Source organism: Chlorocebus sabaeus, chromosome 2 (genome assembly GCF_047675955.1).
Source record: "Chlorocebus sabaeus isolate Y175 chromosome 2, mChlSab1.0.hap1, whole genome shotgun sequence".
Lineage (NCBI taxonomy): Eukaryota > Metazoa > Chordata > Mammalia > Primates > Cercopithecidae > Chlorocebus > Chlorocebus sabaeus.
Genome location: NC_132905.1, coordinates 68,966,027 through 69,037,916, shown reverse-complemented (window position 1 = coordinate 69,037,916; position 71,890 = coordinate 68,966,027). Strand labels below are relative to the sequence as shown.

Genomic DNA, 71,890 nt, shown 5'->3' with positions numbered 1-71,890 from the left:
TGGGAAAAATTATTAGCTCCAGGGATACCTTAGAATAATGTGTTTAAAACTGTTTTGTCTGGAGACTTAATGTATAGTATGGTGATTATAGTTAATTACAATGTATAGTACACTTGAAATTTGCCAAGAGAGTAGATCTTAAGTATTCTCACCATACACACACATACACAAAAAGCTAATTATGGGAGGTGATGAATATGTTCATTAACCTGATTGTGGTAAGCATCTTGCAAAGTTTATGTATTTCAAGTCATTACATCCTACACCTTAAATATATTCAATTTTACTTGTCAGTTATACCTCAATAAAGCAGGGGGCAGTACAAATAATTTTTTAAAAAATAGCATGCAAAAAATTTTAAGCAGTTTCAAAGCTGAGTCCACAGTGTTGATTTTACTTGTACAAAATACTTCTGCAAAATTTATCCTATCACTTGGTTCACTCCAGGCCCACCCTAGAAACCTGTCACACTTTCAGTTCAGGACCTACAGACTCATTGTAACCAGCCAGTTGTCTCTGCTGCCATGAGGGGAGGTCCCAGGTCATCAAAGGGGACACTCTATCCCTAAGGTCAGTTGTAACCTTCCATTAGACTGTCATCTTGTTACCATGAAACATAACTAAGGGCGGGCGTGGTGGCTCAATGCCTGTAATTCCAGCACTTTAGGAGGCCATTGCGAGTGGATCACCTGAAGCCAGGAGTTTGAGACCAGCCTGACCGATATGTTGAAACTCTGTCTCTACTAAAATTACAAAAATTAGCTGGATGTGGTGACAGGTGCCTATAATCTCAGTTACTCAGTAGGCTGAGGCACGAGAATTGCATGAACCCAGGAGGTGGAGATTGCAGTAAGCCAAGATCATGCCATTGCACTCCAGCCTGGGCAACAGAGCGAGACTCTGCCTCAAAAAGAAAAAAAAGAAGAAAAAACATAACTAAAGTTTGCTGTGTTGGGTGTCACTAATTTTTAACTTGTGATGGAAGCTGTTTGGAATTATAAGAGCAGGTGGCAAACCAGTCCATTGGGTTACCTTGGCTAAGTCTGGTAGTTTGTTTATAGTCGTCATTCCCCTGATTGGAAAACACAAAAGCTTTGAGTTCCAGGACCTTCCCTTCAAGCTTGGGCATTACAAGAGGCAATTACTAAAAGGTGACATAGCATTGTTGTTATTTCAGTAGCTACATCCCTGCCAGTAGTTATGGTTTATAAAAATAATAAATGGAGAGGAGACTCTCCCCTTGTTTACATTTGGGAGGTTAGGCCAGGCATGGCAGCTCACGCCTGTAATGCCAGCACTTTGGGAGGCCAAGGCAGGTGGATCACCTGAGGTCATGAGTTCAAGACCAGCCCGGCCAACATGGTGAAACCCCATCTCTACTAAAAACACAAAATTAGCCAGGCATGGTGGTGCATGCCTGTGATCCCAGCTAATTGGGAGGCTGAGGTAGGAAAATCATTTGAACCCAGGAGGCGCAGCTTGCGGTGACCAGAGATCGCACCATTCCACTTTAGCCTGGGCGGTGAGAGCAAAGCTCCATCTCAAATAAATAAATAAATAAATTCTGGAGGTTAATGGCTTGACTCTTAGCATAGACGCACAGATGTTATGCCATGGATTCTACCAGGAAGAGGTAGGAGGAGCCACATATCCCACATCAGAAACAGCCTTTGGAAAACTGCAAACTGGATTGCATGTGTGTTTGGCTGTAAAATAAATCATGAGTTTCTCCCAAACATTAGATGGAGAAAGGAACAATCCACTTTTTTTCCCCACCATGATCCATTCACAATAGAGCATATTCCTGGAGGTATTCTAAGATGTGTTTTGTTCATTTGAGAAGACTTTTTAGGCGTGTTTAGTTTAGGAAATGCTTAGCTGGCTATAGAAGACAGGTGCACATGCTTATCTGACTACAGAATCCAGGTGTCACCTGTGGAGATAACACAAGGCCACAGATGGCCACTGTCTTCAAGGTGCCCCTGCCCAGAGCCTAGGGAACAGGGTGAGGGTTGACTGAGAAGGGAAATGGTGGTCCTGCTGAGAAGGCCATTCCCCAAGCCATGGTCTGGTCCAGAAGTCATCGGTCACACAGAGGGTCACACAGATACGGGATGCCCAGTTAAATTTTAATTTCTGATAAACAATGAATTTTTTTAGTATAAATAAATATGTTGTAAATCTTGTATGGGATGTACTAAAAACATTACAATATAATTTAGTATATGTACTACGTACTGGTATATGTACTAAATTTTATATATGTGTTTTATAATATTAAAAGTTAGGCCGGGCGCAGTGGCTCACGCCTGTAATCCGAGCATTTTGGGAGGCCGAGGCAGCCAGACCACCTGAGGTCAGGAGTTCAAGACCAGCCTGGCCAACATGGCAAAACCCTGTCTCTACTAAAAATACAAAAATTAGCCGGGCATGGTGGCAGGTGTCTGTAATCCCAGCTACTCGGGAGGCTGAGGCAGGAGAATCGCTTGAATCCGGGAGGCGGAGGTTGCAGTGAGCCGAGATCGCACCATGGCACTCCAGCCTGGGCAACAGAGTGGGACTCTGTCTCAAAAAAAAAAAAAAAAAAAAAAAGTTCGTATGTTATACCCAACACATATTCAAGGTAGATCTGAAATGCAAATGCAACTAAGTATCTTGTATTTTTGCTAAATGTGGCATCCCTTGCACACAGCGATTCACTAGTGGCTTTGGAGGGCAAAGGAGGTATTTCCCTGAGCCCTCCACGTGGCTTCTCCTTTGGTCCTCCACTGCTCTGCTCAGAGCCCCTTCCTGAGAGAAGCCTTTGCTGATCACTCTGTATACCACTGCACCCTTTTCCCACACTCCCGGCCCCCTTAGCCTGCCTTTTCCTCCATAACTTATCACTAGATGACATAACTACATACTTTGAGTAAACGATTTTTTTCATCTTTATTCTCAGCCCTTTGTATAATGTCTGCCACAGATTGGGCCTTAAGAAATATTTGTGGAACTGCATGAATGAGAGTGACTCCATGGAGAAAGATGAAACACTGGAAGTAAAATAAAGACGGAACTAAGGTAAATGAGTATGGCCATTTCCACTCACCTGATAGATCTGTGTGTTTTAGTCAGTGCAAAACTCACCTGGGGAAGGGAACCCCAACAAATCAGACGATGATCGAGTAGGTCCAAGGTGGGGCCCAAGATTCTGTATCACTACCACGTTCCCAGGTGAAGCCGATGTAGCAAAGAGAGTCCTTGAAGAGAGGCAGGGCACGGTGGCTCACGCCTATAATCCCAGCACTTTGGGAGGCTGAGGCAGGCCGATAGCTTGAGGCCAGGAGTTTGAGACCACTCTGGGCAACATGGTGAAATCCAGTATCTACCAAAAAATACAAAAGTTTGCTAGGCATAGTAGTGTACACCTGTAATCCCAGCTACTCAGGAGGCTAAGGCACGAGAATTGCTTGAACCCAGGAGGCAGAGGTTGCAGTGAGCAGAGAGAGAGAGAGAGAGAGAGAGAGAGAGAGAGAGAGAGAGAGAGAGAATCATTGAAGAGAGCTTGGATTCAGGTAAAAATAAAGAGCAGGACGCAACCAGAAATGTCTGTGGTTCTATTATATCACTGGACAGTGTAACGAAATGTAATGTGTTTTAAAAAATAAAAATTCTATATTCCTAAATCTTGAATAGATTCCTATTTCAGAAACTATTCATTCTGATGAGTCTCCCTTAGCTCTGAAAGAAAGGAGATAAAAACCAAATATAAGAATAATAAAAACCACCTCTCCGAGATGAATTGGAGAAAGGGTGCTAATCTCCCTGAGACAATGCCTACAACTGTATTTGATCAGGATGACAAGAAAAGCTTTAACTCATGCCTCGAGCAGAGCCCCAAGACCTGCCTTTTTTGATGACCTTGAATTCTACAACACAGACTCCAAACCTCACATCTTGACAACTCTCACCATGAGAAAAGTAGGAAACTCTGTCTCACAGTCCCAAGTACTCACCATACCTCCTAAAATAAGTAAAAGCTTACTTTAAAAAAATAATTTGCTTTCAGAGCAGAAAACTTCTAAAAGTTGAATTCTGATTCTGTACACACCTGCGGAGATGTACTTGCCATGCCCACTGTCCAATATGTTTCGCTTTCTATGAACCAGAAAAGGGGTTACAAATAGCTACCATAGAGTTACTGTCATTATCAGCCCGCAATCTGAGCAGCTGTTAAAAAACCCACATTTTGTCTCAGTTGTAATCACTTAAACAAGTAAGGCTTGCCTACAGTTCAAAAGAAGTTAGTATGGAATTAAATGCCATTCATACCAATTATGTTTCTTCTTTCAGATATATGGAAAAGGAAAATAAATTATCCATGAAATTGCAGATCTATGTAAAGATGCTTTTTGTAATAAAAGCCAAAACAACTTGAATCTGATGTGTGATTAGAAATAACAGACATTTGAAATTCAATAACTTAGTTCATTGACAATATCACCAGGTTAGGTATCGATAATTCATTCAGTTTTCTTTTAAAGATTATTAATTGATTGATACCATTTAGGATCAGGAAACCCTTAGTGCAGTGAAAACTGTAAAAGTTTATGATCTGGGAGTCCCGTGTCTAGCCATGCCTCTGACATGAATCTGTGGTGTGACTTCTGACAAGAGTTGTATCCCTCTGGATCTGTTTCCTTGGCTGGAAAGTGAGGAAACTGATCCAAAGATTACCTCGCAGAATCTCTCCAACTGACATTCTGTCATTTCATACTCACTTAAAAATAGACTGTCAGCGACCCTACGCTTGTTTTCCTTGAGAAACAGCGCCACCTTCAGGTCATAATAACCACAAGCGAGCTGACCCTGAAGGTGCTTCTCCGGCAGGAGCGATTTGCCCTGATCCACAGAAACCCTTCCCCCGCAGTCCTCTGGGATGCGGTTACACACTTGTGAGTCTGCCGCTGGGTTAAGATCAATGTGTATGGACATGGAGCCAAGCTGAGCTAACTGGCCCACAGGGGACAGATGCATGACCTTGGCCTAATTATCACAGCTCCAGCTAACAGTTCGCCCACAGCAAAGCTCCTTGTGGAACCCTATAAAGAAGGAAAGGAAGCAAGGGATATGCTGGATGAACTAAAGTCTACAAAACAATGGTAAGGGACACACCTCTTCTCCAGGCAACTCCACTTAAGACAGTTTCCACCTGTTCTTATTTTAGCAAGATCTCTACTTGGATATACTTTTATTAAGAAAAATTACATAGTGGACTCTTAAGTAAATATTAGATTTTTTTCACCCAGCAAATATTTATTAAGCAACCAACCACTTAATGCCAGCACTGTGCTAAAGGCTCTCACAAAAGTACTTTTACTGAATTTCCACAACAGCCCTTGTGAGAGAGGAATTCATATCTTCATTTTTCAACACAAGAAAATTGAGAATGAGAGAGGCCCAGAAACAGCAGATCTGGCAAGAAGCTTGAATATGCAGACACAAACAGTCTACACAGTCCTCCTCTGAGGACATGACGCAACTGCTCCTTTTCAAGAGCTTATCACTCAGCACAGCGTGGCTCTACCAACTGCAATCCAGCAGTGCAGAGGCAAAGGCCCCTGGGGAACTCAATTTATTTCTCTGCAGTGTGATCTGTATGCAGAAAATGGCCCTATCTTTGCCAGCCATCCTCAGCCACACTTCCCTAACCCACTGATGGATGCCAGGCAGGATAAGGGGGATAAGTTAATTTGTTCCTAAGTGTCTAAATAAGGATCCTTCTTAGAAACAGTAGATATTTAAGGTTGTGCCTTTGATCACATCCCAACAGTCCCTAAATTCCATAGGCTTTATTGGTTGGAAAAGGGGCGGAGCAACTGTTAGCCCATGGGAATGCATCATATTTGGAAACATAATGTTTCCTGTGCATTACAGAGGAGAGAAGTGGGAAGTATCGCCCAGTGCTGGAGGTACTCCAGATATCGGTGGTACCCTGTATATTTAACTCTTTCCCATACCTACATATGTGTAGACAACTCCAGTTGGTGAGATCAGGTTTTCAATTCTTTGTACCCCCCGCCACTGCACTTTGCAAAATACTGGCACATAAATTTAAAGCTACTAAATATTTGCTCATGTGTTAGAAAAAACGCATAGTCTGCATGCAGAAAACAGGAATTATACAAGCTAGCATGATCAGATATGTTTGAGATGTCAGCTGAGTTACTCTAGGGCAGAGCCCAAGGACAAAGCTTGGCTGAGGGGTGATAGGGGAAGTGCCTTGGGACCTTTAGATTATGGGTGGAAGGAACAAAAGACCGACACAGAACAAGACACTAGAGTTGGATTGACCCTTTGAGGAAGGAGAAGTTATGATATGATGTCTAAACTGCAAGGAAGATGCCAGAAAAAGAAAGAATAATATATTGTGTAAGCAAGCAATTTCTTAATTTTAAACATGTTTTTATATTCAGGTGAAATTGTTTTATTCAAAGTTGAATGATCACTAAGTTGCAGCTAATCAGAAGTTGAAAAAGAAATGCTTGGCAGTTGGAATCCAGTTTTTGCACATAATCAGAACTGGTACTGTCAGTTTCATGGTGTCTCAAAATCTAAGACTAACAAGGAAAAAGGGAACAGAGCCGGCCTTGTCACACCACCATAAATGGGAGCAGAAGTGCAGAACTGTCCCCATGGCATGTGTTCCTGAAAGAGTATCATGTAGCAAGCCTTAACCACAGCAGCAGTGGCTGAGCTAATCCTGGCTGGATCCCAGTAAGGCCCTTCTCAAGTCCCAGTAATGACGATGGTAGATTAGCAAACTATTCTCAATGTGTCAATATCATCTGTGTTTCTACCCTGCTAGCCTCCTCTTTTCCTTCTTTCTTTCCCACCCTCAATTAACCATGCCTCCTCTTACAATTTCTAGTCTGCAAGAGAGTAGGACAATAGAGAACCAAAAACGAGGGTAGAAACATAGAGGCTGCTGTAGTTAGGGCTTGCTGCGTGATAGATGGGTTTGGTTTCATAGCAATAACACAAGGCAGAAAGTGATGGAAAATTCAACATTCTAACTGCAATTCACCAAATCTTGTCTCCAGACTTGCGGTGTTTATAGTTTCAGCAACACAACTTGACTGCCAGGAGGAGAGTGAGGATAATAGCATAAATCCAACTGACAAGGAATATGTCTCCGAGAGCCGTGAACCATACCAGGAAGACTTTTTTTGCTTATAAGAGCGTGTTTTCTTCTGGGCTCTTTCTAGGAGCAATAGACTAAGTTGAAAATGTTTTATAAAAAGATACTAGGAAACTATTTTTTTATGATGACACACGGATATTCAGCCGTGTGGCTGTATCTTCCATCCTGGTTGATCCTTCTGCACTGGTTGGTACACAGTCACTTCCCTGAATGCCCCCACCTCAGTCTTCCCCACAGTACACTGTCCACTCAGTCCCACCCCAGGACCATCCCCAGCCCAGCCTCACAGTCCAGCATCCACAGGGTTAATGGTCCACACAGTAGAGAGCCACAACAGTTGCTAAATATTGTCAATATCAACCCTGATTATAGGTGAAGGATTCTACAAAGAACTCTACCAAGATTCTACATTCTTTATTCTATATAGATTCTGTAAAAGAAGAATCTAAGCACTTTGTTCTGTGCGGTCCAAACATGAGTCATTTGTTTTCAGGGCATCATTTCGCTTTTAACACAAAGGCCCAGCAGAGGGAGCCATCTCCTAACATGAAGGGAGCTACAGGCCCTACTAAGACAGCCGCTGTTATTAATATTATTCCACTAGGGCCGCCGTAGACGGGGGGGCGTCAACAACAGAAACGTATTTTCTCATAGTTCTGGAGACTGGAAGTCTGAAATTAAGGTGTCAGCAGAATTGGTTCCTTCTGAAGTCTCTCTTCGTGGCTCATAGCAGATTTCTGAGTCTTCACGTGGTCACCCCTCTGTGTGTCTGTGTCCTAGTCTGCTCTTCCTATTAGGACACAAGTTATATCAGATTAAAGCCGCCCCCCCACCATGACTTCTTTTTATCTTAATTACCTCCTTAAAGGCCCTTTCTCCAAATACAGCCACATTCTGAGAGGTACTGGGGGATAGACTTCAACCTATCCCCCAGAGGCACTGAGGGATAAGACTTCTATATATAGTAGTCTTTGAAATATGTATATATTTCAAAATGTTTTTCCATTGTTTTCATAGGATAGATTGCCCATTGTGTTGACTCCCATAAGTCAATGGTTTAAAGTCTTTGTCCCACCACCACATTGGCACACATTCATGTTGTGCTCAGACGGGAAGAAATTCAGACCTGAGTCCCTGCCTTGGGCAGATCCTACAAGTTCACATATCTAGATATAGAAGGAAGTACTGAAGATAGACACATGCAGAGTGGCTGGCAGCCATCTGCAGAGGCCACCAAATGGAGAATGGCAGATGTTAAGACCAAGATAGCGGAGCCATTCCAGCCATCTTTGAGACCAGTCTCATAGACTCTCCTCCCTCTGATTCCCCCCCTCCCGTCCCAACTTTACACACCCAAGGCCTGGTAGTTCTGCTGATTGGCTAGCCTGGATTTGCACAGAGAACAATTCACTGGACGAGATGTGCTTCATCAACCCCACAGTTAGACAATACCATTCTCACTACAATGGAGCATCCTCAGCCTCCCCAGGCAAACAGATTCTTGTCCCATACATCCCTTATTTACAGCCTTGGAGCTGGGATGATGGCGGTTACCCTTATCGTACTAACTGGCTTATAAACCCACTTCAGACGTCATCCTGCTGTCTCAAAATGTCATCTACCCATATCTAAAGGGTTGTATTAAGGATGCAGGAATGTATCTAAATAATTATCAGTGATGCTTGTTTGCAATGAAGTTTTTATCTTGCTCTACAATCACTTCACTGCAAACAAGCATCGTTGGAAAAATATTGTTATAACCTTCTTTGCAAAATCATGTGTAAGAGATTTCATGCAAAATAGATCATGACCACTGTCAGTATAGTAGATGGGACCCAGAAAGAACAGCCCTTTGCTTAAAGTAGGATTCTATGTGCACTCACTTTACCGTAGGATTATTGTGACTTACTGAGTGTACCAGGATGTTAGAAGTGTAATTTAATTTCTCAAAGAGCCTGAAAGCCAGAGCCTGGGTTCAAAGGGTAAGCAAGGCTTGCTGGTTTCTTTTCTTTTCCTTTTTTAAATTAGTTTCTTTTCTTTTTTGAATAGGATCTTGCTCTGTCACCCAGGCTGGAGTGTAGTGGCACGATCATGGCTCACTGCAGCCTCAACCTCCTGAGCTCAAATGATCCTTCCACCTCAGCATCCCGAGTAGCTGGGACTACAGGTGCACACCACCATGCCAGGCTAATTTTTAAATTTTTTTGTAGAGACCGCCAGGGGTCTCCCTATGTTGCCCAGGCTGGCCTCAAACTCTTGGGCTCAAGCGATCCTCCCACCTCAGCCTCCCAAAGTGCTGGGATTACAGGTGTGAGCCACCACTCCTGGCCAAAGCAAAGCTTTCCACACCCCTCTGGATTGGGAGATAGGGACAGGTCTAATGAAACAGTGGGTAGTTCCGAATTAACACTGAATCCCTCAACCATTGATTCTAGACCCCAGAAGTCAGCAGAGGCCTTTCCCTTTTGAGATGGAAGTGCCATTGGCTCAGCCCCTTCAATATCACGACCCAAAATGTCAACTCATTGGCCCTGCGTCCTGTCCTTGGATATCCCCATTTACTCTATTGTAACCTCAGGACTTCTTCAAGCTCTGCCAAAGGAATCCACCCACATAAAAGAAGCACCATAGGTGCCTTGGAAAGTATGATAGAGAGACGGGGTGGGGTGCGGGTCAGTAATTACGGCACATACTCCACATCAAATAAAATCACAATAGTGCTTTGATAGTTCTGTTCCCCATACCCCTTTCCCGATGCCCTGCCTCAGGGGGCAGAAGTTTGTGCTCTCTGTCTCTCTCCCTCTCTCCTTTGCCATCCAGTGCCCACCCTCACTGCAGCCCTCACCTAACCCCTCAATCCCACGCCCCACGCTGCCTCTAACCCACTCAGTGCCATGGTGGGCATCTGTAGGGAACTCCAGCTCCTTCCAGCCCCTATGCCACCTGTCATTTCCAATCCCTTCTGGCAGCTCCCCTGAACCCTCTCTTTACCAAGATCTACCCTTTTTAAAAATCACATTTTAATTGTAATTTTAATTTTCAAAATGTCCGTTCTCTTAACAATCCATTTAACCAATTCTCATTGAATGCCTTCTGCATTGTGGTCACAAAGGGGGCTCTGGAACCAGACGTTGGGGTTAGGATCCTGGATTTACCACTTACTGTGTGACTTTAGGCAAGTTATTTAACTTCTCTGGGCCTCTATTTTCTTGTCCACAATATGGGGAAGGTGATAATAGTAGCTGACTCTTAGGGTTGGTGTGAGGAATGAGTTACTGAATTAGTAGCTGGAAGGCGCAGACTCAGCAGTGCCCAGCATGGAGCAAGTTCAATAATGTTAGATGCCACTGTGTAGAGGCACCAGAGGGACCCAATAAACACACACACAGAGGGCCAAGCAGACCCGCAGTACCGGGCCGCAGGGCCACGATGGTGGAAGTACAGGGTGCTATGGGCTTTACTGGAGGGTCACCTAACCCACACTGAGGTGTGAGATCGCATCAGCCACCCCAACAGGCTCGGGGCTGTGTTGGGGTGAGGGGGTGCTGAAGTTCTAGCCTCAGGGTCAAGCCACTTCTGATCACAATCCAATTCACCCGCATCACACACACCATGGCACACACACCATACACACACATACACACCGTGCAAACACCACATACACACATAACACACAAATACCACATCCACCACCCACACAGCACACACACTTACCACATGCACCACAGCCCCCCGACAGTAACACCATATGCACACCATACACCACACACACACATACACACACACACACGAAACAGGTCGCTACTTCCCTCCTCTGTACTATGTGCCCTGCTATTTTCTATTCTGTTCCATTTCATGCCATTTCTTCTTAGTGGGATTCATGAAGTAGATTTCAGAACCCACTAATAGGCCTGAGCAGGAGTTCAGAAAACACTGACTTGGAGGGAGGCAAAGGAAACCTTAAACCTCTGTGAAATGGAGCTTTGACCTGTGGTCTGCCCTTGACCTCTAAGTAGGGTGAGCCTCACACTAGGGGTGCCCTGTCCTGAGACATAGCCATAGCAGTAGACCATCTTACTATTGGGCTGCCCTGGCCAAGAACAGGAGAAGCAGAACCTCATCACCTGCTGGGACAAAGGCAGCCCGAGGAGAGCCCCTTTCAAGGTGTCTGTACAGCTTCATTTGACCTAAGAAGTAATCTCACTGGTTTTTGCTTCCAATCACCCCTTCATTTCACAATGGCCTGAGGGTTTCTTTTGCCGTCTTCTAAAATCAGTGTTTTCTGAAATGCAGCTGAGTCATGATACATCAATTTAGTGAGTCTCAGACATTTTTTTAAAAAGAAAAAGAAAGGCATGGGATAGGATAGGATAGGATAAAGTAGAGCATGTGGTACAAGGATAAGTACTGATGTGGGGGGTGTGTGGGGGGGGAGTGTGTGTGTTGGGCTTCAACTTTCTTCAGCTGTCAACCCTGCTATTAATAGGTGAAGCTATAAACACAGGGCAAAATCTATCACGTCTGGTGATTCAGACACGGAAGGACAGAGTGGAGCAACCTGAGAAATTACAGGCTGAAAAATACACACCTGGAGTCCACAGCCCTTGACTGAATCTGCTAGATGATGACTCGGTGGTTGCTGAGGAATTTAACCATCTGGACCATATCCTTCCCTAGTTAATTTTCAACCCAGATGATCATATCTCCTGTTTGGGGCAGACACATTTCTGGCACTAAGACCAGGGCCCCTGTTCAGCCTTAGTGGATGACTCAGCCTCCTGAAAGGCGCTTCAGAAGCCCTTGGGCCAAGATTGCTTTTCTTCTTCTAAGCCTATCCCAGGAATGTGGCCACTGCTCGAAATGTGGGAATTCCCTTCCAGAATTCCCTTCCAGAATTCCCCTCGAAGCTGCTGCATGGTTCTTAGACCACATCTGAGCAATGTCTGCATCACTAGAATATTTGGCATCAGTTAGGTTTGTTTCTTTAAAAAAAAAAAAAAAGTTTTTTTCTCAACTAAAACTTAGGACAAGAGGGTCTTAATTTGATCTTTCTTTTTTCTGTTTCATATGATTTCTATGAAAACTACAACAAAATTAATAAAGTTAAATTATATTTAAGTGCCTTTTTAATGAATAGCCTCTGTTAGAAAAAAATTAAATGTTTTTGTCTCTGTCACCGAGGCTGGAGCGCAGTGGCGTGATCACGGCTAACTGCAGCCTTGACCTCTTGGGCTCAAGTGATCCTTCCACCTCAGCTTCCCAAATAGCTGGGACTACAGTTGTGTGTCACAACGTCTGGCTAATTTTTGTAATTTTTGTAGAGACAAGGTCTTGCCAGGTTGCCCAGGCTGATCTTGAACTCCTTGGCTCAAGCGATCCACCCACCTCAGCCTCCCTGAGTGCTGGAATTACAGGCATGAGCCACCGTACCCAGCCAGAATTACATTTTTTAAAATGGTACTGACCTAAAAAATCCAGGATGTGCAGTGATCACATATGAATGCATGGACCTGCACACACAGGAGTGAACACAAGACCCACCCCTGCCAAGTCAACACTCATGTCTCACCCCAGCCCATGCTGGCTCACGCTCCTCTCCACACAGCATTGACCCCATCATTGCTAGGTCCCCACTTGACTTCTCAACAGACTCAAGACAACTGACCTTCCTCCTCTCTTCTAGAAACGCCCTCTTCTCTGGGCTCTGTGTGACACCTGTACTTTCTCCCCTCTCTGGTCACTTCTCAGCTTTTTTTTTTTTTTTTTTTTTGCCACTTCCTCTTCCTCTACACCAAGCTTGTCCAACCCACAGCCCAGGACAGCTTTGAATGCAGTCTAACAGAAATTTGTAAGTTTTCTTAAAACATTATGAGATTTGTGTGTCTGTGTGTGTTTAGCTCATCAGCTACCATTAGTGTTAGTGTATTTTATGGGTGGCCCAAGACTACTACTTCTTTTAGTGTGGCCCAGGGCCGCCAAAAGATTGGACACCCCTGCTCTGCAACATCTCAATATAGCCCTTTTCATGTTTCATTCTAGATTCTCTCTCTAGGCTACGAGTGCTTAAGGGGAAGTGGCATTGGGAAATGTGTGAAGGTGGCTTTGGTTGTCACAACGACAAGGTGGATGCTGCGTTACCAGTGTTTAGTGGATGGCGGCAGAGGGGCCAAACAGAAGGCAGTATCACCAAAGAAATGTCCATCCTCGCATGGCAATACCCACACCCCATAGAGAAACACTGCAGTGGCATCCACTCCCACAGATTCAGTTACCATCTGCCAGGCAAGGCCTGCCCAGCCAGACCTCTCCTCTGAGCGCTAGTATTCCCCTTAGACACCTAACAGGCACATCAGAGTCAACATGTCCAAAGCCAACTCATCACCTTCTCTGTAAATCTGCTTCTTCTCCAAGATGTCCTTCCTCTGTGCTTGGCATCACCATGAAGCCGGGTATTTAAGCAAAGGGAGTCATCTATATACAGCCATCCCTCCGTATTCATGGGGGATTGTTTCCAGGACCCCCATGGATACCAAAATCCACAGATGCCCAGGCCCCTTGTATTAGGTTGGTGCAAAAGTAATTGCAGTTTTTGCCTTTTTGTCTTTATGGCAAAAACAACAAATTACTTTTGCACCAACCCAATACAAAATGGCATAGTATTTGCATATAACTTATGCACACCTCCAGTATACTTTTTTTTTTGAGATGGAATCTCGCTCTGTGGCCAGGCTGGAGTGCAGTGGCACTATCTCGATTCACTATAATCTCTACCTCCTAGGTTCAAGCGCTTCTCTTGTCTCAGCCTCCTGAGTAGCTGCGATTACAGGAGCGTACCACCACACCCAGCTAATTTTTGTATTTTTAGTAGAGATGGGGTTTCACCACGTTGGCCAGAATGGTCTCAATCTCCTGACCTCATGATCCACCCGCCTTGGCCTCCCAAAGTGCTGGGATTTCAGGCATGAGCCACTGCGCCCAGCCTAGTATACTTTAAATCAACTCTAGATTACTTATAATACCTAATACAATGTAGATACTATGTAAAGAGTTGTTATGCTATATTTTTAATTTGTATTACTTTTATTCTTGTATTGTTGTTTTATTGGGGGTTTCTTTCCTAATTTTTTTGATCAGCAGTTGGTTGATCCTCAAATGTGGAACCAATGGATATGGAGGGCAGACTGTACCTGCCTCTCCCTCCACACCCAACCTCATCACCAAATCCTACCAATCCAGCTCCTAAATATCTGCAAAACCCATCCACTTTTCTTCCCCTCCACTGCCAGCACGCTAATCTTGGCCACTGTCACCTCCACCTGAACTCCTGCAGTAGCGCCTCCGGGGTCTCCCTGCTTTCATTCCTGCCTGTTTCAGAGCCCACATCCTCACTGCAACACGTCATCTCCAAAACAGCTGCTCTGATCCTATCACTCTGGCTTAAACTCCCCAGTGGCTTCCTGTTCGTCTCAGACTACAGCCCAAATCCTTAACGCTGCCTCTGAGGACAGCCCTGCAGGGTCTCCCTGCCGCCTTCCTTTCCAGCATTGCTTCCCCTTACTTTGGCCAAGTTGACCTCCTGCCAGTTCCTCAATGGCTCTGTTCCCCTTCCACCACCCCGCCTTAATGAATGCCCTTCCCTCAGACTGAGAGGCTCCTCCCTGCCTGCCCTGCCCTCCCATGGCCGATGCCTAATACTCTTCCAACCTCTTCCCCATCGGTTCAACACTGCTTCTTCCAGGAAGCCTCCCTAGGCCCCTGGCTAAATCCCTGTGCATTCTCATAGTCCCTAGACTGTCTCTTTTCTAGAACTGACCACAAATGTCATGAATTACGCAGTTGCAAAAGTATTTAATGTCCATCTTCACTGCTCTGTAAGCAGTCCTGTGGACAAGGAATGAGCCAGCCTCATTGACTGTGGGTGCTGTGTCTCCTAGCCCCTAAGATAAACCTTGGAGGAACTATAAAGAGAGAACTGATAAAATTTTGAGAAAATTTGTGGGATGTGTTGGGAGAGGAACAACTGGGAAAGGGCCAGGGGACTTTGGCCAGGAGCAGGATCAGTGGACTGGCTGTGGAAAGAGTAAAACAGAAAAGGAACTGTGGGTGTCTGCCCTTGCCCCTTTCCCCACTAATGCCAGGGACAAACGGTGCTTGCCCCTACCCTGATGCTGACTTAGACCTGTGTCCAGATGTCCCAGGAATAAAATTCAGGCATCTCACAAGTCCTGTGCCTGTGAGAAGCTGGAAAAAACAGGCGGGAAGAAAAAACCCCAGGCAGTTGCTTCCTTCTCTAACACCACCCCTTCAAACCCTCAGGCCAGAGGAACTGCGATCCAAAAAGTGCCCCTTCCTAAACCACTCCTCCCTGGGGGCCAAAGATGGAGCACTGACCTGAAACATTGTTTTGCTGGGTGTGGAGTAACTGAGAGTGGTGCAGTTGTCTGGGGCTGTGGTGTGGAGTAACTGAGAGTGGTGCAGTTGTCTGGGGCTGGGGTGTGGAGTAACTGAGAGTGGTGCAGTTGTCTGGGGCTGGGGTGTGGAGTAACTGAGAGTGGTGCAGTTGTCTGGGGATGGGGTGTGGAGTAACTGAGAGTGGTGCAGTTGTCTGGGGCTGTGGTGTGGAGTAACTGAGAGTGGTGCAGTTGTCTGGGGCTGGGGTGTGGAGTAACTGAGAGTGGTGCAGTTGTCTGGGGCTGATCTGTTCCCATCCCATCTCTCCTTAGGTATTGCCTAACAGAGAAGCCAACCGACCTCGCCACTGCCATGGAGAATGAGGTCAAAATAGCAAAATAGTTGAGAAGCAAACCATTAAAAAAAAAAAAAAAAAAACCTGCATTACAGATTCCATCAGAAGAGGAAATGTTGGAAAAGTCCAAGAAGTTAAAATTAGCCTAATAAGCTTAATAGGAAATAAAGAGAAATGAAACAATACTAAGACAACATTAAAAAGGAACCAAGCATAAGAAATAAAAAATATATTAGTTGAAGGAAAGAACACACAAATAGGACTAAATAGAATGGATACAACTCAAGGACAAATTAGTGAGTTAGAAGTCCAAATTGAGGAAGTCCTTCAAATAAGGGACAAAAAGTACAAAATATTAGAGAAAAGCCAAAAAAATGGAGTGTTTACATACAAATGCTAACATCCACATCACAAGGCTCAGAAAGTCAGAGGAATAAAATGAAAAGAAGGAAATATTTGAAAAAATAATGAAGTTAGATTTCCTAGAATTCAAAAAGAAGAAAAGAAATACCTCAGAATGAAAAAGCCTACAGAATGACAAAGAGAAGAAAGAAAGAGAAAAATGTATCACAACTTGTAGTAAAATATGAGACTATGAAAGACAAACAAAATTCTGCAAAGAGTAAATCATACAAAGGACCAACATCAAGATTGACACCAGATTTCCCCACAGCACCAGTGGATCCAAGAAAACGACGGAGCAGTATTAACAAAGTACTGAAGGATATGACCCTAGAACCTAGAAATATATGTCCAGCCAAAGTGCCCTTTAATTAAGTATCAGGGCATGAAACAAATATTCTCAGTCATAGAAGACCTCAAAACTTGAATAAGTAGAGAAACAAATCAAGGAGTTGCTGCAAGAAACAAACAAAAATAATCAAATACCTTACAAAAGTTGGTTGTAGTAAACGATAAATTTTTAAAATTCTAAGACCAGGCTGGGTGTGGTGGCTCAAGTCTATAATCCCAGCACTTACAGAAGCCAAGGCAGGAGGATCGCTTGAGGCCAGGAGTTTGAGATCACCTTGGCCAACATGGTGAAACCTCATCTCTACTAAAAATACAAAAATTAGCTGGGTGTGGTGACGTGCACCTGTAGTCCCGGCTACTCAGGAGACTGAGGCGTGAGAATCACTGGAACCCAGGTGTTGGAGGTTGCAGTGAGCTGAGATCAAGCCACTGCACTCCAACCTGGGTGATAGAGCGAGACTCTGATTAAAAAAAATAAAAAATTCCAAGACTAAAACAAGAAAAAAGAGACTTACACTTGCCCAGACTTAAAAGTCTAGATCAGGAATATTTGTGTTATAATGTTAAATTATATAAAATTAGATTTACTATATATAATTGTCTAAATCAGAATACCTTTGAGAGTAAAAGATATTATTTAAGAATTGTATCAGGAAAAGACAAAGTAAACTAGGAGTGTCTGAGGCAAATCAGGACGTATGGTCAATCATGGTATATAAAATAAATCAGTAAATATGAAGGATGAGGAAGACTCCCAAAATGATAAAAAGTTTAATTCCCTAAGTATATATAAAGCAAAAATTGATAGAAATATACAGATAAATTGATAACTCCACCTTCACAGTGGGAGATTTTAGCATACTATTGTAAATAATGGGTCAAGTAAACAAAAAAGCTCAGCAGGAATGTAAAAGGTTTGAACTTCACCTAATAAATACAGAAAGTTATGCCTCTAAAACTTAAATGATATATTTTTAGGCCGGGTGCAGTGGCTCACGCCTATAATGCCAGCACTTTGGGAGGCCAAGGCAGGCGGATCACGAGGCCAGGAGATCGAGACCATCCTGGCTAACATGGTGAAACCCCGTCTCTACTAAAAATACAAAAAATTAGCCAGGAGCAGTAGCAGGCGCCTGTAGTCCCAGCTACTCAGGAGGCTGAGGCAGGAGAATGGCGTGAACATGGGAGGCGGAGCTTGCAGTGAGCTGGGATTGTACCACTGTACTCCAGCCTGGGTGACAGAGCAAGACTCTGTCTCAAAAAAAAAAAAAGATACATTTTTAAGCACACATGAAACTTTCATTAAAATGGATCATATATTAGACCATAAAAACTAAACAAATTTCAAAGAATGGATATCACATAACCAGGTCTTCCAGTCACAGTATAATTAAGATAGAATCTAACATTTAAAAAAAAAAAAAACACCTTGCATATTTGCTGGTGGGGATATACATTAATCCAAGAACACTGGAGAAAAGTTTGACATTTCCTTCTAAAGTTAAAAATTCACATATCCTATGATATAACAATTTCACTCTAAGAATTGTACCTAAAATGCTTGCACACATACAAGAATGTTCATAGCACCACAGTTCTCAATAACCAAAAACTGGAAACAACTCAACTGCTCATCAAGAAAAGGGAGAAGAATAAACTATAGTTGTATTTATTTTCTATTGCTACATAACAAATGACAAACGTAGTGGCTTGAAACAGCACCTAATTATTATCTCAGTTCTATAGGTCAGATGTCTGGATGTGTCATGGCTGGGTTCTCTACTCAGGGACCCACCAGGCTGAAATTAAGGTGTTGGCAGGGTTGCAATCTCATCTGAAGGTGGGGGCCCTCTTCCCAGCTCACTCTTTGTTGGCAGAATTGAGTTCCTAGAGGGTGAAGGAGTGAGTCTCCAACATCTTGCTAGCAGTCAGCTGGAGTCATTCTCAGCTTCTAGAGGCTGCTGGCCCCATGGTCCTTACCACGACATGGTAGTTATCTTCTGCAAGGCTGGCAGGAGAATTTCACTGCACTTTGAATGTCTGACTTGCCTGTCTCTGACTCTAGACCCAGGTTTAAAGGGTTCATGTGATTAGGTCACGCTCCCTTCCTTCAGGTCCACCGATGAGGGGCATTAATTATGTCTGCAAAACCCATCACAGTAGCACCTAGATTCAACTTTGATTGAACAGTGTTTGTTCTCCAGGGCCCAGAATCTTGGCAGTCATCTTCAAATTCTGTGTCCTACAATGGTCTATTCACACAGTGAAATATTACACAGCCGTCAGGTAGAGTGAATGATAGCTGCCTGCAACAAAGGGATGAGGCTTGGCAATTAGATATATAGAAAATATAGACCCAAAAGGCTGTAAATTTAAAACAACTAAAATTTTAAAAGTACATTTAAGGAACACATATAGAAAATATAAAGCAATATAAAAAAGAAAGGAAGAAGATGAACTGGATTCTGGATTCATTGCCCAGGTTTGGGGAAGGCTGGAGGAGGGGTCTCTGGGCTGATAGATGCCATTATACTATTTAAAATAACTAGTGAATAACTAATTAAATTAAAGCAGGAGAAATATGGACCAATGAGAAGAGAATGTCATGAATGAATGATTATGATTTTTCCTATTCTGTGCACCTGATGTCTAACAATGAAGAAGTTCGGCCTCAATGACTCACACCTGTAATCCCAGCACTCTGGGAGGCCAAGGCGGGTGGATCACTTGAGCCCAGGAGTTTGAGACCAGCCTGAGCAACATGGCAAAACCCTGTTGGTTATTGGTGAGGGCTCTCTTCCTGGCTTGTGGATGGCCGTCTTCTTCTGTGTCCTTACTCGTAGGGACAGTGAGAGCTCTCTCCTGTCCCTTCTTATAAGGGTACTAATCTCATCGTGAGGGCTCCATCTTCATGATCATGACTTAGTCACCTCCCAAAGGTTCAAACTTCAAGTACCATTACATTGGGTGCCAGGACTTTTACATTTGAATTTGAGGGGTCATGATTCAGTCACATACCATAAAGTATGGTAAAATGTAAAACAGAATTAGGTTCTATGCTCAACTCATTGGAAACATGTTTTGTTTTGTTTTTGTTTTTGTTTCTATCTACATCTATGGTTAGATAAAGATCTAACCATGGATTCAAGAGTCTTGAAGAGCTCAGAACTACTTTCAACATGGGAGACCATCCTGAAATTACAGAATATTTAGCATCTCTGGCCTCTACCCACCAAGTGTCAGTAGCACCTGCCCATCATCATGATAACCAATTTTGATCCCACAACTTTCCACAATGCCTCCGAGGGTGAACATACCCCACCACTGGACTTCTACCACTAACCCCAACCCATACCTGTAGCTCAAACCCAACTTTTTTTTTTTTTTTTTTTTTGAGACAGAGTCTCGCTCTATCACCCAAACTGGAGTGCAGCGACGCAATCTCGGCTCACTGCAAGCTCCACCTCCTGGGTTCACGCCATTCTCCTGCCTCAGCCTCCCGAGTAGCTGGGACTACAGGCACCCGCCACCACGCCAGGCTAATTTTTTGTATTTTTAGTAGAGACAGGGTTTCACCATGTTAGCCAGGATGGTCTCGATCTCCTGGCCTCGTGATCCGCCTGCCTTGGCCTCCCAAAGTGCTGGGATTACAGGCGTGAGCCACCGTGCCCTGCCCTCAAGTCCAACTTTCTAATCACATATCTCAGTCTTTTAGCCAGGAATCCCATTTTCCTACCATGGCACTCTCTACTTCAGAGTCATTCATCATGAACCCTCCCCACAAAGCTTTGGCATTCTTACTGAATGATGATTCTTGCTCAACGCTTATTCTTTCTTTTTGCTTTTCTTTCTTTTTGCTTTTCTTTCTTCTTTCTTTCTTTCTTTCTTTCTTTCTTTCTTTCTTTCTTTTTTCTTTCTCTCTCTCTCTTTCTCTTTCTTTCTTTCTTTCTTTCTTTCTTTCTTTCTTTCTTTCTTTCTTTTTCTTTCTTTCTTTCTTTCTTTCTTTCTTTCTTTTTGAGATGGAGTCTTACTCTGTTGCCCAGGTTGGAGTGCAATAGCACAATCTCAGCTCACTGCAGCCTCCGCCTCCTGGGTTCAAACAATTCTCCTGCCTCAGCCTCCAGAGTAGCTGGGACAGGCGTGTGCCACCACATGGGCTAATTTTTTGTATTTTTAGTAGAGACGGGGTTTCGTCATGTTGGCCAGGCTGGTTTCAAACTCCTGACCTCAAGTGATCCACCTGCCTCAGCCTCCCAAAGTATTGGAATTACAGGTGTAAGCCACCATGCCCAACCCTGAATGCTTATTCTTTTGCTGACTTTATCATCCTCACCTTTTTTCCTTCCCAATTTCCAGACCCAGTGGAAATTCCTTCATCACTCCCCAATCAGTTAATCAGAAACAAAATCATCCAATTTGGGCTCCGAACTCGAGGGGTTCAGTAAATATTGTTTGCAAACAAATGTCATCCTCACGTTTCCTGGCTACACCTGCCTAAGGGATGAACAGGGAGAGGTCTGGACAGCAACAAAATGATCCTGGAAACATTGCTTGGCTCTTCTCTCACACCCAGAGAAATTATTGAAATTTCAAGTGCAAGTTCACTCCCTGCCAGCATCATAGATCATTCGAGTCCCCAAAGTGTGGTTTAGAGCTCTCCAGAATTGCACTTTTGGCAGGATTCCCTACAGCATTCTTCTGTGAGTTTCCTATAGCTCTCCCTGTGGGGAACACTGACTGCATTCTCCCTGGGGTGAGTCTGGGGACCTTTGAAGGGTCCTATACCCAAAGATGCTCCCGCTCCCCAAGAGCCCACCAAAACCTAAGATCAAGTCTAGGCACCTTCATTAGCCCTTACCAGCCTCATTTGCGCTGCCTGCCCACTGGGGCTACTCCCTAGAAAAGCAGGATCTGCTGTAAATCCATCAGGTCCTCATGCACAGAGATCTCCCAGCAGGTGGCCATGGGTCATTGGGAGACCCAAGAAACAAGAGAAACAGTTCATGAGACTTGGGTTGTTGTTGTTGTTTTATGAATCTACATTTCTGTAGTAACTCACTGAATGATATTCAGTAATGTCTATGCAAAACTGACTCATTGCCACAATCTAAAGCAAGCTAGGGAAATGGTCTGGACACCACAGGACTGCGGCAGCCACAGAGCCCTGGCACCTTCCCCATGAGAAGACTGGTGGGGTGAGGCTGTGGGCAGAACCAAGCCCAAGTCAGTAACACTAGCTTAAACAGAGAGTGAAAGAGGAAGCCAATGAGCAATTCTGAGAATCAGAGTTGGAGAAGCCAGGTCATGTGCCTGTGGCTAAGCCACTGAGTTGGCTGTGCTGGAGGGGGTTGCCTCTTTCTCAATCTTGCAGAGTCAGGAGTTTGCCAAGGCTGCAGTGCCCTATTAGTAAAGGTTGAGCATCCCAAATCCCAAATCGAATATGCTCCATAATCTGAAACTTTTTGAGCACTCAGCGGAACTCCTGGAGCATTTTGGATTTGAGATTTTTACATTAGAGATGCTCAACCTGTAGCAACATGTAGCAGCTGAGCAGGAAGAAGCAGTCCCTTCCTGCCTCACTTCCTTCCACCTGCCTGGGGGGGGGCTAAGGAGGGCAGTTGACAAAAGAGAGAGGCTAAGTGTGGTCATACTTTGGTCTGTGGTTTCTCAGTCAGAGACTCAGTGAGGGAACTGGCCCCCACTGTCCTCACATGTGCAAATCAGAAGTTGACCTCATAGCTTCTCATGAACAATGCCATCTGGAACCCCAGCCAGGGCCTGCCAAGAGGAAGCCAGAGTTGAACATTTGGCCTTACAAGCAAATGTGACCAATGAGATGTTCATGCCAGAGTCGGGACTAGATTCGGTTCTCCAGACTCTTAATTTGGCACTCCTTCCCCTGACCCCTGGGAGACTAGAAAGTTGTAGGGGTATGGATTTTATGAAGAGAAGGATCAAACCCACATTAGTAGACTCTCCAGCCCAGAGAAATGCCTTCACTGAGTCACCTTCCATCAGGCAGTCTTTGATACACAAGAGTATTCCATGTTTAGAATGTTCTTTCTCCACAAACCTCCTTCATGATCACCTCTCGACAGATAATATTGCCACATATTTCCTGTTAAGAGCACGTAAGCTGAAAATATCTGAGACAGGTCTCGGTCAATTTAGAAAGTTTATTTTGCCAAGGTTAAGGACACACCCATGATACAACCTCAGGAGGTCCTGACAACATGTGCCCAAAGTGGTCAGGGCACAGCTTGGATTTATACATTTTAGGGAGACATGAGACATCAATCAGTATGGGTAAGATGTACATTGGTTTGGTCCCGAAAGACAGGACAATTTGAGGCGAGAAAGGGGCTTCCTGGTCATAGGTAGGTAAGAGACAAAAGGTTGCATTATTTTGAGTCTCTGATGAGGCTTCAATGAATACACAATTTACATATAAGAGGAGAGTAGAGGAATAATCTGGCTTAGCAAAACAAGTGCAGAGGAAACAATCAGACATGCATTTGTCTCACGTGAGCAGAGGGGCGACTTTGAGTTCTGTCCTTTGTCCACACAAGGAATTTCCTTGTGGCAAATTGTGAAGAAGTATGTAGTTTTTTTTTTTTTTTTAAATCGTTGTTACTCTCTTATTTAGGAATGAAATGGGAGGCAGGTTTGCCTGACACAGTTCCCAGCTTGACTTTCCTTTGGTTTAGGGATTTTGGGGTTGTTGAAAGAGAAACTTCAGCTGAATTAAATTTAAAGGAGTTTAATTGAGCAATGAATAATTCACTGCAAATCCGGCAACCCCCAGAATCACAGCAGATTCAGAGAGACTCCAGCCCCTCCACACAGTGGAAGAAGTTTGATGGACAGCAAAACAAACAAACAAACAAACAAACAAACAAAAACCTGACCTACAGAAAATGGAAGTGAGGTACAGAAACAGCTAGATTAGTTACAGCTCAGTGTTTGCCTTATTTGAACATGGTTCTGACAGTTGGCTACATTTGATTGGCCAAAATTCAGTGATTGGCACAAGTGTAGGCTACAGTCAGTTTATCCCTCCACTTGTTATAGTTCACGAGGTACAGAAAAACCTTTAGGCCGAACTTAAATATGTAAGAAGCCAGCTGTAGGCTAAACTTGATTTAACTTTCCCAGTGGGTTTCAAGACCAAATAAGTACCTTACTTTGGTAATAATGACATCAATGACTAAAGTTTTGGTCAATCTCTCAAAATTGAGAAAATGACCAAAAGGGGAGAAATTGTTAAATCAGTTGGTCCATCAATGATAGCAAACATTCTGCACTAATGCAAGATGTTGATAATAGGAAAATTGACAGCATGGGCTGTGGGCGGGGAGTTCAGAAGAAGTATATGGAACTCTCCATACTTTTCACTCTATTTTTCTGTAAACCTAAACCTGCTTTAGAAAAGAAAGTCTATTATTTTCAAAATATAAAAATAAAAATATCCACCCTTGCCCCCCAAGGCCCCCTTTTGTTCCCAGCCCATTCTTTTGCTCACTTACACAGCAAAACGTCCAAATTGGTTTCTCTCACCTCTAATTTTTTTTCTCAGCCCTCTCTGTAGTAGTTTCCTACTGCAACTGTCACAAACGATCACAGTCTTAGTGGCTTAAACAACATAAGTTTATTATCCTATAGTTCTGGAGGTCAGAAGTCAAGGTACCGGCAAGGCTGTGTTCCTTCCGGAAGCCTACTGCATTCCTTGGTTCATGGTACCTGACCCTTCATCTTCAAAGCCAGCAGCACAGCCTCTTCCAGGGTCTGGCCTCCTCTTCTGTCCTTCCATCTTCTTTCTCTGACTCTGATTCTCCTGTCTCCCTTTTATGAAGACCTAGTGATTACTTTGAGCCCACCTGGATAATCCAGGATCACGTCCCTATCTCAAGATTCTTCATTTGGTCAAATCCGCAAAATCCCTTTGAACATGTAAGATATTATACTCACAGATCCTGGGGATCAGGAGGTGGACATCTTTGGGGGGCCATTGATCAGCCTACCACCTTCTCTAACTGGTCTCTCCTGAAATAGCTCTTTTCAGTAGGTTACCAGCAGCCTCTGGCTGGCAAAGGCCCAGAGTCACTCCCTCATCTTGCTTGAGCCCTCAGCCACATTCAGCAAGAGTGATCTCTCCCTCCTTCTCAAGAAATTCTCTTCTCTTGGCTTCCATGACATACAGTCTCCATGTTCTTGGGTCCCCTGGCCTGGCTTCTCTACTGGATGTCTAAACATGGTCGTGACCCAGGGCCCCACCCTCAGCCGTCTTCATCGGTTCTTTAGGTGAACCCATGCAAATGATGGCGCCAGCTCTATGCTGATGATTCACAAGTTTATATTTCTACCTCATCCTTTTCCGCTGAGGCTCAAAATTGTGTATCTCCTTGATGCTGTCTTTGCATGTCTTCAATATCTTTTTTTTTTTTTTTACACAGAGTCTCATTCTGTCACTCAGGCTGGATTGCAGTGGAACAATCACAATTCATTGCAGCCTTGACCTCCCAGGCTCAGGGGATTCTCTTGTGTCAGCCTCCTGAGTAACTGGTACTACAAGCATATGCCACCATGTCTGGATAATTTTAAAAAATTTTTAATACAGACAGAGTTCACTGGACACATATGTCCAGGCTGGCCTAAAATTTCTGGCCTCAAGTGATCCTCCCACCTCCACCTCCCAAAGTGCTGTGATTACAGGCATGAACCAACACACCCTGCCACTGTTACTTTTAGACAATTATAAACTTCACAGAAAAGTTGAACTACAGTACAAATAAGTAGTTTTCTGAGCTATTTCCTGGTGCCCCATCATCCCCAAAAGACTTCTTGCGTTTATTTCCTACAAACAAAGACATTGTCCTACCTAACTATAATACCACCATCAAATCAGAAAATTAACTTTGATTCATTAATACCATCTAATCCTCAGATCCCCTTCAAGTTTCACCTGCCATGTCTGTTATGGTAAAAGGATTCAGTCGAGAATCATGAATCACATGTAGTGGTCATGTCTCTAGTTTCCCTCAGTCTTGAACGGTTGCCCAGACTTTGGCCTTTAAGACCTTGACACTTAAGGAGACTGCAGGCCAGTTATTTTGTAGGATGTCCATGATGGGCTTCCATGGACATCCTTTCCTTCCCCCCATGGAAAGTCCTCCATAGAAAGGTACAAGATGGAAGTATAAATTTGTGCATCATCAACATAGAGCTGGAACATTAAGCCACCAGTTGCAGGAGTCACCTAAAGAACAGACGAAGGCCGGGCGTGGTGGCTCATGCCTGTAATCCCAGCACTTTAGGAGTTCAAGGTGGGTGGATCACTTGAGGTCAGGAGTTCAAGACCAGCCTGACCAACATGGTGAAACCCCATCTCTACTAAAAATACAAAATTTAGCTCAGAGTGGTGGCAGGCACCTTTAATCCCAACTACTCGGGAGGCTGAGAATCTCTTGAACCCAGAAGGTGGAGGTTGCAGTGAGCCGATATCGCACCATTGAACTCCAGTTCAGGTGACAGAGCAAGACTCTATCTCAAAAACAAAAACAAAAACAAAAAAATCAGAAACAAAAAACAGATAAAGAGGGCTGAGGGCTGGGCCCTGTGCCAATTTGGTATGCACCTCAGGTGGAAGCATCACAGATGAGGTGCTGTCTTGTTTTCATCACTTCCTGTTGCATGGTGCACAGTTCTGCTTTGTCTCATTATTGATGAAGTTCAATTCTGCCATTTAAGATGACCTCGCCAGGGTTTACCACTGTAAAATTATTCTTTTCCCCTTTGTAATTAATAAGCATTTTTGTGGTGAGACACTCATCAAACTTTCTATTTATTCAGTATTTAAAAAGGAAACCACAGGTGTAAACTCCCAATACGTAGCTTGTCTTTTCATTATCTTAACAATGTTTTTCATAGAGCAGAACTTTTTAATTTAAATAAAATCCAATTGCTTTTTTCTTTCATGGATTGTGCTTTTGGTGTTGGATCTAAAAGTCGTCACCAAACTCAAAGATACCTAGATTTTCCCCTATGTTATCTTGTAGAATTTTTTGAGTTTTGCCTTTTACATTTAGTTTTCTGATCCAGTTCGAGTTAATTTTTGTGAAAGGTGTAAGATGTGTGTCTCAATTCATCTTTTCACATATTCAGTTGTTCTAGCACCGTTTGTTGGAAAGATTATTCTTTCTCCATTGAATTGTCTTTGCTGCTTTGTCAAAGATCAGTCAACTGTATTTTTGTGGGTCTATTTCTGGGCTCTCTATTCTGTTTCTTAGGTCTATTTGTTTATTTTTTCACCAATACCACACTGTCTTGATTATTATAGTTTTATAGTAAAAATACACTATCCTGAAGTCAGATAGTATTAATCTTCCAGTTTTATTCTACTTCAGCATTATGTTAGCTATCTGGGTCCTTTGTCTTTTCACATAAACTTGAGAATCAGTTTGTCAATATTTGCAAAATAACTTGTTGGGATTTTGATTGAGATTCCATTAAATGTATATCAAATTGGGAAGAATTAAAATTTTAACACTACTGAGTCTTCCTATCCATGAACATGGACTATCCCTCTGTTTTTTTTAGATCTTTTATTTCTTTAATTAATGTTTTATATTTCGCCTCATACAAATCTTCTACATATTTTGTTAGATTTCTCTCTCTCTGTCACTCTGTGCTAATGTAAATGGTATTGTACTTTTAATTTCAAATTCAAATTGTTCATTCTTGATATATAGAAAAGCAATTGACTTTTGTATATCAATCTTGTATCCTGCAACCTTATTACCATTTAAAACACTTACTATTTCTAGGAGTGATTTGTGAGGGGTTTTGTTTGTGTGTGTGTGTGTGTGTGTTTTTTTTTTTTTTTTTTTTTTTTTTTTTTTGGTCAGTTCTTTGGAATTTCCTACATAGATAATTATGTCAACTGCAAATTAAAAATATATATATTAAAAAGTTTTATTTATTCTTTCCCAGTCTGTACATCTTTTTTTTTTCCTTATTGTATTACCTAGTACTTCCAGTACAATGTTGATAAGACTAATGAAATGGATATCCTTGCTTTCCTCCCAATCTTAGGGAAGATGCATCCAGTTTTTCACAATAAAGCATAATATCAGCTGTAGGGTTTTTTTGTAGACATTCTTTAGCAAGTTGAGAATGTTCTCTCTTCCTAGTTTGCTCAGAGTTTTTATCATGAATGTTAGATTTTTGTCAAATGTTTTATCTTCATCTATTGATATGTGATTTTTCTCCTTTCGCCTGTTGATATGATGGATTACATTAACTGATTTTCAAAGGATGAACCAGCCTTGTATAACTAGAATAAATCTTATTTAATTGTGACCTATAATTCTTTTTATATAGGGTTGGATTTGGTTTACTAATATTTTGTTGGGAATTTCTACATCTATGTTCATGAGAGATATTGGTCTATAGTTGTCCTTTCTCGTATTGTCTTTACTGGTTTTACCATTAGAGTGATGCTGGCTTTGCAGAATAAACTAGAAAGTGTTCCCTCTACTTCAATTTTCTAGAAGGCATAATAGAGAATTGCTATAAATTATTCCTTAAATATTTGGCAGAATTTACCAGTACAATCATCTGGGCCTAGTGTTTTTTTTTTTTTTTTGGAAGGTTATCAATTGTTGATTCAGTTCCTTTTTTTTTTTTTTTTTTTTTTTTTTTTTGAGTCAGAGTCTTACTCTTACTGCTCAAGCAGGACTGCAATGGCTAATTTTTGTATTTTTAGTAGAGACAGGGTTTTGCCATGTTGGCCAGGCTGGTCTTGAACTCCTGATCTCAGGTGATCCACCTGCCTCGGCCTCCCAAAGTGGTGGGATTACAGGCGTGAGCCACTGCGCCCAGCCTTGATTCAGTTCTTTAATAGATATAGGACTATTTTGACTATCTATTTCTCCTTGTGTGAGTTTTGATAGATTTTATCTTTCAAGAAATTAGCCCATTTCATCTAAGTTAATAAATTTGTGGGCACAAAATTGTTCATAATATTTCTTTATTATGCTTTGACTGTCCATAGGATTAGTAGTGATGACCTCTCTTTCATTTCTAATATTAGTAATTTGTGTCTTCTCTCTCTTTTTTTCTTGGTTAGCCCACCTAGAGGTCTATGAGTTTTATTGATCTTTCAAAGAACCAGCTTTTGGTTTGGTTGATTTTCTCTATTCATTTTCTGTTTTGAATTTCTTTGATTTCTGTTTTAATTTTTATTAATTCTTTTCTTCTGTTTGTTTTAGGTTTACATTTATCTTCTTTCTCTAGTTTACTAAGGTAGAATCTTAGTTTTTGATTTTAGGTCTGTGTTCTGTCAACAAAAAGAGTCAAACTCTGTAAAATATTTGAAGAAATTTATTCTGAGCCCAAATGTGAGTGACCAATGGCCTCTGACATAGCCCTCAAGAGATCCCAAGAACATCTGTCCATGGTGGTCAGGGCACAGCCTATTTTACACATTTTAGGGAGACATGAGACATCACTCAGATATGTGTTAGATGTACATTGGTTAGATCTGTAAGGGTGGGATAACCTGAAGTGGGATGAGGCTTCCAGGTCATAGGTAGATTGAAATATTTTCTGATTGGCAATTGGTTGAAATAGTTATTATCAATAGAAAAGAATGTCTGGGTTACAGTAAGGGGTTGTGGAGACCAAGGTTTTATCATGCAGATGAAGCCTCCAAGTAGCTGGCTTCAGAGAGGATAGATTATAAATGCTTCTTATCAGACTTAAGATCTGTGTTGATATTAATCATGGTCAGTTTTTCCTGAATTCCAAAAGGGAAGAGGGTATAATGAGGCATGTCTGACCCCACCTTTCATCATGGCCTGAACAAATTTTTCAGGTTAACTTTGGAATGCCCTTGGCAGAGAGGACAGATCCATTCAGATGGTTGGGGGGAGGGCAGGAGCTGTTTATAATTGTATTTTTTGGTTTACACTTCTTTTGTTGTGTATTCATTTAATGCCATAAATTTCCCGCTAAGCACTGCTTTCATTTTATTCCACAAATTTTGATGTTTTATTTTCATTTTTATTCAGTTAAAATATTCCAATTCCTCCTAAGTCTTCTTCTTTGACCCATTTGTTATTTAAAAGTTTATTGATTAATCTCCAAATATTTTGGGACTTTTTCTAGCTATCTGTTATTGATTTTGAGTTTAACTTCATAAGATCTAATAGTATATTTTGTGTGATTTCTATTCTTTCAAATTTGTTAGCATGAGTTTTATGGCCCAGAATGTGGTCTATTTTAATTAATGTTTCACATGAACTCGAGAATGGGTATTCTACTGCTGTTAGATGACATATTCTATAAATGCCAGTTAGATCAAATTAATTGATGGTGCTGATCAGCTCAACTATATCCTTACTGATTCTCTCCCTGGTGGCTCAATCTGTCAATTACTGATAAACAGATACTGAAAACTCCAACTATAATGATGGATTTGTCTATTTCTCCTTGCAGTTCTGTTAATTTTTGCCTCATATATTTAGACACTTGGAGTTGGGTGCATACACACTAAGGACTGTTATGCTTTCTTGGAAAGCTGACTTTCTTATCATTATATTATTGCCTTTTTATCCCTGATAATTTTCTTTGTTCCGAAATCTGCTTGCCTGAAATTAATGCAGCTACTCCAGCTTTCTTTTTTTTTTGAGACGGAGTCTCGCTCTGTCGCCCAGGCTGGAGCGCAGTGGCATGATCTCCACTCACTGCAAGCTCCGCCTCCCGGGTTCACGCCATTCTCCTACCTCAGCCTCCCGTGTAGCTGAGACTACAGGCGCCGGCCACCACGCCCGACTAATTTTTGTAATTTTGTATTTTTAGTAGAGACATTTTTGTATTTTTAGGCAGGATGGTCTCGATCTCCTGACCTCGTGATCCGCCTGTCTCGGCCTCCCAAAGTGCTGGGATTACAGGCGTGAGCCTCCACGCCCAGCCTACTCCAGCTTTCTTTTGATGAATGTTAGAATGTCATATATTTCTCCATTCTTCTTTTTTTTTTTTGAAACAGGATTTCCCTCTGTTGTCCAGGCTGGCGTGCAGTGGCGCAATCATAGCTCACTACAGCCTGGAACTCCTGGGCTCAAGTGATCCTCCCACCTCAATCTCCTGAGTAACTAGGACTACAGGTACCTGCCACCACACCCAGCTAAAATTTTTTTGTGTTTTGGTAGAGACAGGGTCTTACCATGCTGGTCAGGTTGGCATTTTTTTAAATGTAATCTATCAGTGTCTCTATATTTAAAGTAGGTTTCTGGTAGACAATATATAGTTGGCCCTTGATTTATTTTTAAATCTACTCTATTAGTCTCTTTCTTTTAATTGGTACATTTAGACCATTCACTTAAATATATTATTGACAGATTAATATCTACCATATTTGTAACTGTTTTCTATTCAATGCATTTGTTCTTTTTATGTTTGTTGTTATTGCTGTTACTGTTTTTCTTCCTTCTCTTTTTCTGCCTTCTTTGTTTTTAATTGAATATTTTATATGATTCCATTCTTTCCTCACTTAGCACATTAATTGTATTAGTTGGGGTTCTCTAGCGGGACAGAACTAATAGGACAGCTGTATATATGAAAGGGAGTTTATTGGGAGAATTGATTCACATGATCACAAGGTGAAGTCCCACAATCAGCCATCTGTAAGGTGAGGAGCCAGAAAGCCAGTCCAAGTCCCAAAGGCTCAAAAGTAGGGAAGCCAACAGTGCAGCCTTCAGTTTGTGGCCAAAGGTCTGAGAACCCCTGGCAAATCACTGGAGTTAAGTCCAAGAGTCCAAAAGCTGGAGAACTTGGAATTTGATATTGGAGGGCGGGAAGTATCCAGCATGGGAGAAAGATGGAGGCCAGAAGACTTGGCCTTCTAGTCTTTCTCCCTTCTTCTGCAGGTTTGTATTCTGGTCATACTGGCAGTTGATTAGGTTGTGTCCACCCAGATTGAGGGTGCGTCTGCCTTTCCCAGTCCACTGACTCAAATGTTAATCTTCTTTGACAACACCTTCACAGACACACCCAGGAATGACACTTTGCAGCCTTCAATTCAATCAAGTTGAAACTCACTATTAACAATCACATTAATTATACTTCTTTTTAACAAATCTTTAGTGACTGCCCTAGAGTTTGCAATATACATTATAACTAATCTAAGTCCATTTTCAAATAACCATATACTAATTCATGGGTAGTACGCAGGTATCTTAGAAGAGTATTCCCAATTTCTCCCTCTCAACCCTTATAACACTGCTATTACACATTTCATTTATTCATAACCCATAATCACCCAATATGTTGCTGTTATTATTATTTGGACAGTTATTCTCAACCTGATAAAGAACATCTACAGAAACCCTACAGCAACTCATAGAACTCGGGAAAGCACTTTCCTTATTATTACTGGTTTATATAAAAGATACAACTCAGAACAGTCAAGTGGAAGAGATACCTAGGACAAGGTATGGGAGAAAGGGGCACTGAGCTTCCATGCCCTATCTAAGTGTACCACCCTCCCAAAATTTTAATGTGTTAACCAGCCCAGAAGCTCTTCAAACTCTGTTTGTTGTTCAGGGGTTATTTATGGAGGTTACATCATGTAGGCATGATTGATGATTAACTCAATCTCTAGTCCCTCTCTCCTTCCTGGAGGTTGGGGTGGAGAGGGTAGGGCCAAAAGTTCCAGGCTTTACTGATTATCAGGCTTGGTCTTTTTGGTGACCAGCCTCCATCCAAAAGCTATCCAGGGGCTCACCAAGAGTAGCCTCATTGACGCGCGCGGTGGCTCACGCCTGTAATCCAAGCACTTTGGGAGGCCGAGGCGGGCGGATCACGAGGTCAGGAGATTGAGACCATTCTGGCTAACACAGTGAAACCCCGTCTCTACTAAATATACAAAAAAAAAAAAAAAAAAAAAATTAGCCTGGTGTGGTGGCGGGCACCTGTAGTCCCAGCTATTTGGGAGGCTGAGGCAGGAGAATGGTGTGAACCCGGGAGGTGGAGCTTGCAGTGAGCCGAGATCACGCCACTGCACTTCAGCCTGGGTGACAGAGCGAGACTCCATCTCAAAAAAAAGAAAAAAACCAGTAGCCTCATTATAACTCCTATCACCCCTATTACTCAGGAAATTGCAGGGGATTTAGGAGCTCTGGGCAGGAACTAGACCAGATACTTTTCCATGATAACACAAAACCCTTAGCATAGCAATCATCATGATTTTAAATTCCTGGTCTGATTTGCGAATTCTCTGCCATCTCTGAGTCTTATTTCTAAGCTTGCTTTGTCTCTTCCAGTTGTGCTTGGCATTGTCTGCCTTTCAGCATGCCTTGTAATTTGTTGTTAAAAGCTAGATATAACATATCAGGTCATGGGAGCTGAGATAAATGACCCTTTAGGATAAGGTGTTATGTTTATCTGGCTAGAGTTAGGCTGTGTCAAATGTTTGCTGCAGTTGTAGGTGTCAGAGGCTTCAGTTTTATCTAGTGTCCTCATTTTTGTCTCCTCCATTGTCTTTGGGTTTTCCTAGAAATGCCTTCTTAAATGGAGTTGTAATCCACCGTTTTTATACTACAGAGTCCTGTTGATGTGGTGGTAAGATACTGTGGAGGCAAAACATTCTACAATCTTATGATTAATTCCCAGAGTTTTCTTTAATGGGCCTGAGCCTCTGGGCTATGACCCTCAGAGAAGTTTCTTAGCTTTTGCTTTTTTCCTCCAGTCACAATAGACAGGAAGGCTAGAGGGGGCTGAGTTGTCTAACTGCCCTTCTGCTAGGTCAGTTAGGCTCTGGTAATGTAATTCCCCTTGAGGACAGGTTTTTGTTACGGAACACTCTGGATATATCTCAAAATGGTTACTTTTCCACTTCCACTGGTCAGTCAGGAATGTTTCTGTGGTCTTTACCATGAGAACTTGGTAGAGATTCTTGGAGTAAACCTCAAACAAGTGGGGGAGTATCCCACTAAGACTGAGTACCCAACAGTGTTTAACTCTCAAGCTAGTCCACACTCAACTCCAGCAATTAGTCAATCACAATTTAAGTTTTGCTATGATTTCAGAGGCTTCTGGTCCCTGTAAACTGTGATTCTTTGCATTTGTCTGTCTGTCTCTATGTTTTTGCAATTTGCCCTGTGACTCAATTCACTAATACTAAAACAAAAAGAGTTGTTAATCTTCAATTTGTTCAGCTTTTCTCTTGTTGTGGGGAGTGGAGTGACAACTTTCAAGCTCTTCACATCTTGGGTCCTGGGTTCCCGCTGTTTTCCCGCCTCAGCCCCGAGAGTAGCTGGGACTACAGGCGCCCGCCACCACGCCCGGCTAATTTTGTTTTTTTGTGTATTTTTAGTAAAGACGGGGTTTCACCGTGTTAGCCAGGACTGCATTTGTTTTTTAAAAATCTTTTTCCTAATTATATAAGTAAGGATATTTACTGTAGAATGTTTGGAAAGGAAACAAAATAAATATCATCTACTATCAACCAATCTGCAATAAGTCATAGTTAAGGTTTTGATATAGTTTTATTTTTAATATATATGTTTATATAAAAGAGTGCATGCGGCACATGGAAATAGGTATTGGATTTCCCCCATTTTCAGAGGCTATTTCTGTAAATTCTCTAAAACTGTGGCTGAAAATATTTTCAACGTTGAATGTCTTTTATAAGACATTCAGATCGTTTAGGGCTGGAGGGAATTCTGCCAAGGGTCACATGCAAGGCAGGACTGTGACATCCTCTTTATGATCACCCTTGTGCCTAGCCTTAAAGGAGTGTCAGCAAATGTTGGTTGACTTCATAGATGAAAAGGCTCATTTTTCCCATCTACAAAAAGTATGAAACATCCTCCTTCTCCCTTTCCTAGGAGGCCAGAAAGCTGAACGTGAGATTAAATACTCAGTTAAAATAATTTAGGTGGTTAGTGTATTTTTTTCCCTCTCCTCCAAAAACATGTTAACATTTCCATTTTAGTAGCTGTAATGTTTAGAATATACATACATTTTACTTGAAAGCTGCCGCATAGTCTATTTTGGTTTTGGGGTTTTTTGTTTGTTTTTTCGTTGTTTTTGTTTGTTTGTTTGTTTTTGATACAGAGTTTCGCTCTTGTCGCCCAGGCTGGAGTGCAATGGAGCAATCTCAACTCACTGCAACTTCCACCTTCGAGGTTCAAGAGATTCTCCTGCCTCAGGCTCCCAAGTAACTGGGATTACAGGCGCCTGCCACCACGCTCCGCTAATTTTTGTATTTTTAGTACAGATGGGGTTTCACCATGTTGGTCAGGCTGGATCTTGAACTCCTGACCTCAGATGGTCCATCTGCCTCGGCCTTCCACTGTGCTGAGATAACAGGTGTGAGCCACCGCGATCGGCCTCATAGTCTATTTTAGAAGTTGACAGGCTGCAAATAACAGGTAGACAAATTAATGAAGAATATCTGTCTTTCTGCCTATCCTGAAACACGTTGATCAGTGGGGGGTCGAGGGAAGGGTAGGAGTATGCAGGAGAGACCCGCGGAGAAGAGGGGAGAATCTACAACGGATAATGTTGTAGATATTTACAACATTTACTCAATGGTAGGTATTTTTATCCTCGTTTTATTGGTTGGAGAATTATATCATGGAGGTTTATACAACTAACAAGTGGGGGAGCCAGGAGAGAACACATTCACTCTTTAGTTGATTCATTCATTCATTCAGTCAACACATTTTTGGGTGTCTTCTAAATGCCAGACACTATTCTATGCCCTGAGGACACTTCAGTAAACAAAACAGCCCCAAATTCTTCCCTTATGGAGCTTTCTCGGCGAAGGGGGATTGGTTAGGAGCTCACAATCGGCAGCAGATGCTTGTAAATAACCGGACCTTTTTTGCATTCCCCTGCTCTGCCCCTGGCCCGGCCTCCGCCTCCCGCCCTGCTCCGGCCCCGCCCCCGACTCCGGCCCCGCCCCCGGCTCCGGCCCCGCCCCCGGCTCCGGCCCGGCGCCCGCGCTCCCGGAGCGCGGCTCGTAGGCCGGCGGTCGGCGCGCGCACTCACACTAAAGAGGTTTCTTCCCGGCGGGGGAGGAATCCCGCCGGCGAGCCGTACAGCTCCCCGAGCGCAGTCCGCGGACCGCCACCCGGCCAGGGCCGCTTTTGTCCCCCGCCCGCCGCCTCTGTCCGAGAGGCCGCCCGCGGGGCGCATCCCGACCGCGAGCGTCCGGTCCCAGAGTCGGGTGTGGTGGGGCCCGAGGCTGGCATCTCTCGGGAGCCGCAAGGCGAGAGCTGCAAAGGTAATGCGGCGTGGCGGGGACGCGGGAGCGGAGCGCGTGGCCAGCTGACTGGAGGGAAAACGCCGCCTCCCTGCAGCGGTTCCCGGAATCCCCTCCGGTTCCCTCTCCCCGACTCCTCCTCCTTCTGCCCTCCCTCCGCGTCCTGAGGTTGCTGCTCGTGCGCCCTTCCTCTCTCCCGGGGCCCCACCTGCGACCCCAGGACCCCTCCCGGGCCCTGCCCTGCGCCCTCCACGCGTCGCCCCTGCTGCGAGTCCGCTTTCGTTGCGCCCCTCCACGTCCCACCCCGCCCCACAAAGGATGCCCAGAACACCGGACATTTGCCACTGCAAGATGTGAGTCGTTGCTAAGTTTGAGGGTCACATTCCTCCAGGTCCACCCCGCCTTGCAAAACCGGCTCACCAGCCCAGTGCTCGGGTTCGGGATTTCCAGCCCGCCCCCTTGAGGTCCCCTGGGATTAGCGCCCCCTCGACCTGCGTCGTGGTCACAGACGGAACCGGGGCTGGAGTGGCCTACACGCCTCCGGATCCGCTGCGTGGAGGCAGGAGGGGGAAGGGGCGAGGGGACGTGGCCGCGGAGACAGAAGGGTGTACCCTTCCCAGGGTCGGAGAGGGAAGATACTGGGAAGATATTCCGCGAACATGGAAAGGCGATCGGCACTTGCGTTTCAACCCTGAGCAAATCAATCCGTTACACGCAGTAGCGAGTTGACTCCATCAGCCCGTTTATTTGGTTAGCGATGGTTTTATTGACTGAGTATTCCCACCTCCTTTCTTTTGACCTTTTTTTTCCCTTGTTTTATTTAGCAGGAAGTCTTAGAAACGAATATAGCATGCTTGGGCGTGGAGTCAGTGGTGGGAAGTGCCGGAGCTGGCTCAGGGAGACGTGGAGTTTCCCGTGTGTGCTAACTGGCCCAGGGGCTAAGTCCCACTCCTTGCCAAGGTTTCTCAGTATTTCCTGCCCACCGACCCCCAATCCACCTGTGCAGACTTGAGGGGGTGAGGGGATAGCAGAGACCCTATCACAATCTACCCTAAGGAAAATATCCAATAAACTCCCCTAGCAATTAGGGCATAGCTGATAAGACTTGATTTGTTTATCTCAGAAAATGAGTTGAACTTGTCAGTTCTATTGTTCATAAAGTTGTTTTCCACAATTTTAGATAATCAAAAATCGACATGACTCATTTTTCTTATATTTCCTCTAAAGTTTCTCATGTGTTTATTGAAAAGTTAAAGAAAATCTGATTTTGGTTCACATAATTTGACAATGGTGATTTGTTTAAAAGTCATTTCAAAAAGTATGAAAAGGATCATAACCCAAGAAGTACTATCTTAGAAGTGAAACATTTATTAAAATATCTTATCCGTGGCTCATACTTGCACACTCAAAGCCACATTGGACTCATTTTTTCTGCTACCTTTATAAACCTTCAAACTGTTCAAGAGTCAATGGTATGTATCATCTTTGATTATCAATCATCATGTTTTGTTTTGTTTTGTTTTTGACAAAGTCTCGCTCTGTCGCCCAGGCTGGAGTGCAGTGACGCAATCTTGGCTCAGTGCAGCCTCCCTCTCCTGGGTTCAAGTAATTCTCCTGCCTCAGCCTCTTGAGTAGCAGAGATTATAGGCATGTGCTACTACGGCTGGCTTTTTGTATTTTTAGTAGAGATGGGATTTCCACTGTGTTACCCAGCCTGGTCTGGAACTTCTGACCTCAAATGATCCACCTGCTTAGGCCTCCCAAAATGCTAGTATTACAGACTCAATCATCATGTTTTATCAAAGCTAAAACCCAGACTAAAATGCTGTTGCTTATAAGATGCACTTTCATTTTATGTAATGAAGTAAGAAAAAACACTGTCAATCTTGCTATGTCATGCCACCAGAATGAAAGCATTCTGATTTCAGAAATGCTCAAATGTGAAAAGAAAATGTACATGTTATAATTTGTGAAATGTTAGTGAGTTAGAGCAGAGCTTGACAGCACTGGCTCTAAGGGTCCTTCTTCTTCCTTTGGAAGAATGAAACTGGGGGGTATGCAATTCAGGGAAGAGTAAAGGAAAAACAAGTAGTTGGCAGAGGAGGTTGGCAGACTTAGAGGTACAGAAAAGAGAAAACGAGGGAAAAAGAGAGGTATGTATGATGGGGAGGAGTTCAGAGCCACTGCCAATTTTCTCGGGCCCCAACAGGAAAACGAGTTACCCCACAAACCAGGGTTTTACCATCTGGTACATGGGGATATCCATCAACTTTGTCATTGGTTTTCATTTATTTGTTTTTAATTCTCAAGTTTAAAAAAAAAAATTTTCCAAGTGTGTCTCAACCACCAGAAACTATAGTGAGAATTCTCTGTAACAAGAAAGAAGAAAACTGATCCAGTCTTTGGGTTTTTTTTAAAAAAAAAAAAAAAAAAAAGAAAGAAACTGAATCGCAACATACTTTGCTTTTTTCTTTTCTCACAAAGGAGCAGTGGGCTGTTTATGCTGGATGAAGGTGAGTGAGATGGGGGAAAGTTCACTGGGCACCAACTTTCTGGGCTAGAGAAATTGCCCAGGCTTTACAGAACAAGCTGGAATCAGGTGCAGTTGTAAAAAGGAAGTCAAGGTTTCACTCTGCCATATCAGTAGGAGGTGCTAAAGCCAAACTAGCACCAGCAAAGTGAACAGAAATGGTAAGGGGAAAAAAAAGGAAAGAACAACATGGCTTGCAAGGCGCCTTACTAAAAACAAAGAATTATGCTTGGAACAGAAGAAATTCATTACCATTGCCTTACACCGTACAACTTGATAAAAATATAAATCCAGTAAAACAAACTCAAAGATGAGAAAATTGTAAATTGGAGATGAAAAGGAAGATTGCAGACCTAAAGGAAAATTGAAGACCATAAAAACATAGTGACAGAACAAATAAGTCAGAAGAAAGAACAGAAGAAATACTGCTGAAAATAAAAGTATTTTAATAGAAGAAAGCCAGTAAGGAAGCCCAGTGAATTCAGCTGAAAAAGGACAAAGATTAAGAAGAAAGAAGCAATTGTGAAAGACAAAATACAATAAAGAATTGGAACCACTGGAGTCCAAGATGTAGAGAAGTCAACAAATGGGACAGAAAATTCAAATAAAAATAAGTCCGAAGAAAGCTTCTTGAAATGAAGAAAAAATGATCTGTAGGCCAAAGGAACATGCCATGTTCCAGAAAATGTCATATGGAATACAGAAGCACTAAGATAAACTATTTCAATTCAAAGAGAAAGCATTATTTAGAACTCTGAGAAGAAAAAGTAAAGGAGGGAAAAACAAAATCAAGCTGGCCTTAGACTTCAGTGCAGCACTACATGCCAGATTATGATGATTATGAGGGAACAGTTCCAAGGGAAAGAAACTTTTCGGGGCGTGGGGGAGGGGCAGATATTTTTTTCCAGAAGAACAAAGGGAATTCAGCACCCATGAACTGTTTTTGGAAAAACAAAACTTGCTGGGTAATAAAATCCAGGAAATAGCAAATTAAGAGATAAATCAAAATAAAGAACTTAAGAGTAGAGAATGGTAAAAAGACTCTTGATGAGTATTTATTCTATTTAAATATAGAATTAATACATCTGTAGAAATTATGGGTAGGATAGAATGGGATTATAAAGCTAGACAAAAATATACAGCCAAAAAAGAAAGAAGTCAGGGAGGAAGATGGAAGGAAATATGAGAATACCAATATTCTCTTCTTTCAAAGAATGGAATAGTAAATATGGTATAAAATTAAAAGGTGCTATGTGAATATGTAATACGGTAACTTTTAATATCTTTCATTTTATTTAAAACCTTAGAGGGATATTGTAGGAGATTATACTTTCTTACGGACAAAAAAAATTAAATTTTAGCAACTCCTTTGACTTTATTTTAGTCTTTCCCCAAGTAACATTAAACAGAAACACTGTGTGTGTGTGTGTGTGTGTGTGTGTTTCTGCATAGAAAGTTTTGTGGGATTATGTTCACCTAATGTTAATGATAGTAATTGTTTTTACAGAAGAAAAAAGAAAGATATTTGAAAAATAAACTAGAATCAAATATGCCAAGATGTTAACAATTGTTGATGCTGGATGATAGGAATAAGGATGAGTGTTACTTTCTTCTTTGTACTTTTTCATATTTTTCTGATTTCCAGAAAAAGATATGTAATTGTATTTGTCTGACATTTCTGAATCCAGTTCATTCATTATTCATTGCCTTCCTGGCAATGTGCATCAGTCTGTGTCAGACAGAAGGAAAGACACAGCCATGCTTTCTACCAGGAGACTATGAGGCAGCAAGTTCCCGGAGGGTTTTGTCCATCTAGGAGGAGTTGAAATTCAAAGAATCACTTCACCCAATCCATCCATTTCATCTGGGTCTTGAAAATTGGCAGGGTTTGGCCGGGCGCGGTGGCTCAAGCCTGTAATCCCAGCACTTTGGGAGGCCGAGATGGGCGGATCACGAGGTCAGGAGATCGAGACCATCCTGGCTAACACAGTGAAACCCTGTCTCTACTAAAAAATACAAAAAACTAGCCGGGCGAGGTGGCGGGCGCCTGTAGTCCCAGCTACTCGGGAGGCTGAGGCAGGAGAATGGCATGAACCCGGGAGGCGGAGCTTGCAGTGAGCCGAGATCTGGCCACTGCACTCCAGCCTGGGCGACAGAGCGAGACTCTGCCTCAAAAAAAAAAAAAAAAAAAAGAAAATTGGCAGGGTTTGTCTGGTCTCAAGGTAAATGGCAGGTAGAGCTTTTCTTTCAGAATGGAGAAGGCCAGAGTGTCACAGGGTGAACCTGTGACAAAATTGGGGTTCAGCCTGGGAAACCACATAGGTTGTCGGCTTCGCACAAGAAGGAATTCAAGAGCAAGCTGACAGAATAAAGTGAAAGCAAGTTTATTAAGAAAGTCAAGGAATAAAAGTGTGGCTACTCCATAGGCAGAGCAGCAGCATGGGCTGCTCCACTGAGTATACTTATGGTTATTTCTTATGCTAAACAAGCGATGAATTATTCATAAGTTGTCTGTGAAAGGAGTGGGAGTTCCCGGAACTGAGTGTTCCTCACTTTTTTCGACCATATAGAGTAACTTCTGGATGTTGCCATGGCATTTGCAAACTGTGGTGGCACTGGTGGGAGTTTCCTTCAGCATGCTAATATAATTAGCATATAATAAGCAGCGAGGTCACTTTTGTCACCATCTTGGTATGGCAGGCTTTGACCAGCTTCTTTACTGCATCCTGTCTTATGAGCGGGGTCTTTGTGACCTCCTATTTTATCCTGTAACTAAGAATGCCTAACCCTCTGGGAATGCAGCCCAGCAGGTCTCAGCCTCATTTTACCCAGGAGCTACTCAAGATGGAGTCACTGTGGTTCCAACACCTCTGACAAGAGCAGGGCATGACCTGTCACCTGGAGCTCAGCAGGGCAGTAACTCCAGGAAAAACTGGAAAGGCTGATAGCCTTGAATTTAACCTAAGGAGCTTAGTGCATCGTCAGGCAACAGTGAGCTACAGACTGAGCAGACTACATAATTCGCAGGGCCCACCCAGAGCCAAATAAGAATGCAGGAGAAAGTACCACTAAAGGTACTAAAATATAAAGCCTTTTCTTCCACAGTCCCTCTCTCTCAACACGTAATGTTTTTTTGTTTGCTATTTAATATCATTCTAAGTAAAAAAAAATAGGCTGGGCGCGGTGGCTCACGCCTGTAATCCCAGCACTTTGGGAGGCCAAGACGGGTGAATCACAAGGTCAGGAGATCGAGACCACCCTGGCTAGCACGGTGAAACCCCGTCTCTACTAATAATACAAAAAAATTAGCCGGGCGTGGTGGCAGGTGCCTGTAGTCCCAGCTACTTGGGAGGCTGAGGCAGGAGAATGGCGTGAACCCGGGAGGTGGAGCTTGCAGTGAGCCGAGATCGCGCCACTGCACTCCAACATGGGGGACAGAGCGAGACTCCGTCTCAAAAAAAAATAAAATAAAAATAAAAACTTGAATTATTAGCATGAATATTGCAGTTCTTTATGTTATGCAAAACCAGATTTAAATAAGAACATTTAATTCATATATGGAATTATGAATTATACCAAGTTATACCATTAGGACTTTACAGCACATCTTGGGAGGGTCCCTCGAACTAGCCAGAAGAAGCAAACTGAAGCCAGACAGGAAGATTGCAAAGAGGAAGAGAGGGTCTCCACCAGGCACAGAGCCACCTGAAGGAGCCCTCCCTCAGGCACAGGGATACCGAGGGAGCTGGAGCAGATTCACACAGGTCCCTGGGTGCCCTCTGCCCTGGTGACTCTAGGATGCATGTACTTGCACCTGACTTCTAGGCATCCCCCTCCTGCTAGCTTCCCCTCGACCTAGCCTGGGGCAGGCTCTGGGGAAGTCAAGCCTTGCATCTCCCTTTCCCAAGCACCTACCATCCTAACCTACAGTGTAGTGGCCTCGTCCAAGGGTCTTTACATCTCTGCCTCAGACATGCTAGGTACGTGGGTCAAGAGTGACCCAGAGACTCATCCCTGCCAGACCCAACCTCCAGCCAGCTGCCCTCTGACTCCAGTCCATGGGGCGAGGCTGGAGTGCTGGCCCTGACCTCTCCAGCATCTGCACCAGGAGAGCTTCAGTGGAACGTGGTCCCAGTTGACGCTCCATGCCAACAGCAGCAGCAGTTAGGCAGAGAGAGAGAAGCCAGGCAGGGCTTGGGGTTCCTCTGCTGGGAGTCTAACCTGCAGGAGATGGGGAAGAATCCAAGTGTGAGCTGGGGCTTCTAGCACAAAACACACATTGAAAGATAAAATGGTTAAGAATTTCGGGACAGGTGCAGGAGAGCCTTAAGCCAAGTGTAGGATCCTTCTAGCTGCAGGGCCTAGAGGGACTGAGACTAGCCATGCTTTAGGAAGACTGATCTATTTGTAGTCAGCAAGAGTTTCAAGGCACTCCATTAATAATTTAGGCAGGATACCAAGATGGGATATTGTATTTTCCAAGCAAGAAGAATCTAGTAATCAGGCATGTGGTTCCAAGTGAAGTATGGGTCACCAGAAAGCAAGGGAGGAAGCCATCCCCTGGCCCAGAGGGGGAGAATGGGACTTCTAAGTGTGTGTGTGTGTGTGTGTTTTCTCGGCTGCTGAAGAGACTGAGTGTTCCTGCAGATATATAACAAAGATGAAGATGTGCCACCATTGGAGACAAACGGAGGGACCAGAGGCCACATGTCAGAGGTCAGGTTAGGTGTACAAGTATAAAGGAGCTGCCCTGCATGGGCACGGTGGCTCACACCTGTAATCCAAGCACTTTGGGGGACTGAGGCCGGAGGATCACTTGAGCCCAAGAGTTCAAGACCAGCCTGGACAACATAGCAAAACCGCATCTCTAAAAAAAAAATACAAAAATTAGCCAGGTATAGTGGCACATCCCTGTAGTCCCAGCTACTTGGGAGGCCAAGGTGGGAGAATCACTTGAGCCCAGGAGGCAGAGGTTGCAGTGAGCTGAGATTATACCACTGCACTCCAGCCTGGGTGACAGAGTGAGGCCCTGTCTCAAAAAATAAAATGAAGAAGTTGCCCTTCTACAGTCTGGGTGTGGTGGTATCTAGGGGAATGTTCACAACTAGGCAACCCCTCTGCTGTGGAGTGATTATGGGAGATGACGTCACATCAAGATGTCTCAGCAGATGTTTCTCAATGGTTACAGTATTATGGGATTAGTTCCAGGCAGTCATGCTTGGATATCTCATGGGTGATGGAGTCTGTAGCAAGGCTGGAAATTTTGACTTGGAATCACTTGGATTTCTCTAAGAGAATACCCCAGGTTGGACCTGCTACTGTGGCAACAGAGAAGACTTAAAAATTACATTGTTTTTAGCTTGAACTTGGTCTTGTGAAGTCCTAATTAGGGAAGAGGAGTCAGTCTGGGGGTCTAGGGGAAAGCAAAGAGATAAAGCAGATAAGCTATAGGTCTACCTTGCTTCATGGTCTAGTACATACAAACAGAAAGAAGAAGCAGAGAAGCTATAGGTCTACCTTTCTTTATGGCCCAGGACATATGACCCTCCTGCACACATAACTCACAGTCTTCCTGCTTACCATCAAATGTTTCAACTTATCATCAAACATCTTGGCTGACAGAAGAATGCAAGTTAGCTCCCAGCTACCTTGGCGTTGTCAGTCCTCCACGTAGCACTCTTCAGCCCAAATTGCATTTTATAAAATCCCCAAAAGGCCTTTGTCTCCTGGCAATCACCTCCTCTCTTACTGACCTGCCCATTGCTCCCTTGCAATGTATTTTCCTACTTTCTCTAATAAATCTGCCTTTCTTGACCTAAACTGTCATGGTAAATTCTTCTTATGCCTGTGTTACCAGCCACAGACAGTCTACACAAGCCATGACAAGTCTGCGATTTCATGGTCTTTTTTTATTTTGATGATATTTCCCCAGTGTTTGGGGGACAGAAGAATGCCCACAATCTACAGGTCTTAGTCATGTGGATGGGGACAAAATATCCGAGAGAGAAGGAACAAGATTTCTACTGGGGTCCTTAAAATTCTTCTTGAAGAATTCCTTTCTCACCTGCGAGTAGGGAAGACTTTCTGATTATGACTCCAAATTTAGAAGCTAAGAAAGAAAATACCTTTAAATCTGAAAACGTAAAACTCAAAAACTTCTGGGTGGTTTTTTTTTGGGGGGAGGGGGTGTTTTTTTTAAAACAGCACAAGCAACCCAAAGGGCAAGTGACAGACTGGGGAGAGAAGAAAAAGATGTGACTCATATCACAGTTTCCCTTCTACTTTAAAAAAACCTCCTGCAAACCAGTAAGAAAATAGCAACAGCTCAATGGAAACATTGCCAAAGGCACGAACAGTTAATGAGAAGGAAATAAAAATCACTCTTAAACCTATGAAAAGATAAAGATGTTCGATCACACTCAGAGTAAGAGAAATACAAATTAATGTGAAAGACAATTTTTTGTTTATGAATTTGAGAAAAATCCAAGAACTTGATGATACACCTGTAAGAAGAGATGGTAAGGAAACCAAAATTCTCACACATTACAGGTGGTTATATAAATTTGTACAGCCCCAAGGGTGGCTGGAGTGACAGTTTCTATCCAAATTACAGATGCATAGTTTCATTTCCAGGTCTCTTCTGTCTGCTTCTTCAGACCCACCTTCCCCTCTCCCCACTCTTTAGTTGGCCCAGGATCCTGTCTGGTAAGGATACAAACCCAGGCCCCTTGCCCTATGGCTTCTGGTTGTGTTCAGCCGATGGGGAGCCCCAAATGAGAGAAGTGAGGGACACAGTGAGGGATATTTATCCCTCAGCCTCTTGCCTGCACTGCCCTCTTGGTCTGGCTGTGTCTAGTGGTCTCATGTCATAGCTGCTCATACAGGAGTTTCTCCTTTCAAACTGCAGTGTTGGCTCCTTCTCTTCCCCTTCCTGCCTAGAGTGATTTATAGCCATCAATGTTGTGAGCTACAGATTCTCAACTCTCCCTTCTGCAGGCCCAGAGTGGTCACAGTCCTCAATGTTGTGAGCTACAGGTTCTCAACTTTCCCTTCTGCAGGCCCAGAGTGGTCACAGCCCTCAATGTTATGAGCTGCAGGTTCTATATTCTCCCTTCTGCAGGCTGGGAGTGGACACAGCCCTCAATGTTGTGAGCTGCAGGTTCTATATTCTCCCTTCTGCAGGCCGGGAGTGGACACAGCCCTCAATGTTGTGAGCTACAGGTTCTATACTCTCCCTTCTGCAGGCCCAGAGTGGTCACAGCCCTCAATGTTGTGAGCTACAGGTTCTCGACTCTCCCTTCTGCAAGTCCAGAGTGGGCACAGCCCTCAATGTTGTGAGCTACAGCCCTTAATGTTGTGAACTACAGGTTCTGGACTCTGCCTTCTGGGCCTCAGAGTGGTCACAGGCCTCAATGTTGTGAGCTGCAGGTTCTATACTTTCCCTTCTGGTTTGCCTACAGCCTGCTCACACATTTGTAAATACAGTCCTGCACCCTCTAATGATGTCTTGGGCAAAGATGGACTCTTTATGTGACAGTGGCCCCATAAGATTATACCATATTTCTACTGTACCTTTTTTGTGTCTAAATATGTTCAGATACACAAATGCCACTGTGTTGCAACTGCCTGCAGTATTCAGCACAGTACCATGCTGGACAGATTTATAGCCTAGGAACAATAGGCTATACCATATAACCTAGATGTGTAGTTGGCTACGCTATCTAGGTTTGTCTAAGTATACTCTATGATATTCACACAATGAAATAGCCTAACAATGAATTTCTCAGAACATAGCACTGTTCACAGTTGCAAAGATACGGAATCAACCTAAGTGTTCATCAACAAATGATTGCATAAAGAAAATGTGGCTAGGTGTGGTGCTCACATCAGTAATCCCAGCACTTTGGGAGGCCAAGGCAAGAATCCAGGAGTTTGAGATCAGCCTGGGCAATATAGTGAGACCCCGTCTCTAAAAAAAAATTTTTTTTTTAATTAGCCGGTGTGTGGTGACACATGCCTGTAGTCCCAGCTACGTAGGGGGACAGGTGGGAGGATTGCTTGAGCCTGGGAGGTTGAGGCTGCAGTGAGCCATGATTGCACCACTGCACTCCAGGCTAGGCAACACAGCAAGACCCCGTCTCAAAAAAAAAAAAAAATTACATATATATATATACACACCGTATATTCAGCCATAAAAAAGAATGAAATTATGTTTTTTGCAGCAACATGGATGGAACTGAAGGCCATTATCTTAAGAGAAACAACTCAGAAACAGTCAGTACCACCTGTTCTTATAAGTGGGAGCTATTAATAAATAATGTGCACACATTGACATGCAATGTGGAATAATAGTCATTACTGCCTGAGAAGGGTGGGTTGGCATGTAGGGAGTTAAGGAATGAGAAATTACTTAATGGGTATAATGTATACTATTCAGGTGATGGGTACACTAAAAGCCCAGATTTCACCACTATGCAATATATCTATCTAACAAAACTGCACTTGTACCCTTTAAATTTATTTTTTTAAAGTGTCTATCCTAATTTGAATGAGCTGTTTCCTGCCAGAACCCTAACTGATACGTCATTTGTCTAACAGTTCTACTTCTGGAAATTTTCCCACACTTAAACTGGCACATGTACAAAATGAAAGGGATTTCCTTGCAGAAGAGACTGGAAATAATTCAAATGTCTATAGTAGAGGTACTAATTATATAAATAATGGTGTGTCTATAGAGTAGAACTCTATCCAGCTATTTAAAAAACAAGGATAGAACGATCTTCCAAATATATTTTTAAGTGAAAAAAGCAGGGAGGAACAGGGACTATACATGCTATCTCTTGTCTAAAAGATGGGGAAATTAGAAATACGCATTTGTTTTTGCTTATGCGTGGAGACACTCTGAAGGATTCACAAAAGAAAAAAAAAGTAGTTTTCTAAAGGGAGTAAGACTTTTTTTTTTTTGTATGCTTAAAATTGTTGAACCCAATGACTGTTGCCTGTTCAAAAGTTAAATTTAAAATTCCTCCCTGACTAGGTGGGGGATTGGGCCCAGAAGTTGAGACCAGGCTCACTTGAATAAATGGGGTAAATGATCCAGTTCCCGGAGCTAGGAATTTTACTATTCCTTACAGGTCTCTCCTTGTCTTGTTTTTGCTCCCATTTTTATATTTGCAATTTAATTAGACACTTCAGAATTTTGATCACCTCATGTTGATTTCAGATGTAAAAGTCAAGAGAAGACTCTAAAAATAGCAAAGATGCTTTTGAGCCAGAATGCCTTCATCGTCAGACCGCTTAATTTGTTTCTCATGGGTGAGTGCTGCTTTTTATCTTAGCTCTTATGGAAGCAAGCTGTGATGCCATCCTCATGGAGAACCCTGGCAGGAAGTAGCAAACTCATTTCCCTGACTAGAGGACCCAGTTCCAGCCTGCCTAGCATCAGGAGTTAAGTGGAAAGCAGATAGGAAACCTACACTAGTGGTTTAGATTCGGTGTAATTTCCTGTCCTGTCGTTAATTTTCAGAAAACAAATGAGTGACTTAAGGCAATAATAATTGGGACTATGCTCGCCTATAATTTGAAGAGTAATTTCTCCTAACACCCTTTCTTCCTCCCCAATCTTTGATAAATGTCTTTTAACTCTAAAGTTGATTAATTAGTAGCATGCTTATTCATATTCTGAGAATGTTTCTAGGATGGACAATTGCTTCTGAGGACACTCCCTCAGCCAGCCCAAGTACTTAAACAAAAACAAGGAAATGATTTTGGTGTTAAAGATCTCGTGTGTGGCCGGGTGCGGTGGCTTACGCCTGTAATCCCTGCACTTTGGGAGGCCGAGGCAGGTGGATCACAAGGTCAGGAGATCAAGACCATCCTGGCTAACATGGTGAGCCGAGATGGCGCCACTGCACTCCAGTCTGGATGACAGAGCGAGACTCTGTCTCAAAAAAAAAAAAAAGTTCTTGTGTGTGTGTGTTTGTGTGTGTTTTGAGACATAGTTTCACTCTGTTGCCCAGACTGGGCGTGATCTCAGCTCACTGCAGCCTCCACCTCCTGAGTTCAAGCGATTCTCCTGCCTGGGCCTACCAAGTAGCTGAGATTACAGGCACCCACCACCATGCCCGGCTTAATTTTTGTATTTTTAATAGAGACAAGATTTCACCATGTTGGCCATGCTGGTCTCAAACTCCTGACTTCAAGTGATCCACCCGCCTTGGCCTCCCAAAATGCCGGGGTTACAGGTGTGAGCCACTGCGTCCAGCCTTTTTTTTTTTTTTTTTTTTTTGAGACAGGGTCTCTCTCTGTCACCCAGGCTGGAATGCAGTAAGTGATCTCAGCTCACTGCAGCCTCCGCCTCCTGGGTTCAAGCAATTCTCCTGCCTTAGCCTCCCAACTACTCCCAAGTAGTTGGGACTACAGGTGTGCACCCCCACACCCAGCTAATTTTTTGTATTTTTAGTAGAGACAGGGTTTTGCCGTGTTGGCCAGGCTGGTCTCAAATCCTGACCTTGTGTGATCCACCCACCTTGGCCTCCCAAAGTGCTGGGATTACAGGCATGAGCCACGGCACCCGGCCCCAAATATATTTTTAAGTGGAAAAAGCAGGGCAGAACAGGGACCGTACATACTGTTGTTAGTGTCAGCTCCCAAATGGATCTTAGATCACAGTCCTTGCACCATGTGCTGCTGGCACCAATGTAGAATAAAAACCATCTATGTGGGCATTTTTTTAGTACAAGAAAAGTCTCAATCTGTTACCAATAAATGTGTGTTAAAGAATTCCAGACTTAGAGTAATCATTGCAAGTTGAGCCCAGATAAAACTGTTGCCTCTCTAATGTGTTTTCTTCCTTCTAGTGTGTATCAGCCTCGTGTTTGGTATTTCACATGATTTGCCTGGTAAGAGATGTTTTTTGGCTTTACTAAATTTTGTATAAGAGTGAAAGTGTTGGGGCAGCCTTTCAGAGGTATAAAATGTGGGATATTTGATTTCTGATTGTACATCTGTTACCAATTTTATTGGGATTCTTTCTCTGTAAAAGGAGCTAAAATGAGCTAACTCTGGTTTTTTGAGAGATACAAAACTAGTCTAAGAAATGAACACTAGAGATCATTTTTAAACTTCTTTAAAGAATATTCAAACTCTTAATAATCTCACTAATAGAAGAACAAGGAGACACAGACTGTGCCAAACAAAAGATGGCCCAGAAATACTTGCTCTTTAATTTATATTCTTCCACCCTGATGGTTCCAGACAAAGGACGATAATCTTTTTTTAACTAAACTTCTTGCTACATATATAAATCTGTCCACAAAACTTCATTAAGCATTAAATATGTGTCCAACCTTGCGCTAAGCGTTGGTTGGGGTTGAAGAGTTGGCAATCAGGAAACAAAGGCCTGGGTCCTAACCACAGGAAACTGAGATGATCTTTAACAATTTAACCATATAAGGCAGAATTTGGCAAGCGTGGCTTTAATGTTTTATTTATCACTGCCACTTCCCACATGCATGACATTGTATAATTCAACTCAGTTTCACGGTCTGTAAAATGAATCTCTTCTTAGTGCCTACTTCAGCATTGTTACGGGGCTTAAATGTTTACAAAGGGCCAGTCTGGGCTCATGTTATACTCCCCTGCTCTCTGTGATCCAGGGAGTAAGTATGCTGGGGAATCCAGAGGAATGAAAATTTGCAGTGGGCTGAGCTACTTAAGGAGGACTTCATGGAGGAGCTGGGAGCTGAGTTGAGAGAATGGCTTGGGGAGGGAGAATGGGTAGGGGAGAATGAAAGGAAGTCCACCACATGGGCTGGGATGGCCTGGGTTACTTTGGTCCAGTGAACCATGGAGGGACAGTCCAAGGGCATTGGAGAAGCCCTTCTGTCCAGACTCTGCTTACACAGTGCACAGTTCCTGTTTCCTGCACTTGCCTGCCCTGACAATATGTTGTTCATTAATTAAGTTACTAGTTCATTTCCCATGTCCTGTAGACTTCCTGTTTTCCAGACCCAGGGCTCTCTGGAGGTGTTATCTGCCAGAGGTGTGGGTTCTAGATCCCAAGAAATGACTGAACAGTGGCCAGAATACAACTGTGGGTTCCACATTTCAATGCCTTTTTTTCCTTCTTCTCTTTAGATTACACAGGTGAATCTTGCACTTTTAAGATATCATTGCGAAATTTCCGGTCCATCTTATCATGGGAATTAAAAAACCACTCCATTGTGGCAACTCACTATACGTTGCTGTATACAATCATGAGGTTGGTTTGATATTTCATTTTCTCTTGGTAAACATATTATTGTTCTGTTATATGGGGAGTGGAAGAAGAGATGATCTTTTCTCTCTCTCTGCCTCTCCCTCTCCCTTTTCCTGTCTACCTCTCCTTCTCTCTGTGTTTCTTATTCAGAGCCTTAAAAGGCCAAAGACAAAACACCATCATACATCCATTTTTAATTAAATTGAATACTTTAATAATCCACATTTATTTTGACAAAGCTTGTATGTGTCATCAAAGTCAATTTCTACAGCTCAGAACCTCACATACAAAATAATTCTTGTGCATGGGTTAGGCAATGATTTCTCTAATTCAGTCAGTCTGAATGTTTAAAAGTCCCATTATCTGAGGACAGGAATCCAAAGGTCTATTGACCATGTCGATGGTTTATGTTCACTTTTCTTTACTCTGTTGGGACACCAGAAACTGCCTTGCCTAGTCTGGGACAGGCCTGGGTGCAAAGTCTGGTTTGGTCACTAACCAGCTTGACACTTGGCACAGAGCTCAGCCCCTAAGCTAATGCCTCTGCTGAGAGGTTGCTGCAAGGATTCATGACATAATGGATGGAGTCCTTTCGTCTTTCTTCTTCCCACGCCTACCAATCTTAGAAGTCATTGCTTTGATCTAGCAACCCCTTGGAGTGTCCTTTTGTTGGTTATTTATTTGGCCTAGAGCTGCTGCTGCTCCTGCTTACTGACTAAGCCAGTGGAAGACCTCTTGTGAGTTTCTCTTTGGTGCCTGCTAAAGTCTTAAAAGTTTTTCTCTGCATTGAGTGGTCACATGTATCATCCAACTAACTGAAGCTTGGTAGATGAGATGTCTGTGCTGTCCCTGAAATAGACCAGATCTGACTTAGGACTGGATCATCTAGTCTTAGCCAGAGAGGGAGGGGGTCTCAGGGAAGGCATTCATGATTGTCCCATAGAGGGAGGGAGATCTGAGGCCTCCACCATGAGGGCCCAAGTTTCATTCATTCATTTACTCATCCGGCAAATTTTACTGAGCACCTACTACCTGCCAGGGGGTCCAACTGTGAACCAAAGTCCTTGCCCTCCTGGAGCAGACAGTATGTAAATGGAGACATGAGTAAACAAAGGTATAGTGTGACAGGTGTGGGTAAATGCTACGATCAAGAAGAGAGAGAGGGATTGAAAGTGCAGGGGTGGGGAGGGTATAAGATGTTCCATTTTCAATAAGATGTTTGGGGAAGATCACTTAGTACAGTGATATTTGAGCAGAGCCCTAAAGGAAACAATGAAGTAAGGCACCCAAAAATAGACTCTCATTACGTCAATGCTCACACTTTCCTTTTTCCATTTTTTTCTTTCCAAAGTAAACCAGAAGATTTGAAGATGGTTAAGAACTGTGCAAATACCACAAGATCGTTTTGTGACCTCACAGATGAGTGGAGAAGCACACACGAGGCCTATGTCACCATCCTAAAAGGATTCAGCGGGAACACAACCTTGTTCAGTTGCTCACACAGTTTCTGGCTGGACATAGACAGTGAGTTTATCTCTGTTTCTTCACTTTGTCCCCATCATCAAGATCATTATCATTTGCTATTCCGTGAAATAGGAGGTCTGCAAAGGTGTTTTAGACCTGGGGCTGGGCTCACCTCTTGGCCCTGCCACTTCCTAGCTCAGTATCCGTGGACTGCTTTGCTTCTCTGAGCCTTGGTTTTTTTAATCGGAAAAGTGGAATGATAACTTGTACTTTGCAGATTCGCCCAGTGCCTGTATAAGGCAGTAGGAGCTGCTGTTTTTCGGTTTCATAGCCTGACAGAAAGTGTGGAGCCAGGTTCAGGTGGGCTGGATCTAGCTCTCCTATCTCTTTGGCCCAGTATTTCCTTCCTTCCTTCCTTCCTTCCTTCCTTCCTTCCTTCCTTCCTTCCTTCCTTCCTTCCTCCCTTCCTCCCTCCCTCCCTCCCTCCCTCCCTCCCTCCCTTCCTTCCTTCCTTCCTTCCCTCCCTCCCTCCCTCCCTCCCTCCCTCCCCCTCCCTTCCTCCCTCCCTCCCCCTCCCTTCCTCCCTTCCTCCCTTCCTTCCCTTTTTCTCTCCTTCTTTCTTTTTTTGTTTTTTTGAGATGGAGTCTCACTCTGTCACCTAGCCTACAGTGCAGTGGTACGATCTCGGCTCATTGCAACCTCCACCTTCCAGGTTCAAGCGATTCTCCCACCTCAGCCTCCAGAGTAGCTGGGATTACAAGCACACACCATCACACCTGGCTAATTTTTTGTACTTTTAGTAGAAATGTTTCACCATGTTGGCCAGGCTGGTCTCGAACTTCTGACTTCAAGTGATCCGCCTGCCTCAGCCTCCCAAGGTGCTGAGATTACAAGCATTAGCCACTACACCTGACCCCACTGTTTTCTTGATACAGCAACTCCACCCCCACATTATAACCCCATAGTTCTTTTGTGTGTGAACACCCAAGTGTGCATGCACCTAGGACCCAAAGCTCAGAGGAGAAGACTAGAACCCAAGAACAGGTCTACGCCTTCTTTCTTTCCCGGTGACTCAAGTCAGCTCCCTAAGGCACTGTGTTAACAGCTCCAGCTCTGTTACTTTTTCAATTTCCCACTTTACAATGAATTTCCAAGAGAACCATTTGGTCTCAGCTTCCTGTTGTAGGCTATGCGGGTGTGCACGTGCTCATACATGCTTAGCAAAGTAGTGAGCATGACTACTACTTTGTTGCCACTGTGGCAAACAATTCAGATATGACATTTGCTAGATTTGTGTGCATGTTGATGTATGTGTATAAACAGACATCTGTGTGTACACACAGAAAAGAAAGAAAATCAGAATTTATAGTTCATGGTATTTGGGTTGTTAAAGAATGCATATTAAAGTAACAGTGAGATATGTTTCATGACTCAAATGATAAATATGAAAAATACATAAATATCCAGGCTTAGAGGGAATACAAAGAGTGTGCTTTGGCATGGTCCATCTGAAGTAATTGACAGCATGTATTAAAAACCTTAACATGTGCTTACTGTAATCCAGAATTCTTTAGTAATTTGTCCCAAAGAAATTATTAAGGCCGGGCACAGTGGCTCACACCTGTAATCCCAGCACTTTGGGAGGCCGAGACCAGTGGATCACTTGAGCTCAGGAGTTCAGGACTAGCCCGAGCAACGTGGCGAAACCCTATCTCTACGTTAAAAAAGAAAGATAGAAAAAAAGAGAGACAGAGAGAAAGAAAGAAATTATGAAGGACAAATGCAAAAATTTAGTTCCAAGAATATCCCATGATATATTAAGTCTTTAATAAAAATCAGAGACAATTTAAATGTTCAAAACAGTGAATCAGTTAACTCATGATACAGTCACTTAGTGGAATAGCATTAGCAATGAAAAATTATGATGTAAATCAGGTCTTGGCAGATTTTCTATACAGGGCCAGAGAAGAACCACTTTAGATTTTGTGGGCCACATACGGTCTCAGTCACATATTCTTGTCTGTTTTTGTTTTCTGAACAGTGTCTTTTGAACCACCAGAGTTTGAGATTGTTGGTTTTACCAACCACATTAATGTGATCGTGAAATTTCCATCTATTGTTAAGGAAGAATTACAGTTTGATTTATCACTCGTCATTGAAGAACAGTCAGAGGGGATTGTTAAGAAGGTAAGTGACTTCTCCTGTTAGGATCAAAACAGTTCTGAGTGGGTAGTCAATGCACTTGACTGTCTCTTTTGAAAGGAAATTTGCAGTTGAACAATTAAAGCTGAAAGGTCAGGCTTCTGTGTGGTCTGACCTTAGGGAAGAAGTCACTATAGTTCATTCACTATATTGATCTAAACCTGCAGCACAGTCTTCTTTAAAAGAATAAGCTCACGCCTATAATCCCAGCACTTTGGGAGGCCGAGGTGGGCAGATCACCTAAGGTCAGCAGTTTGAGACCAGCCTGGCCAATATGGTGAAACCCCATCTCTACTAAAAATACAAACATTAGCCAGGTATGGTGGCAAGCACCTGTAATCCCAGCTACTCCAGAGTCTGAGGCAGGATAATCGCTTGAACCTGGGAGACAGAGGTGGCAGTGAGCCGAGATTGCACCATTGCGTTCCAGCCTGGGTGACAGAGCAAGACTCCATCTCAAAAAAAAATAAATAAATAAATAAGCCACATGTACAACATAAAGGAACACACAGGAGAGAGGGTGTGGGAGGGAGATGCAGAGTACAGCCAAATTTCAGTGAGCCCTGGAGAGATTTCTTTGAAAAGGAGGGTTTAGCTGAGCCACCTGTGAAAAGCATCTGTCGCTGCCTGTCTGGCCGTCACACACAGTAAGGAAGTGGCTCTTCTGGCAGGTTCTGTCCTCTCATAATTTCTGCGAAGGACCTGACTGTCAGTAACCTTAGGGTAATCTGGTATCAGACAGACCTGAATCTTCAATTTTTGTTGTCCCTGTCCCTCCGAATGCTGGAATAAGTGGAAATGGACAAATTGCTCTCACTGGTGTAGCAGCAGCTTATGTCTGTAGAGCCCTTTGCCAAGTATAAAACCCTTACAAGTAAGACCAGCCTGAGAGATAATCTGGGTAGATGCATGTCAGGCAGAGGGCACAGGAAGTTCAAAGGTTCTGGGGCTAGAGTGGGCCTGGTGTGTTTCAGCAACAGCAGGGAGAGGTGGCTGAACTGGAGTGACCAAGCAGGACGTGAGGAGGAGGTGAGGTCAGAGGGTAAATGTGGCTGGACCTGGTAGGAGTTTGTGGGTCTGGGTCTTCTGAGTGTGATGGAAGACCCTGGAACCCAAGGCTTAACAGGGCATCCTGGCGGGGCTGTTAAAAATAGACCACAGGGGCAAAGATGGGAGTTAGGAAACCAGTTAAGACACAATCAGGGTGGCAGTCACTTAATAGGCAGTAACAAATTATATGATTATTATCATGTTTCTTTTAATATCAACATGGATTATAATCAGTACTCTAGGAAAAGGAGCAAAAATGGGGGGAAAATAAGTTTATGTGGCCTAAGGACTATGTGAAATGTCATTAAATCTCCTGTTTCAATCATGTCTTCATTTGTGTTCACCCCATAAGCAACTAACTCTGTGTTTTAGATTATGATTCCTAAAATAAGAGACTAATGCTTATTAGGATATTGACTACTCTGTAAGAGGAAAAACCGTAGTTAATAGACATCTTCTTCATAAAGAAAATTAGCCTTTAAATTAAATCAAGAAAAAAAAAAAAGCTACTAGTATAATCCAAGCAACAGATGGTGGTGGCTTGGACCTTGATAGTAGAGGGGTAATGAGTAGTGAGAAGCCATCAAATTCTGCATGTATTTTGGAGTTTTGTTTGCTTGTTTGTTTGTTTGTTTTTGAGACGGAGTTTCACTCTTGTTGCCCAGGCTGGACTGCAATGGCACGATGTCGGCTCACTGCAACCTCCGCCTCCCAGGTTCAAGCAATTCTCCTGCCTCAGCCTCCCTAATAGCTGGGATTACAGGCACCCACCACCACACCCAGCTAATTTTTTGTATTTTTAGTAGAGACAGGGTTTCACTGTGTTGGCCAGGCTGGTCTCTAACTCCTGACCTCAGGCAATCCACCCACCTCAGCCTCCCAAAGTGTTGGGATTACAGGTGTGAGCCACCATGCCCGGCTCATAATTCTGTATATATTTTGCACACGGAGCAAGACTAACTTCCCCATTAACTATGGAAGATGATGAATGAAGCAGGTGAGGGTTAGATAGGGTTAGAGGGTTTGGGACATGTTAAATTCCAGGTGCCCGTAAGGGATCTAGGAGGAGATGTGGGGAAGGAGCTGGATGTGCCAGTCTGGAGTCCAGGGGAGAACCCCCAGCTAGAGAGAGAGCCTGGGAGTCCCTGGCTTCTTGGTGCATGTTGAATGCCCTGAGACCAGATGAGAGCACCTGGGAATAGACACTCAGAAGAGAAGGCGTCCAAGGACATAACCCCGGGAACATTCCAAAATTTGGAGATCTGGCAAATGAGGAAGAAACAGCAAAATCGACTGAGAAAGAGCAACCAGCATGGAGAGAAGCAGGTGAGAGTGGTGTCCCGGTAGCTGAGAGAAGAATGTTCCAGAAGGAGAAAGTGGTTTACTGAGTCCAGTGCTGCAAATGGGACAATTGAAGAGGACTGACTATTGGATTTAGCAACATTGTGTCCTTGATAAAAGTAGTTTTAATAGAGTCAAGGTCAAAGAGCTGGTTGGAGTAGATTCAAGAAAGAGCAGGAGGAGAAAAATTGGAGACAGTGAAGAGAGCTCATTTTTCTAAGGAGTTTTTCCAAAGAGGGAAGGAGGCTGTGTGGTGGCCACTGGAGGGGAAGCTTTTAGTTTGTTGGGTCGTAAGTTTGTTTACTAACTCCTCCTCCCAAACAGAAATTTATAGAAAAACATTATTACTGAAGGCTGTATGTGAGCTGCTAGGAATCCTCATTTATTAAACTGCTAGTAAGAATGTATTTAAAAAACTGTAAAACATGATACAAAAGTTATTATTCATGAAAGAGCCTTCATATCATCTTTTAAATTCTGAAGCGGAACGCAACTACAGGAAAGAAGAGGCCAGGCGTTTAAAGGGGGATGGCTGGGTGCGGTGGCTCACGCCTGTAATCCCAGCACTTTGGGAGGCCAAAGCAGGCAGATCGCTTGAGGTCAGGAGTTCAAGACCAGCCTGGCCAACGTGGTGACACCCCATCTCTACTAAAAAATACAAAAAACTAGCCGGGTGTGGTGGCGGGCGCCTGTCGTCCCAGCTACTCCAGAGGCTGAGGCAGGAGAATGGCATAAACCTGGGAGGCGGAGCTTGCAGTGAGCTGAGATCCGGCCACTGCACTCCAGCCTGGGCGACAGAGCAAGACTCTGTCTCAAAAAAAAAAAAAAAAAAAAAAAAAAAAATTAGCCAGGCATGGTGGCAGGCGCCTGTAATCCCAGCTACTCAGGAGGCTGAGGCAAGAGAATCTCTTGAACCCAGGAGGTAGAGGTTACAGTGAGCCAAGATCCTGCCACTGCACTCCAGCCTGGGCAACAGAGTGAGATCCCCATCTCTCTCTCTCTCTCTCTCTCTCTATCTATCTATTGATAAAGGGAGAAGATGAGAAACTAGACGTCAGTTTTGTCACAGACAAGCTCTGTGACCTTGGAGAAGTTACCTAGCCACACTGAGCTACAGTTTTCTCATCCGTTGAATGGAGAGAATGCCTATTTTGCAGACTGTTTTGAAAGTCAAAAGAGTTAATGTTTATGAAGGCACTTTCTCAAGTGTAAAGTAGACACACACTGTCCATGAGAGAAGATAATCGTGTAAAAATGACGTCACAGAGACTTTTATTCCTCTTTGAAGACTTTTATCTCATTTGTAAAATGAAGTTGCTAGACTAGATTTCATGGGTATAAAATATGTGTGTGTGCGGGTGTATATAAGTGCATGTAGGCGTAGTTTTCTGATAGCTTACTTGCTCCAGGTGACTTATAAATCCTTTTTCTTACCAAGCCTGTGATAAATCTAACCCTGTTTGAGATTTGAAGACAAATCCCGAAAGAGATTCTTAAGGCCTGCCTCTAAATGAAATTCTGAGTCTTACTGATTTTTTGCTTATTTTTACAGCATAAACCCGCAATAAAAGGAAACATGAGTGGAAATTTCACCTATATCATTGACAAGTTAATTCCAAACACAAACTACTGTGTATCTGTTTATTTCGAGCATAACGATGAGCAGGCAGTCATAAAGTCTCCCTTAAAATGCACCCTCCTTCAGCCTGGCCAGGAATCAGGTATGTTCTGTTTTTTAAATTCATGTTTTGAGTATTCATGCTTTTACTCCGAGGGCAAGCCTATTAAAAGAATCAGAAATTCATGGAGCACTAAAGGTCTTTCTTCCAATAATGGCACCTCCCAGAGGTGTTTTCTGTTGATTCGTGTGTACGATCTGGTAGAGTCACTTTTATGTTGTCATACCAAAAGACAACCAGATACTACTCGATGAGATCAGAAATCTTGAAATGGAAATGCTTTTATTTCAGGGAGTCAGGAGTAAATTCAGCACTGTGTGCCCTTAGTGTGGCCGTTGCTGAAGCCAAATGCCAGAAGAGGTGGAGCTGCTTGAGACAGTGGCATATAGTGGCATTAAGGGGTGAAAAGGTGGAAGCAGTGAGGTTGGGTGCAGTTCATAGATGTGATCTGGCATCAGCTGTAGCTCATAGATGAAAGGGACCCTTGCCAGGGTGTATGAGAAAATCACTAATGAAGGCTGAACACCTTTCTGTTACACAGACATCAGAACAGTAAACAGTGTGATCCCAAACCTTCCTCCCCTTGGGAGTGAGAGCAATCAAATCTCGGAACTCCCTGCTGATTGTTTTCTCAGGAAGTAGCCAAGTCTCCACCTATTTTACCAAAAGTGAGAAGCTATGCAAGTCTTCCTCAAGGAAGCCCTTCTAAATGTCCCAACCCCAATGTTCGGGGAAAGGGATCCCAATCCATACCCCAAGAGAGGGTTCTTGGATCTTGCACAAGAAAGAATTCAGGGCGAGTCCATAAAGTGAAAGCAAGTTTATTAGGGAAGTAAAGGAATAAAGAATGGCTACTCCATAGACAGAGCAGCCCCAAGGGCCGCTGGCTGCCCATGTTTATGATTATTTCTTGATGATATGCTAAACAAGGGGTAGATTATTCATGCCTCTCCCTTTTAGACCATGTAGGGGAACTTCCGGACATTGTCGTGGCATTTGTAAACTCATGGTGCTGGTGAGAGTGCAGCAGTGAGGACGACCATCTTGGTTTTGGTGGGTTCTGGCCGGCTTTACTGCAGTCTGTTTTATCAGCAAGGTCTTTACGACCTGTATCTTGTGCCGACCTCCTATCTCATCCTGTAAGTTACAGTGCCTTAACTGTCTGGGAATGCAGCCCAATGGGTCCCAGCCTCATTTTACCCAGCTTCGATTCAAGATGGAGTTGCTCTGGCTCAAATGCCTCTGACACCAATGGAAGTATCTTTCATGTTCTGATTTACCAGAATAAAAATAAGGTAGGATCTATAAAGAAATTACTTTAGTTGTAAACCAAAATAAAATTCTAAGCCCTCCAACCAACCGAATGGACCCCTCCTCTTGGACAAGGGCCAAATAAAGTAAAGTAAATGAAACATCAGTTCAGGTCATGATGGGAATGACTGGTCCAGACATGCCTCACTATACCTTCCTACCTTTGGAATTCAGGCACAGCTGGCCAGCACTAATGTTAAAACAGAAACCTTAAGACAAAAAGATGCTTTGTAGCACTAATGCCAACATGATGGGTAGCAGGCCCTAAAAGAAATCAAAGTATTTTACCCCAAAATACATTTATTTGACATATTTAAAATAGCCCTGCAAAGCTGTCTCTTGCAGGGAAAATCTGCTTTCTATAAAGAACCCCCTTCCCAGTCCAGGTCTTCTTCCTGATCCAAGAGAGAATTCACTAAGAGTCTGGTACTTTTTTAAGTCCGGTAAGAAACATTTACAATCTATTCTGTCTGAAGCCTGCTACCAGAGGCTTCATCTGCATCATAGGAACCGTGGCCTCCACAACCCTTTGTCTTAATCCAGATGCTTCCTTTTATTAATTCCAAGTCTTTAATCAGGAAATCTTTGAATCTATCTATGACCTGGAAGCCCCCTCTTCGAGTTGTCCCACCTTTCCTGATTGAACCAGTGTACGTCTTACATGCATTGACTGATGCCTTGTGTCTCCCTAAAATGTATAAAACCAAGCTGCACCCTGACCAAGGGTTCTCAGGATCTCCTGGGGCTGTGTCATGGGCCATTGGTCACTCGTATTTGGCTCAGACTAAATATCTTCCAGTATGTTACTGACTTTGGCTCTTTTCATTGACAAAGTGATATGGTCATTTGTGAATGAAGTGAGCTACGGAACGTTGCCTAGCACATAACAGTGCTGTGTGTTGGCTTCACTACAGGGCAGTATGATTTGATTCTCTAGTGTTCCTCAAGACCAGATGATGCATAGACTGGTTCTAAAGGAAAGAACATCTCAGACACCTTTAGCTTAAGTTATTTTTATGTCAACAAAATACAGGCAAACCTAAAACTACATATAGATTCTATCTGACTATAGCTCTTTCAGAAATATAAATGGAAAATAAATGTGCATATCCTTGTTCTAACACCAGCTATCTGACACTAACTAGTTGTCCAGTGATTCGGTTCATTTCTGACACTACCCGAGGTTAGCACAGACCCCACAGGTGAAAGGCTTAGTCCCACAAAACTGCCTGCCCCCACTTCAGACGCCAGCCACAAGTCCTGGGTGACAAGGTTACCTGCACTTCCATCTGACTTGGCTACAAATTCAGGAGTTCCCATGACCTCCCTTTAGGTTTGATACTTTGCTAAAATGACTCACAGAACTCGGGAAAGTGTTATGATTACCACTTTATTATAAAAGAATTGAGGGACAGCCATTGAAGAGGTGCACAGGACAAGGTCTGGAAGGGTCCCGAGTGCAGGAGCTTCTGTTCCTGGGGAGTCAGGGTGTACCACTCTCTCTGTGCATCCATATGTTCATGAATTTGGGGGCTCCCCAACCCTTGGTGTTCACAGTTTGTATTGGGTTTCATTATGTAGGTGTGATTGATTAAATTACTGGCTGCAGGATTGATCTCAGTCTCCAGCCCACTCCCCTCCTTGGATAGAGGTCAAATGGGGGAGCTGGCAGTTCCAACCGTCTGATCATATGTGGTTAGTTTTCCTAGGGACCAGCCCTCATCCTGAAGCTGTGCACACCCTGCCCCGTCGCCTGACAAGCATAAACTCATATATGGCTCCTAAAAGGGGCTTGTGAACAAAAGACACTCCTGTCGTTCAGGAAATTCCACAGATTTTTGAAGCTCTGCTCCAGGAGCTAGGGACAAAGACTGGATATATATGTATGTTTTATTATATCATTGATCTTACATAAAAACAAAACTCCTATAGACAATAAAAACTGAAATTAGTGACCTGGTAGACAGATGGTGTCTACCATTTAAACTCAGTCCCCAGTTCCAAGGTGAATGTGTTGCTGACTGAGAAGGCACAAGCTCCTTGGAGACTGATGAACTCTGTGATGACTCACTTTCTCCCGACTCTTTTCGATTTCACCTACCGAGGTGAAATGTAACAACATCCTCTCGGGTTATTCCATTTTTACTTGGTGTGAACACGTCATGCTGCACATCAAGTCAGCCCTCATTCTTTGATTATTACCCAAGACAGGTCAAATACCACACTCTCTAATTATCCAAATACTGTACCTGATGTCAAATTCTTGTTTGAAACTCAGGAAGCAAACAGGTTCAGGTAACGTGACCTCTGTCACTGTCTGCTTGCCATCTGACCTACTCTCAACTAGCCAAACTCAGACACCAGACAGGTTTGGATGGTGAGGGGTCTTGGAAGTATAGCCTGAGACCAGCATTAACATAGGCTCAGCAGTAAGCACTGCCATCCTAGGGCAGACTGATATGGGGGAATTTTAGCCCAGAGATCTGGATAAACACCTTCCCCTTGTCAAGCCCTAAAATTCATTGTGTGGCTCTTTTATTAATATTAAGGCCCTAAGGAAAAGCTCTATTCATTCATTTGACAAATGTTTATTGGGGGCCTCTTATGAGCCAGATTCTTTTCTGGATATTGAGGATTTAGCAGTGAAGAAAACAGATAAAAACGTCTCACCTTGTGGAGCTTACATTGCATTAGGAGACAGAACAAGATCAGCATGTAAAATAGATCGTATGTTAAGTAAGTACCATGGAAAAAAATTATGCAGGAAAGGAGGTGAGGGGGATGTCAGGTGGAGGAGAGTGGGTTGCTATTTTTAATAGGACAGTGTCTTGATTTGCATTTGCTAGAAGCAGAACCTGGGATGTGAATTCATTTTCAAGTGTGATTTATTGGTGGGGGCATCTTAGGAGAAGGGGAAAGAGGGAACAGGTAGGGATGGAGAGAGAGAATTAAGCAAGCATGTGGCTCTCAGCTAAGCCTGATCCCAAGGGGTTCTCTGAAGCATGAACCATGTCTTCAAGTCAGCAGCCAGTCAGTTACTGGTGGTGATCTATGGCATGGCCTCCAGATGAGGCAGCCCCCTTTTGGGCAAGGGCAGTTCCTTATGTGTCCAGAGTTGGTTCCTGCCAGTGAGTTCGTGGTCTTGCTGACTTCAAGAATGGAGCCACGAACCTTTGTGGTGAGTGTTACAGCTCTTAAAGATGGCACAGACCCAAAGAGTGAGCAGTAGCATGGTTTATTGTAAAGAGCAAAAAGACAAAGCTTTCACAGCTTGGAAAGGGACCTGAGGGGGCTGCCACTGCTGGCTGGACATGGCCAGCTTTTATTCCCTTATTGTCCCTTCCCATGTTCGTTTCTGTCCTATCAGAGTGCCCTTTTTTCAGTCCTCCCTGTGATTGGCTACTTTTAGGATCCTGACGAGTGGTGCATTTTACAGAGCACTGATTGGTGTATTTTACAGAGTGCTGATTGGTGCATTTTACAGAGCGCTGATTGGTGTGTTATACAGAGCGCTGATTGGTGCATTTTACAATCCTCTTGTGAGACAAAAATGTTCCTGATTGGTGCATTTTACAGTCCTCTTGCAAGACAGGAAAGTTCCCCAAGTCCCTACTCCACCTAGGAAGTCCAGTTGGCCTCACCTGTCACTTAGAGAAGGATCAGCTCTGAGATATATCAACATACATGTGCAGCAGCAGTAGTGGGTGTGCACTGACTGGAAAAGGGGACATGGGCCGGCCACCCACAGCATCCACCACAGATGGCCTGAGAGGACGTTCCTGAGAAGGTAGCGTTTGAGTAAAGACCCAAGGGAGATGTGGTAAGCAGAATAATGGCCCCCAAAGATGTCTAGTCTACATCCTAATCCCAGATATGTGAACAGACTAACCTCTATGCCAAAGGGGCTTGTGGGTGTGATGAAATTGAAGATCTTGGCCAGGCACAGTGGCTCATGCCTGTAATCCTAGCACTTTGGGAGGCCGAGCCAGGCGAATCACCTGAGGTCAGGCGTTCGAGTTCAGCTTAGCCAACGTGGTAAAACCCCATCTCCACTAAAAATACAAAAGTTAGTGAGGCATGGTGACATGCGCCTGTAGTCCCAGCTACTTGGGAGGCTGAGGCAGGAGAATCACTTGAACCCGGGAGGCGGAGGTTGCAGTGAGCCAAGATGGTGCCACTGTACTCCAGCCTGGGCTACAGAGCAAGACTCTGTCTCAAAAAAAAGAGAAGCAGGAGACTCAGAGGCAGAGAAGGAGCTCTGACAGCAGCAGCAGAGGTCAGAGAGTGAGGATGAAAGAGGGGGCCATGAGCAAAGGAGTGCAAGTGGCCTCTAGAAGCTGGGAAAGGCAAAGAAATGGGTTTTCCCCTAGAGCCTCCAGAAGGAGTGCAGTCCTGCCAACACCTTGATATTTTTTATCCCAGTGAAACCCATTTTGGATTTCTGACCTCCAGAACTATTAATATATTTGTATCATTTTATGACATGGACTTTGTCATCATTTGTTACAGTGGTAATGGGAAAGAAACACAGGGTGAGAGAGTGAGTCATGCAGACATATCAGGGGAGGGAGTTCCATACGCGGGGTTCAGCAAGTGCCAAGTCCCCGAGGCAGGATATGCCTGGCACAGCACGGCATATGCTGTGAACAAGGGAAGAATAGTAATAGTTCGGGTCAGAGAGGATGGAGGAGCCTGAATGATGTAGAACTTAGAAGCCGTTGCAAGAGATGGGGGCCCTCAGAAGGTTGTGAGCAGGTTGCTCCCCGGGATCTGACTTAGGATGTAAAGGGAACATCCACATGCCTTGAAGTAGGAACCAGGTGACCCCTGGGCTGATTACTGCAGTCACCCAGGGGAGGGGCAGTCTTGCTTGTTCCAGAGAGGTAAGTATGGGAGGAACTATAAGAGACTGATATTAGTCATCACCCATCTTTTCACAAAGTTCTTTCTCTTTTCCATTAAAGATCATAGTGATCCATTAAAGATCATAGTGATCAGATCAGAACATAGTGATCATAGTGATCAGAACTGAGCCAACCCCGTTGCTCAGTTCAGCCCTCTGCTTGTGAGGTTTCTTATTTTTTGTTTAAAATATCTCCACAATGAATCCAGAGACAGACAGGTTAGTCCAAGGTCAAATTTTTAAGACACGACCTGGTCTCTCCTTCCCAAGATGGGTTGATCTGGCCCATCTTTCATGAAGAAGATAGTTAACAGCAGTAACACCCAATCACAGCTTCTCCTTTCTGAGTAGGAACATTGACTGGATTCATCTCTTTTCAAATATGAATATTTTAAAATAGCATGCATGTATAATTGTCATGACCATAAGTGAGATTTGTATGTTTTAGATTATCATCAAGCTGAAAACAAACAAAAATTCTAAGTCTTCCTGAAGAATTCTCAGACTCATGAGAATACCCCAAATTGAGGAATATTATTCTAGCATATTAACTACAATTTACACAATTTGGTTTGGAGGATGTCCTATTAGATAGATGACATAGAGTTCTTTGTAGCTGTTACATGCAAGTTGGATGGGTACGTGAGTCACAATCTCTGTATTACGCCATTCCTTCACCAATGAAATCATTTTGGTTTACATTACCCCTTTCAAGAATGTAAACTCTATACATGTCAGAATTTTGTATCGTAAAGGTGTGCCTCTGTGGCTAGATCTGATTCTGGAACTGTCATTGATATGACAATCCTTCACACTCTCTTGATTGGGGTGAGAGTGGATTCTTGAACCCTGTGCTATCCAGCAGTGCAAGGGTTTACTGAACATCTTTTTATTCATTCCTTAACCTTCTAAAAGACTTAGAGTACATAATGCATTTTGATTTCCTTTTTTCTCCCCTCTATCTATTTTTGCCTGAGGCTATAGTTCCAGGATTGATACTAATGAAGACCTTTCTGGAAGTGCAAGAGAGCCTCAGTCATTTAACTACTGATTTCTCAGTCTGGTCGCACTTCAGCAAAATAACTATGGTCAGTCAGAAAGTTGAAATTTTCCCAAAGGAATCTTGATGAGAAACTAAGGGGAACTGTTAATAGAGCAAGGCGGGTTCTGCAGAGCCCTGATTTGGGGCCCTGGCATGGCTAAAGTCCAGCCTCAGAATGACCCAGTTGGTTGTTTTCAAGCAAACTTTGCTTATCCACTTCTTCCTGCCCGCAGCGCATGCTAACCAGTGTGGCTACCGAACGTTTGAGATGTGTCTCACGTGACTGAGAGACCGAGCTCTTAATTCGATTTAATTTTGATCATTTAAATTCAGCCAACTGCAGCCAGTGGCTACTCCACTGGACAGTGCAGTTACAGAACAGAAACTGAAGGAAATTTTACTTTTAAAAGCTAAGTCTGTGTTACTGTTTAAAAAATGCACGCTTAGATTATTCTCCAGTCTTTGGTATTTCTCCATATAAAACTATTTTTTCAAACCTTTGGTTTCTTGATCACCTTGTAACACCAGACCAATGTACATTTATTTCCATCTGCAATTGTTTATTGCATTTTTTTGAATTAAAGTCATTTAATTTTTCATCAACAGAATCAGCAGAATCTGCCAAAGTAGGAGGAATAATTACTGTGTTTTTGATAGCGTTGGTCTTGATAAGCACCATAGTGACACTGAAATGGATTGGTTATATATGCTTAAGAAACAGCCTCCCCAAAGTCTTGGTAGGTTGTTTGTTTGTTTGTTTGTTTGTTTTTCTACCTTTGTTTTTTATTTTAACTTAAGAATTTGTATTTATATAAATATTTTCACAGAAGAAAATCTCATTTTCTATAAAAACCAAAATGCTTTCTCACTCTGAGTTCTTTTCCATCCCTATAAATATATATTTTGCAGTTGTAAGTGTATCTGTGCATTTTATGTTTTCTTTCTTTCTTCCTTTCTTTTTGAGACAAAGTCTCACTCTGTCACCCAGGCTGGAGTACCGTGGCGTGGTCTCAGCTCACTGTAACTGCCTCCCAGGCTCAAGCAATTCTCATGCCTCAGCCTTTCAAGTAGCTGGGACTACAGGCATGCACTACCATACCTGGCTAATTTTTGCATTTTTAGTAGAGACAGGGTTTTGCTATGTTGGCCAGGCTGATCTTGAACTCCTGACTTCAAGTGATCCACCCGCCTTGGCCTCCCAAAGTTTTGGGATTACAGGTGTGAGCCACTGTGCCCAGCAATGTTTTTTTGTTTGTGTGTTTTTTTTTGTTTTATACTTCATCACCTATAATTTATAATGACCAGGTAGAATTTCATTATTATTAACATACCATTTTTCATTTAACCATTTCTCAGCTATAGGGCATTTGGATTTCTTTTTCTTTCCCTTTTCTTTTTTTCTTTGGTCATGATGAATAGTACAATAAACATTTTTATATGGATCGTCTTTTTATTTTGGATTATGTCAGTGGAGCATATACACAAAGTGGATTTATCCTATGAAAAGATTTAAAAAGGGCTGGGCATGGTGGCTCACGCCTGTAATCTCAGCACTTTGGGAGGCCGAGGCAGGCGGATCACTTGAGCCCAGGAGTTCGAGACCAGCCTGGGCAATATAGGGAAACCTCTTCTTAGAGAAAATAAAAATAAATTAGCCAGGCGTGATGGCACATGCCTGTGGTCTCAGCTACTCAGGAGGATGTGGTGAGAGGATTGCTTGAGCCCAGGAGGTGGAGGCTGCAGTGAACTGTGATCACACCACTGCACTCCAGCCTCACTGACAGAGTGAGACCCTAGTTCTAAAAATATATAAATAACTTAAAAATATAAAGAAGCAGCCAAAGGAGAGGAAGTTAAGAGGAGTCAGTCAGAGCAAAGTCTCTGAGGCCAGCAGCCTGCCTGGTTTGAAAGGCAGCTGCTCCCACTCACTAGTCATGAACCTTGAGCAAGTTTCCTAACCTCTGTGCCTCATTTTCTCATCTATAAAGTGGGCATAAGAATAGTAAGCCTGGCCAGGCGCAGTGACTCATGCCTATAAACCCAGCACTTTGGGAGGCCGAGGCAGGTAGATCACGAGGTTGGGAGTTCAAGACCAGCCTGGCCAACATGGTGAAACCCCGTCTCTACTAAAAATACAAAAATTAGCCGGGCATAGTGGTGGGCGCCTCTAATCCCATCTACTCAGGAGGCTGAGGCAGAGAATTGCTTGAACCTGGGAGGTGGTAGTTGCAGTGAGCTGAGATCGTGCCATTGCACTCCAGCCTGGGCAACACAGCGAGACTCCGTCTCAAAAAAAAAAAAAAAAAAAAGGTAAGTCTACTTCATACAGCAATTGCGAGGGAAAGGTAAATTATATATAAAGCACCAAGAGTCATGCCCAGCAAATGGTGTAACTGTTAGCTGTTATTATTGCTGTTATCATCATCGTCATCTGCATCATCGTTCAGTCAATCTCATTAAGTTTATTTTTTATTTTTTTAGAGGCAAAGTCTTGCTAAGGGCTGGAGTGCAGTGGCTATTCACAGGCGCGATCATAATGCACTACAGTCTGAAACTCCTGAGCTCAAACAGTTGTTCTGCCTAAGCTTCCCCAGTAGCTGGAATTACAAGCGTGCATCCCTGAGCCTCAGTGATTAAGTTTTATTATGTAAAAAATAAAGAGCAAACAGTCATAGCTGATACGGACTCTCTCTTTTTTTTTCTTTTTTTAAGAATTTTCATAACTTTTTAGCCTGCCCATTTCCTAACCTGCCACCGTTGGAAGCCATGGATATAGTGGAGGTCATTTACATCAACAGAAAGAAGAAAGTGTGGGATTATAATTATGATGATGAAAGTGACAGTGATACTGAGGCAGCACCCAGGATGAGTGGCGGTGGCTATACAATGCATGGACTGACTGTGAGGCCTCTGGGTCAGACCTCTGCCACCTCTACAGAATCCCAGTTTACAGACCCAGACTCCGAGGAGGAGCCTGACCTGCCTGAGGTTGATGTGGAGCTCCCCACGATGCCAAAGTGCAGCCCTCAGCGGTTGGAGCTCTTGAGTGCGCCCTGTGAGAGGAGAGAGAGTCCGCTCCAGGACCCCTTTCCCGAAGAGGACTACAGCTCCACTGAGGGGTCTGGGGGCAGAATTACCTTCAATGTGGATTTAAACTCTGTATTTTTGAGGGTTCTTGATGACGAGGACAGTGACGACTTAGAAGAAGCCCCTGTGATGGTATCATCTCATCCGGAAGAGATGGTTGACCCAGAAGATCCTGACAATGTGCAGTCAAGGCATTTGCTGGCCAGTGGGGAAGGGACACAGCCAACCTTTCCCAGCCCCTCTTCAGAGGGCCTGCAGTCTGAAGATGCTCCATCTGATCAAAGTGAGACTTCTGAGTCAGATGTTGACTTTGGGGATGGTTATATAATGAGATGACTCCAAAACTATTGAATGAACTTGGACAGACAAGCACCTATAGGGTTCTGTCTCCCTGCACCCTAACTTGCTGCCTTATCGTCTGCAAGTGTTCTCCAAGGGAAGAGGTAGGGAACCGTAGGGTACTCCATTCTTCCAGGTGGCATCACCTATGCAGATTCCCAGTATGGGGACCATAGTATCATTGAGTGCATTGTTTACATATTCAAAGTGATGGACTTTGAAGGAAGCACGTGTGCACCTTCCCTTTACACTAATGCACTTAAGATGTTTCTGCATCATGTTTACCAGGGAGCAGGGTTCTCTGTGGTTTCAGAGGTGGTCCAGGACCCTATGATATTTCTTTTCGTTTCTCTTTTTTTTTTTTTTTTTGAGACAGAGTCTCATTCTGTCACCCAAGCTGGAGCGCAATGGCGTGATCTCGGCTCACTGCAACGTCTGCCTCCCGGGTTCAAGTGATTCTCCTGCCTCAGCCTCCCTCGCGAGTAGCTGGAACTACAGGCACCCACCACCACGCCTGGCAAATTACTGTATTTTTAGTAGAGATGGGATTTCACCATGTTGGCCAGGCTGATCTCTAACTCCTGACCTCAAGTAATCCACCCTCCTCAGCCTCAAAAAGTGCTGGGATTACAGGGGTGAGCCGCTGCGCCCAGCTGGACCTGTGATATTTCTGGGAAGTAAACTGGGCCAGGGTGGGAGCAGCGAAAGAAAAGGAAAATAGTAGCAAGAGCTGCCAAGCAGGCAGGAAAGGAGGAGGAGAGCCAGGTGAGCCCCTGGAGAGAAGGGGGGCCCTGCACAAGGAAACAGGGAAGAGCCATCGAAGTTTCAGTCAGTGAGCCGTGGGCATCTCGCCTATGTCACATCCTGTCTCCTGCACTTGGAATTCCACCTTGTCCAGCCCTCCCCAGTTAAAGTGGGGAAAACAGACTCTAGGATCAGGCACATGACTAATACAGAAAGGAAACATGGTGTCGGGGAGAGGGATAAAAACCTGAGTGCCATATTTTAAGGTTAAAAAAAAGAGCAAAGGTGCTTCAGGGTCTTCAGGAGAAGACCTTGAACCTTCAAACCTTTCTCTTAGGCCCCTTCAAAAGGGGAAAACTAACAATTATACAAGTCATAGTTCAAGGACTTTAACCAGATTATTTATATGATTGTGCAAAAGAATAGGACTGTGAGGAGGGAACACCTTATTTAATACATAGAAGTTTCAGAGACCCTATTTGACAATTTTCAGAGTGCTCTCTGTGCTGATTCCGAATCGAGTGTGTCAGCTGTGATTACAGTTCCTGTGAATCTAGGGCAGGTTAGGGGGGTGCAGATGGGGGAAGGGAAGCCTGACTGGGAGCAATCTACCTGTAATCCCAGCACTTTGGGAGGCCTAAGCAGGCGTATTGCTTGAGACCAGGAATTCGAGACCAGCCTGAGCAACATGGCAAATCTGTCTCTACAGAACAAAATTACAAAAATTAACTGGGCGTAGTAGCATGTGCCTGTTGTCCCAGCTACTTGGGAGGCTGAGGAGGGAGAATGGCTTGAGCCCAGGATGTAGAGGTTGCAGTGAGCCAAGATCGCGCCACTGCACTCCAGCCTGGGTGGCAGAGCCAGACCCTGTCATTAAAAAGGGGGTTGGGGGGAAAGGTTCTGGAATGTCATGTGGCAACCAGTTTAAGGACTGGGACTCAAGGATCCACCTCCCACAGTTGCCCTGTGTGACCCTAGGCATTTGACTTAGACTCTCTGAGCCTCAGGTTTTTTGTTTCTGAAACAAAAGGATTGGACTAGGTAATCTCCAGGATCCTATGAACCCAGGAGAAAGATGAGAAAATGTACAAGAATAAACACTCAGGTGGAAATGCTGCAACCCTGAGAAACTCCCAGGTTGAATGAAAGGCACAGGACCCTCTTATCCCTCACCCCTCCCCACCCCCCTAGAGCCGGTTTCTCAAACCTTTCTCTTAGGCCCCTTCAAAAGGGGAAAACTAAAAATTATACAAGTCATAGTTCAAGAACTTTAACTAGATTATTTATATGATTGCGCAAAAGGATAGGACTGTGAGGAGGGAACACCTTATTTAATCTAATGAAATTCCATAGGAAAGAGACCTTTTGTATGTGTAATCAATTTCTCTGCCTTCTCAATGCATCTGTCATATTCTGAAAGATTTCCGGGTTGATCTTTTGGGATAAGTTCTATGGCTGTTTGTGAGTGTGTGTGTGTGTGTGTGTGTGTGTATTTTTAATTTTGTATAATGGTTGGAGGTTGGTAAAAAGTAATACAACAATACTTTTTAATACAAACTTGGTGTGGTCTTGAGTTGTTTTCCATTGGAGAGTGTATGTGTGCCACAGATTGGTGCACCTGCTGGCATCTCTAGGATTGCACCAACTCCCTCTAGCTCTTCCTGGTGGCCTGCAGGGGCCTAGGGCACATTCACTGCCCTTCGCTTGACTTTACGTGGTGTCCTAGCGTCAGACATCAGGCGATGCTGTCGATTACCCAAGACATTGGACAGCTCTGGATTTTCCCATCTCACCACTCATCAAGTTAAAAAGAGGAAATTAACGTTTTCTCAGTAGTCCCTGAAAGAAACTAGTTATTTGCGTAAAAATGACTGGGCTTTGTGGTGTTTATCCCTGGAGAGGAGAAGGGTAAAGAAGACCCTCAAACTGGATTTGCTGATGGAATGCTTTTAACTCACCTATGCGGAGAGAGGACTTTAAGAGAGGG

At 43.5% G+C, this 71,890-nt stretch overlaps 1 protein-coding gene across 8 annotated transcripts; it reads left to right on the top strand.

The window, feature by feature from the left end:
* Positions 1-35,872: 35,872 nt before the first annotated feature.
* Positions 35,873-71,460, top strand: IFNAR2 (interferon alpha and beta receptor subunit 2). 8 transcript variants are annotated; one of them, XM_037990602.2, is made up of 10 exons: positions 35,900-35,973; positions 46,705-46,756; positions 47,706-47,797; positions 49,342-49,383; positions 50,621-50,744; positions 52,093-52,265; positions 54,247-54,392; positions 58,351-58,519; positions 66,340-66,470; positions 68,446-71,460. In XM_037990602.2, the coding sequence occupies exons 2-10, from the start codon at positions 46,713-46,715 to the stop codon at positions 69,154-69,156; spliced, it is 1,632 nt and encodes a 543-aa protein (XP_037846530.1). In that variant the 5' UTR covers positions 35,900-35,973; positions 46,705-46,712; the 3' UTR covers positions 69,157-71,460. The 8 variants fall into 8 exon arrangements, with proteins under 8 accessions (XP_007962838.1, XP_007962853.3, XP_037846530.1 ...); XM_037990603.2 differs by lacking the exon at positions 68,446-71,460 and adding an exon at positions 68,215-68,412 and having other exon boundaries at positions 35,919-35,973; XM_007964647.3 differs by lacking the exon at positions 46,705-46,756 and having other exon boundaries at positions 35,873-35,973.
* Positions 71,461-71,890: the final 430 nt, after the last annotated feature.

What these genes read in the sequence shown, in the direction of transcription:
- IFNAR2 (XM_037990602.2), top strand. Translation starts at nt 46,713, where the DNA reads ATGGAACTGAAGGCCATTATCTTAAGAGAAACAACTCAGAAACA. An exon ending in TTGCTGTATACAATCATGAG is followed by an intron (nt 50,745 to 52,092) that starts GTTGGTTTGATA and finishes TTCTTTCCAAAG; the next exon opens with TAAACCAGAAGATTTGAAGA. An exon ending in ACAGCCTCCCCAAAGTCTTG is followed by an intron (nt 66,471 to 68,445) that starts GTAGGTTGTTTG and finishes TCTTTTTTTAAG; the next exon opens with AATTTTCATAACTTTTTAGC.